The 71,029-nt window shown below is 50.4% G+C and overlaps 1 protein-coding gene across 3 annotated transcripts; it reads right to left on the bottom strand.

Moving 5' to 3' along the window:
• Window positions 1-37,567: 37,567 nt before the first annotated feature.
• LOC140408237 (uncharacterized) lies at window positions 37,568-66,014 on the bottom strand. 3 transcript variants are annotated; one of them, XM_072495174.1, is made up of 5 exons: window positions 65,801-66,014; window positions 65,122-65,232; window positions 60,505-60,604; window positions 44,871-45,001; window positions 37,568-44,766 (listed from the first exon to the last, which is right to left on the bottom strand). In XM_072495174.1, exons 3-5 carry the CDS (start codon window positions 60,575-60,577, stop codon window positions 44,491-44,493), a joined length of 480 nt encoding a protein of 159 aa, XP_072351275.1. In that variant the 5' UTR covers window positions 60,578-60,604; window positions 65,122-65,232; window positions 65,801-66,014; the 3' UTR covers window positions 37,568-44,490. The 3 variants fall into 3 exon arrangements, 2 of the variants coding, with proteins under 2 accessions (XP_072351275.1, XP_072351273.1); XM_072495172.1 differs by lacking the exon at window positions 65,122-65,232; XR_011940071.1 differs by lacking the exons at window positions 60,505-60,604; window positions 65,122-65,232; window positions 65,801-66,014 and adding an exon at window positions 51,335-58,649 and having other exon boundaries at window positions 44,743-44,766.
• Window positions 66,015-71,029: the final 5,015 nt, after the last annotated feature.

Raw genomic sequence — 71,029 nt, 5'->3', positions numbered from 1 at the left:
CGTCCATCGCGGCCTTGCCCGTCACAGAGCGTCCATCGCCGAGCGTCCATCGCGGCCTTGCCCGTCACAGAGCGTCCATCGCGGAGCGTCCATCGCGGCCTTGCCCGTCGCGGCCTTGCCCGTCGCGGAGCGTCCATCGCGGCCTTGCCCGTCGCGGAGCGTCCATCGCGGAGCGTCCATCGCGGCCTTGCCCGTCGCGGCCTTGCCCGTCGCGGAGCGTCCATCGCGGCCTTGCCCGTCGCGGCCTTGCCCGTCGCGGAGCGTCCATCGCGGCCTTGCCCGTCGCGGAGCGTCCATCGCGGCCTTGCCCGTCACAGAGCGCCCATCGCGGAGCGTCCATCGCGGCCTTGCCCGTCACGGCCTTGCCCATCGCGGAGCGCCCATCGCGGAGCGTCCATCGCGGCCTTGCCCGTCGCGGAGCCTCCATCGCGGCCTTGCCCGTCGCGAGCCTCCATCGCGGCCTTGCCCGTCGCGGCTTTGCCCGTCGCGCAGCGTCTATCGCGGCCTTGCCCGTCGCGGAGCGTCCATCGCGGCCTTGCCCGTCGCGGAGCGTCCATCGCGGCCTTGCCCATCGCGGCCTTGCCCGTCGCGGAGCGTCCATCGCGGCCTTGCCCATCGCGGCCTTGCCCGTCGCGGAGCGTCCGTCGCGGAGCGTCCATCGCGGCCTTGCCCATCACGGAGCGTCCATCGCGGCCTTGCCCATCGCGGCCTTGCCCGTCGCGCAGCGTCCATCGCGGCCTTGCCCATCGCGGCCTTGCCCGTCGCGGAGCGTCCATCGCGGCCTTGCCCGTCGCGGAGCATCCATCGCGGCCTTGCCCATCGCGGAGCGTCCATCGCGGCCTTGCCCGTCGCGGCCTTCCCCGTCGCGGAGCATCCATCGCGGCCTTGCCCGTCGCGGCCTTGCCCATCGCGGTGCATCCGTCGCGGCCTTGCCCATCGCGGAGCGTCCATCGCGGCCTTGCCCATCGCGGCCTTGCCCGTCGCGGAGCGTCCATCGCGGCCTTGCCCATCGCGGCCTTGCTCGTCGCGGAGCCTCCATCGCGGCCTTGCCCATCGCGGCCTTGCCCGTCGCGCAGCGTCCATCGCGGCCTAGCCCGTCGCGGCCTTGCTCGTCGCGGAGCCTCCATCGCGGCCTTGCCCGTCGCGGAGCGTCCATCGCGGCCTAGCCCGTCGCGGCCTTCCCCGTCGCGGAGCGTCCATCGCGGCCTTGCCCGTCGCGGCCTTGCTCGTCGCGGAGCCTCCATCGCGGCCTTGCCCGTCGCGGAGCGTCCATCGCGGCCTAGCCCGTCGCGGCCTTGCTCGTCGCGGAGCCTCCATCGCGGCCTTGCCCGTCGCGGAGCGTCCATCGCGGCCTAGCCCGTCGCGGCCTTCCCCGTCGCGGAGCGTCCATCGCGGCCTTGCCCGTCGCGGAGCCTCCATCGCGGCCTTGCCCGTCGCGGAGCCTCCATCGCGGCCTTGCCCGTCGCGGAGCCTCCATCGCGGCCTTGCCCGTCACGGCCTTGCCCGTCGCGGAGCCTCCATCGCGGCCTAGCCCGTCGCGGCCTTGCCCGTCGCGGAGCCTCCGTCACGGCCTTGCCCGTCGCGGAGCCTCCATCGCGGCCTTGCCCGTCGCAGAGCCTCCATCGCGGCCTAGCCCGTCGCGGCCTTGCCCGTCGCGGAGCCTCCATCGCGGCCTAGCCCGTCGCGGCCTTGCCCGTCGCAGAGCCTCCATCGCGGCCTTGCCCGTCACGGCCTTGCCCGTCGCGGAGCCTCCATCGCGGCCTAGCCCGTCGCGGCCTTGCCCGTCGCGGAGCGTCCATCGCGGCCTTGCCCGTCGCAGAGCCTCCATCGCGGCCTAGCCCGTCGCGGCCTTGCCCGTCGCGGAGCGTCCATCGCGGCTTTGCCCGTCGCAGAGCCTCCATCGCGGCCTTGCCCGTCGCGGCTTTGCCCGTCGCGGAGCGTCCGTCGCGGAGCTTCCATCGCGGCCTTGCCCGTCGCGGCCTTGCCCATCGCGGAGCGTCCGTCGCGGAGCCTCCATCGCGGCCTTGCCCGTCGCGGAGCGTCCGTCGCGGAGCCTCCATCGCGGCCTTGCCCGTCGCGGAGCGTCCATCGCGGCCTTGCCCTTCGCGGAGCCTCCATCGCGGCCTTGCCCGTCGCGGAGCGTCCATCGCGGCCTTGCCCTTCGCGGCCTTCCCCATCGCGGCCTTGCCCATCGCGGCCTTGCCCGTCGCGGCTTTGCCCGTCACAGAGCGTCCATCGCGGCCTTGCCCATCGCGGAGCGTCCATCGCGGCCTTGCCCGTCACAGAGCGTCCGTCGCGGAGCTTCCATCGCGGCCTTGCCCGTCGCGGCCTTGCCCGTCGCGAGCCTCCATCGCGGCCTTGCCCGTCGCGGCTTTGCCCGTCGCGCAGCGTCCATCGCGGCCTTGCCCGTCGCGCAGCGTCCATCGCGGCCTTGCCCGTCGCGGTGCGTCCATCGCGGCCTTGCCCGTCACAGAGCGTCCATCACGGAGCGTCCATCGCGGCCTTGCCCGTCGCGGAGCGTCCATCGCGGCCTTGCCCATCGCGGAGCGTCCATCGCGGCCTTGCCCATCGCGGAGTGTCCATCGCGGCCTTGCCCGTCGCGGCTTTGCCCGTCGCGGAGCGTCCATCGCGGCCTTGCCCGTCGCGGAGCCTCCATCGCGGCCTTGCCCGTCGCGGAGCCTCCATCGCGGCCTTGCCTGTCGCGGAGCCTCCATCGCGGCCTTGCCCGTCACAGAGCTTCCATCGCGGCCTTGCCTGTCGCGGAGCCTCCATCGCGGCCTTGCCCGTCGCGGAGCTTCCATCGCGGCCTTGCCCGTCACAGAGCTTCCATCGCGGCTTGCCCGTCGCGGAGCGTCCAGCGCGGCCTTGCCCATCGCGGCCTTGCCCGTCGCGGAGCGTCCATCGCAGCCTTGCCCGTCGCGGCCTTGCCCGTCGCGGAGCGTCCATCGCAGCCTTGCCCGTCGCGGCCTTGCCCATCGCGGAGCGTCCATCGCAGCCTTGCCCGTCGCGGCCTTGCCCATCGCGGAGCCTCCATCGCGGCCTTGCCCGTCGCGGCCTTGCCCGTCGCGGAGCGTCCAGCGCGGCCTTGCCCGTCGCGGAGCGTCCAGCGCGGCCTTGCCCGTCGCGGAGCGTCCAGCGCGGCCTTGCCCGTCGCGGAGCGTCCAGCGCGGCCTTGCCCGTCGCGGAGCGTCCATCGCGGCCTTGCCCGTCGCGGAGCGTCCAGCGCGGCCTTGCCCGTCGCGGAGCGTCCAGCGCGGCCTTGCCCGTCGCGGCCTTGCCCATCGCGGAGCCTCCATCGCGGCCTTGCCCATCGCGGAGCGTCCATCGCAGCCTTGCCCGTCGCGGCCTTGCCCATCGCGGAGCGTCCATCGCGGCCTTGCCCGTCGCGGCCTTGCCCGTCGCGGATTGTCCGTCGCGGCCTTGCCCGTCACCGAGCGTCCATCGCGGCCTTGCCCGTCACGGATCTTCCATCGTGGCCTTGCCCGTCGCGGAGCGTCCATCGCAGCCTTGCCCGTCGCGGCCTTGCCCGTTGCGGAGCGTCCATCGCGGCCTTGCCCGTCGCGGCCTTGCCCATCACGGAGCGTCCATCGCGGCCTTGCCCGTCGCGGCCTTGCCCGTCGCGGCCTTGCCCGTCGCGGAGCGTCCATCGCGGCCTTGCCCGTCGCGGCCTTGCCCGTCGCGGAGCGTCCATCGCGGCCTTGCCCGTCGCGGCCTTGCCCATCACGGAGCGTCCATCGCGGCCTTGCCCGTCGCGGCCTTGCCCGTCGCGGCATTGCCCGTCGCGGAGCGTCCATCGCGGCCTTGCCCGTCGCGGCCTTGCCCATCGCGGAGCTTCCATCACGGCCTTGCCCATCACGGAGCGTCCATCGCGGCCTTGCCCGTCGCGGCCTTGCCCGTCGCGGAGCGTCCATCGCGGCCTTGCCCGTCGCGGCCTTGCCCATCACGGAGCGTCCATCGCGGCCTTGCCCGTCGCGGCCTTGCCCGTCGCGGCATTGCCCGTCGCGGAGCGTCCATCGCGGCCTTGCCCATCGCGGAGCTTCCATCACGGCCTTGCCCGTCGCGGAGCTTCCATCGCGGCCTTGCCCGTCGCGGAGCTTCCATCGCGGCCTTGCCCATCGCGGAGCTTCCATCGCGGCCTTGCCCATCGCGGAGCGTCCATCGCGGGCTTGCCCGTCGCGGCCTTGCCCGTCGCGGAGCGTTCATCACGGCCTTGCCCATCGCAGCCTTGCCCGTCGCGGAGCTTCCATCGCGGCCTTGCCCATCACGGAGCGTCCATCGCGGGCTTGCCCGTCGCGGCCTTGCCCGTCGCGGAGCGTCCATCGCGGCCTTGCCCGTCACGGATTGTCCGTCGCGGCCTTGCCCGTCGCGGCTTGCCCGTCGCGTAGCGTCCATCGCGGCCTTGCCCGTCGCGGAGCTTCCATCGCGGCCTTGCCCATCACGGAGCGTCCATCGCAGCCTTGCCCGTCGCGGAGCGTCCATCGCAGCCTTGCCCATCACGGAGCGTCCATCGCAGCCTTGCCCATCGCGGAACGTCCATCGCAGCCTTGCCCATCACGGAGCGTCCATCGCAGCCTTGCCCATCACGGAGCGTCCATCGCAGCCTTGCCCGTCGCGGCCTTGCCCGTCGCGGAGCGTCCGTCGCGGAGCGTCCATCGCGGCCTTGCCCGTCGCGGAGCGTCCATCGCAGCCTTGCCCGTCGCGGCCTTGCCCATCGCGGAGCGTCCATCGCGGCCTTGCCCGTCGCGGAGCGTCCATCGCGGCCTTGCCCGTCGCGGCCTTGCCCATCGCGGAGCGTCCATCGCGGCCTTGCCCGTCGCGGAGCGTCCATCGCGGCCTTGCCCGTCGCGGCCTTGCCCATCGCGGAACTTCCATCGCGGCCTTGCCCGTCGCGGAGCGTCCATCGCGGAGCGTCCATCGCGGCCTTGCCCGTCGCGGAACTTCCATCGCGGCCTTGCCCGTCGCGGAGCGTCCATCGCGGCCTTGCCCGTCGCGGAGCGTCCATCGCGGCCTTGCCCGTCGCGGAACTTCCATCGCGGCCTTGCCCGTCGCAGCCTTCCCCGTCGCGGAGCGTCCGTCGTGGCCTTGCCCGTCGCGGAGTTTCCATCGTGGCCTTGCCCGTCGCGGATTGTCCGTCGCGGCCTTGCCCGTCGCAGCCTTCCCCGTCGCGGAGCGTCCGTCGTGGCCTTCCCCGTCGCGGAGCGTCCGTCGCGGCCTTGCCCATCGCGGAGCATCCATCGCGGCCTTGCCCGTCGCGGAGCATCCATCGCGGCCTTGCCCGTCACGGCCTTCCCCGTCGCGGAGCGTCCGTCGCGGCCTTGCCCGTCGCGGAGCTTCCATCGCGGCCTTGCCCGTCGCGGCCTTGCCCGTCGCGGAGCGTCCATCGCGGCCTTGCCCGTCGCGGAGCGTCCATCGCGGCCTTCCCCGTCGCGGAGCGTCCATCGCGGCCTTGCCCGTCGCGGAGCGTCCATCGCGGCCTTGCCCGTCGCGGAGCGTCCATCGCGGCCTTGACCGTCGCGGAGCGTCCATCGCGGCCTTGCCCGTCGCGGGAATTCACGCGCAGCAACCGGCTTTAAAAATAATGGCTGTGACCCGCTAAAGAAATGTGGGCGCGCTGTGCACGCGCGCAGCCCAGCGACATTCATCGCCTTCTGACGGCAGCATTGCTGCGACAGCTTCAGTCCGCAACACCGACAACTGCCAATCTCCAAACACAATTCTACAACTCATCTGCTTCATTCTGGATCACAACATCTTCACCTTCGACAACAAGTGCGGGATTCACCGACCCGGCGGTGGGTCGGAGAATCCCCGGAGGGGGCGCGAGAATCGCACCGCACAGATGCCCTGATTCTCCGGCGCCGAATTTTGGCCGCCCACAGGATCGCCGCCGCGCCGGTCGGGGGCCGTTGAAAGCGCCCCCCCCCCCGGTGATTCTTCGGTCATCCTGTAGGGGGTGGGCGGTGGCATCCGAACCCCGGGGGGGGCCTCCACGGTGGCCTGGCCCGCGATCGGGGCCCACCGATCGGCAGGCGGGCTGGTTCCATGGTGGCCTATGTTCTTCCGTGTCGGGCTCCGCCATATTGCCCGGGAGCCGGCGCGGAGATGGGAACCCACGCACATGCGCGGAATCACACCTCAGCATTTCGCTTTACCACACACCCCGGATAACCTCACGATGCTCCACTTCTCCAGCTTCCACCCTAAACACATTAAAGAAGCCATCCCCTATGGACAAGCCCTCCGTATACACCGGATCTGCTCAGACGAGGAAGAGCATAATAGACATCTACAGACGCTGAAAGATGCCCTGGTCCGAACGGGATATGGAGCTCGACTCATCGATCGACAGTCCCAACGCGCCACATCAAAAACCGCACCGACTCCTCAGAAGACAAACACGGGACACAACCGACAGATTACCCTTCGTCATCCAGTACTTCCCCAGAGCGTAGAAACTACGACATCTTCTTTGCAGCCTTCAACACATCATCGCTGAAGATGAACATCTTGCCAAGATCATCCCCACACCCCCACTACTTGCCTTCAAACAACCGCGCAACCTCAAACAGACCATTGTGTGCAGCGAACACTCCCACCCGGAATCTTCCCAATTTTTTTGCAACCCCAAAACATGTGCACGCGATTTGCTGGCCCCCGCCCACACTTCTCACACTCATCTGCTACCCCCTGAAAGAACCCACTCATTCTCGCCCGAGTCATATCTACCCTGTGCACCACCTTAAACTGTATCAGTCTCATCCTTGCAGAAGAGGAGGTCCCGTTTACCCCATTCAGTGCCTCACTCCATACTCCCCAACTGATCGCCCCTCCCAACTCCACTTCCCATTTCTCCTTGATCTTCACCACCCGCTCAACTCCCTGCTCCCCCAGCCACTTGTGTATATATCCCCAATTTTTCCCTCCCCTTCCACATCCAGAAGCAGCAGTCGCTCCAGCAGGGTGTATCCTGGCAACCCAGGAACCCACTTCAGACCTTTCACGCAAATTTCCTAACGTGCTGACACCTGAACTCACTCCTGAACCCACGCTGCTGCCTCGCTCTGCATCGCCCCCCAGCCCGGTACGGGGATTGAACCCACGCTGCTGCCTCACTCTGCATCACCACCCAGCCCGGTACGGGGATTGAACCCACGCTGCTGCCTCGCTCTGCATCACCACCCAGTCCGGTACGGGGATTGAACCCACGCTGCTGCCTCGCTCTGCATCACCAACCAGACCCTCGGGGATTGAACCCACGCTGCTGCCTCGCTCTGCATCACCCCCCAGCCCGGTACGGGGATTGAACCCACGCTGCTGCCTCGCTCTGCATCACTAACCAGCCCGGTACGGGGACTGAACCAACGCTGCTGCCTCGCTCTGCATCACCCCCCAGCCCGGTACGGGGATTGAACCCACGCTGCTGCCTCGCTCTGCATCACTAACCAGCCCGGTACGGGGATTGAACCCACGCTGCTGCCTCGCTCTGCATCACCACCCAGCCCGGTACGGGGACTGAACCAACGCTGCTGCCTCGCTCTGCATCACCCCCCAGCCCGGTACGGGGATTGAACCCACGCTGCTGCCTCGCTCTGCATCACTAACCAGCCCGGTACGGGGATTGAACCCACGCTGCTGCCTCGCTCTGCATCACCACCCAGCCCGGTACGGGGACTGAACCCACGCTGCTGCCTCGCTCTGCATCACCCCCCAGCCCGGTACGGTGACTGAACCCACGCTGCTGCCTCGCTCTGCATCACCCCCCCAGCCCGGTACGGTGACTGAACCCACGCTGCTGCCTCGCTCTGCATCACCCCCCCAGCCCGGTACGGGGACTGAACCCACGCTGCTGCCTCGCTCTGCATCGCCCCCCAGCCCGGTACGGGGACTGAACCCACGCTGCTGCCTCGCTCTGCATCACTAACCAGCCCCCCAGCCCGGTACGGGGACTGAACCAACGCTGCTGCCTCGCTCTGCATCACCAACCAGCCCCCCAGCCCGGTACGGGGATTGAACCCCCGCTGCTGCCTCGCTCTGCATCACCCCCCAGCCCGGTACGGGGACTGAACCCACGCTGCTGCCTCGCTCTGCATCACTAACCAGCCCCCCAGCCCGGTACGGGGACTGAACCCACGCTGCTGTCTCGCTCTGCATCACTAACCAGCCCCCCAGCCCGGTACGGGGATTGAACCCACGCTGCTGCCTCGCTCTGCATCACTAACCAGCTGTCCAGCCAACTGAGGGCATAGAATACTAAACATATTGATTTCTTTCTCAGAATTACAAAGCCAATGCGCAGAGCAGGCCCTTTATCTCCTTGCTTGCTCCAAAAACCAATTCAAATTAAATTGGATCCAATTCATCGTCCCTACAAGAGAGACAAACAGGACACATGCTGACAAGGAAGGCATTACACCTGATCCCATGCTTCATCCAACACTTAATCTTTGCAAAAGGCCGAGAAGCGATGAATACTTTATTTTTGCAAAATACATTTCAAAATGGCCATCAATAAAGTGCAATAGTGATCAGGATTTCTACATCCAACATGTTGCTCTCTGATGTGCTTCAATACAATTGTTAAACCTGTACAAAACACTGAGTCAGCCTCAACTGGAATATCCTGTCCAGTTTGGAGAACCACACTTTAGTAAGGATGCAAAGACACTTGACAGAGTGCAGAAAAGATTCACAACAATGGTTCCAGGGAAGAACGATTTAAGTTATCTGGGTAGATTGGAGAAGCTGGGATTGTTATCCTTAGAGAAGAGACGGTCAGGAGAAAATGTGAAAGAGGTAAATGAGTTGATGGCGCAAATCATCATGAATGACTATGATTTGGTGGCCATTACTGAAACATGGTTAAAGGATGGTCACGACTGAGTTAAATATCCAAAGGTATCAAACTATTCGGAAGGACAGAGTGGATGGTAAAGGAGGTGCTGTAGCTCTGTTATTTAAGGATGACATCCGGGCAATAGCAAGGGATGACATCGGTGCTATGGAGGATTATGTTGAATTCATTTGGGTGGAAATCAGGAATAGCAAGGTGAAAACGTCACTGATAGGAGTAGTCTATAGGCCACCAAATGGTAACATTATGGTGGGGCAGGCAATAAACAAAGAAATAACTGATGTATGTAGAAATGGTACAGCAGTTATCATGGGGAATTTTAATCTACATGTCGATTGGTTTAACCAGGTCGGTCAAGGGAACCTTGAGGAGTTTATAGAATGTATCCACGATAGTTTCCTAGAACAGTATGTAATGGAACCTACGAGGGAACAAGCGGTCCTAGATCTGGTCCTGTGTAATGAGACAGGATTGATTAATGATCTCATAGGGATCCTCTCGGAATGAGCAATCACAATATGGTGGAATTTAAAATACAGATGGAGGTTGAGAAGGTGAAATCAAACACTAGTGTTTTGTGCTTTAACAAAGGAGATTACAATGGGATGAGAGACTGGGAGCAAAGACTTTATTGTGAAACAGTTGAGGAACAGTGGAGAACCTTCTAAGCGATTTTTCACAGTGCTCAGCAAAGGTTTATACCAACAAAAAGGAAGGACGGTAGAAAGTGGGAAAATCGACCGTGGATATCTAAGGAAATAAGGGAGAGTATCAAATTGAAGGAAAAAGCATACAAAGTAGCAAAGATCAGTGGGAGACTGGGAAATCTTTAGGGGGCAACAGAAAGCTACTAAAAGAGCTATAAAGAAGAGTAAGATAGATGAGAGTAAACTTGCTCAGAATATAAAAACAGATAGTAAAAGTTTCTACAAATATATAAAACAAAAAAGAGTGGCTAAGGTAAATATTGGTCCTTTCAAGGATGAGAAGGGAGATTTAATAATGGAAGATGAGGAAATGGCTGAGGAACTAAACAGGTTTTTTGGGTCGATCTTCACAGTGGAAGACACAAATAACATGCCAGTGACTGATGGAAATGAGGCTATGACAGGTGAGGACCTTGAGATGATTGTTATCACTAAGGAGGTAGTGATGGGCAAGCTAATGGTGCTAAAGGTAGACAAGTCTCCTGGCCCTGGTGGAATGCATCGCAGAGTGCTAAAAGAGATGGCTAGGGAAATTGCAAATGCACTGGTGATAATTTACCAAAATTCACTAGACTCTGGGGTGGTCCCGGCGGATTGGAAATTAGCAAACGTGACACCACTGTTTAAAAAAGGAGGTAGGCAGAAAGCGGGTAATTATAGGCCAGTGAGCTTAACTTCGGTAGTAGTGAAGATGCTGGAATCTATCATCAAGGAAAAAATAGCGAGGCATCTGGATGGAAATTGTCCCATTGGGCAGACGCAGCATGGGTTCATAAAGGGCAGGTCGTGCCTTACTAATTTAGTGGAATTTTTTGAGGACATTACCAGTGCGGTAGATAACGGGGAGCCAATGGATGCGGTATATCTGGATTTCCAGAAAGCTTTTGACAAGGTGCCACACAAAAGGTTGCTGCATAAGTTAAAGATGCATGGCATTAAGGGGAAAGTAGTAGCATAGATAGAGGATTGGTTAATTTGTTGTAGGGAAAAATCCCTTGTACCAGTGCAGTCAAGAGGCCGAGTCTCAAGGCAAGGTTCAAAGCGTTGTTCTTTATTGTACAATTACTGAAGCCTTCAGGGAGACCCATGCAGCCAGCTCAGAAACAGTGGCTTGGTCCACGTTGATCTCAACAATTACACATTCGCTCTGGATTTTCATAGGAATCCAAATTCGAGCGGGAACATTTGCTCATACATAATAGTTAAAGGGTAGTTTTGATTTAGATCTCTCAGACAGGTTTAAACTGAGAATATGCATCTTTGTCAATTTGCATCTGTATGGTGTGTGTCTGTGTTGATGAGATTATCTGTGCTCGCTCCGGTGTCCCTTGTCAATTTGCATCTGTATGGAGTGTGTTCGTGTTGATGAGATTATCTGTGCTTGCTCCGGTGTCCTTCCCTGCTCCGAACGGGTAGAGGGAATCCTGAAGGGGGAGGGCAAACAGGTAGAGGTCGTTGTACATATTGGTACTAACGACATAGGCAGGAAGAGGCATGAGGTCCTGCAGCAGGAGTTCAGGGAGCTAGGCAGAAAGTTAAAAGACAGGACCTCGAGGGTTGTAATCTCGGGATTACTCCCTGTGCCACGTGCCAGTGAGGCTAGAAATAGGAAGATAGAGCAGACAAACACGTGGCTAAACAGCTGGTGTAGGAGGGAGGGTTTCGGTTATCTGGACCACTGGGAGCTCTTCCGGGGCAGGTGTGACCTGTATAAGATGGACGGGTTGCATCTAAACCGGAGAGGCATAAATATCCTGGCCGCGAGATTTGCTAGTGTCACACGGGAGGGTTTAAACTAGTATGGCAGGGGGGTGGGCACGGGAGCAATAGGTCAGAAGGTGAGAGCGTTGAGGGAGAACTAGGGAATATGGACAGTGTGGCTCTGAGGCAGAGCAGACGGGGAGAAGTTGCTGAACACAGCGGGTCTGGTGGCCTGAAGTGCATATGTTTTAATGCAAGGAGCATTACGGGTAAGGCAGATGAACTTAGAGCTTGGATTAGTACTTGGAACTATGATGTTGTTGCCATTACAGAGACCTGGTTGAGGGAAGGGCAGGATTGGCAGCTAAACGTTCCAGGATTTAGATGTTTCAGGCGGGATAGAGGGGGATGTAAAAGGGGAGGCGGAGTTGCGCTACTTGTTCAGGAGAGTATCACAGCTATACAGCGAGAGGACACCTCAGAGGGCAGTGAGGCTATATGGGTAGAGATCAGGAATAAGAAGGGTGCAGTCACAATGTTGGGGGTATACTACAGGCCTCCCAACAGCCAGCGGGAGATAGAGGAGCAGATAGGTAGACAGATTTTGGAAAAGAGTAAAAACAACAGGGTTGTGGTGATGGGAGACTTCAACTTCCCCAATATTGACTGGGACTCACTTAGTGCCAGGGGCTTAGACGGGGCAGAGTTTGTAAGGAGCATCCAGGAGGGCTTCTTAAAACAATATGTAAACAGTCCAACTAGGGAAGAGGCGGTACTGGACCTGGTATTGGGGAATGAGCCCGGCCAGGTGGTAGATGTTTCAGTAGGGGAGCATTTCGGTAACAGTGACCACAATTCAGTAAGTTTTAAAGTACTGGTGGACAAGGATAAGAGTGGTCCGAGGATGAATGTGCTAAATTGGGGGAAGGCTAATTATAACAATATTAGGCGGGAACTGAAGAGCATAGATTGGGGGCGGATGTTTGAGGGCAAATCAACATCTGACATGTGGGAGGCTTTCAAGTGTCAGTTGATAGGAATACAGGACAGGCATGTTCCTGTGAGGAAGAAAGACAAATACGGCAATTTTCGGGAACCTTGGATGACGAATGATATTGTAGGCCTCGTCAAAAAGAAAAAGGAGGCATTTGTCAGGGCTAAAAGGCTGGGAACAGACGAAGCCTGTGTGGCATATAAGGAAAGTAGGAAGGAACTTAAGCAGGGAGTCAGGAGGGCTAGAAGGGGTCATGAAAAGTCATTGGCAAATAGGGTTAAGGAAAATCCCAAGGCTTTTTACACTTACATAAAAAGCAAGAGGGTAGCCAGGGAAAGGGTTGGCCCACTGAAGGATAGGCAAGGGAATCTATGTGTGGAGCCAGAGGAAATGGGCGAGGTACTAAATGAATACTTTGCATCAGTATTCACCAAAGAGAAGGAATTGGTAGATGTTGAGTCTGGAGAAGGGGGTGTAGATAGCCTGGGTCACATTGTGATCCAAAAAGACGAGGTGTTGGGTGTCTTAAAAAATATTAAGGTAGATAAGTCCCCAGGGCCGGATGGGATCTACCCCAGAATACTGAAGGAGGCTGGAGAGGAAATTGCTGAGGCCTTGACAGAAATCTTTGGATCCTCGCTGTCTTCAGGGGATGTCCCGGAGGACTGGAGAATAGCCAATGTTGTTCCTCTGTTTAAGAAGGGTGGCAGGGATAATCCCGGGAACTACAGGCCGGTGAGCCTTACTTCAGTGGTAGGGAAATTACTGGAGAGAATTCTTCGAGACAGGATCTACTCCCATTTGGAAGCAAATGGACGTATTAGTGAGAGGCAGCACGGTTTTGTGAAGGGGAGGTCGTGTCTCACTAACTTGATAGAGTTTTTCGAGGAGGTCACTAAGATGATTGATGCAGGTAGGGCAGTAGATGTTGTCTGTATGGACTTCAGTAAGGCCTTTGACAAGGTCCCTCATGGTAGACTAGTACAAAAGGTGAAGTCACACGGGATCAGGGGTGAACTGGCAAGGTGGATACAGAACTGGCTAGGCCATAGAAGGCAGAGGGTAGCAATGGAGGGATGCTTTTCTAATTGGAGGGCTGTGACCAGTGGTGTTCCACAGGGATCAGTGCTGGGACCTTTGCTCTTTGTAGTATATATAAATGATTTGGAGGAAAATGTAACTGGTCTGATTAGTAAGTTTGCAGACGACACAAAGGTTGGTGGAATTGCGGATAGCGATGAGGACTGTCTGAGGATACAGCAGGATTTAGATTGTCTGGAGACTTGGGCGGAGAGATGGCAGATGGAGTTTAACCTGGACAAATGTGAGGTAATGCATTTTGGAAGGGCTAATGCAGGTAGGGAATATACAGTGAATGGTAGAACCCTCAAGAGTATTGAAAGTCAAAGAGATCTAGGAGTACAGGTCCACAGATCACTGAAAGGGGCTACACAGGTGGAGAAGGTAGTCAAGAAGGCATACGGCATGCTTGCCTTCATTGGCCGGGGCATTGAGTATAAGAATTGGCAAGTCATGTTGCAGCTGTATAGAACCTTAGTTAGGCCACACTTGGAGTATAGTGTTCAATTCTGGTCGCCACACTACCAGAAGGATGTGGAGGCTTTAGAGAGGGTGCAGAAGAGATTTACCAGAATGTTGCCTGGTATGGAGGGCATAAGCTATGAGGAGCGATTGAATAAACTCGGTTTGTTCTCACTGGAACGAAGGAGGTTGAGGGGCGACCTGATAGAGGTATACAAAATTATGAGGGGCATAGACAGAGTGGACAGTCAGAGGCTTTTCCCCAGGGTAGAGGGGTCAATTACTAGGGGGCATAGGTTTAAGGTGAGAGGGGCAAAGTTTAGAGTAGATGTACGAGGCAAGTTTTTTACGCAGAGGGTAGTGGGTGCCTGGAACTCACTACCGGAGGAGGTAGTGGAGGCAGGGACGATAGGGACATTTAAGGGGCATCTTGACAAATATATGAATAGGATGGGAATAGAAGGATACGGACCCAGGAAGTGTAGAAGATTGTAGTTTAGTCGGGCAGTATGGTCGGCACGGGCTTGGAGGGCCGAAGGGCCTGTTCCTGTGCTGTACATTTCTTTGTTCTTTGTTGTTCTTTGTTGCTCTAATGTGTTTCCCGTTATCTCCCTGATGTGTCTCCTTAACTAACTCGACCTCCGATGTCTGTGGCTGTGCTATGCTTTTGTTTCTGTGTTTGCTAGATGAGGTGTTAATGTCATCTTTGTCCTGCTGTGTGTGTGGGGGACGCTAATCTAATCTATACATTTCTTTTATCCTTCTATTCTGGTTTCTTTGCCTGCCTTGGCCATTTTATTAATATATTATTTCATTCTTTCATAAGTCTTTGCAATACAGTTGTGCCATATATCCCACTGCCAGGGTCTTGACTCGCAGACATCCCGATCTCCTGGCCATGGGGCCATTTTAAGATGCAGCTTCGTGCTATGCTGGGCAGAACAAGTGTCTTCCATCAGTGCAGAAGGGGATTTAACAAATGTCCATCCGGGTGTCCCCTTCTGCATTGTGGGCACATTATATTATAAACGGTGCCAATCAGTCCAATAAAACAGTCCAATAAATGTTAAACGGTGACAATCAGTCCAGTAAAATAGTTTCATAAATGAAGAATGTTTGATGAGATGAGATAAAAATATGGTCTTGGAAAATGGCCTACTTAAATCCCTCCTCTCGATTTCGGCGGGAGAGGAGGAGCTGGTTTGTCAATTTCAGCGGGGGCAGTGCGGAAGTGATTGCTGGGAGGTAAGTCTGTCCTTTAAAAACACTTGTCTTTGCAGGGGCAGGCCAGTCGATTTCGGCGGGAGAGGAGGAGCTGGTTTGTCAATTTCAGCGGGGGCAGTGCGGAAGTGATTGCTGGGAGGTAAGTCTGTCCTTTAAAAACACTTACCTGGTCCCGTTTTCGGTCCCTCTTTTCTGTTTTTTTTAATATTTTAGTATTTAAGGCGGGAACAGGAAGTTCGACCCGCGGACTTCTGGGAAGACCCTCACCAATAAATTCTGGTGGAGAGGACCGGCATGTTCCTGTGAGGAAGAAGGATAAATACGGCAATTTTCGGGAACCTTGGATGACGAGAGATATTGTAGGCCTCGTCAAAAAGAAAAAGGAGGCATTTGTCAGGGCTAAAAGGCTGGGAACAGACGAAGCCTGCGTGGAATATAAGGAAAGTAGGAAGGAACTATTTGTACTGATTAACTTACTTACCTTGCAGGTCAGCTGTTTAGTTCGGGAGTGAGAGCTGGGACCTTAGAATCAGCGCGAGAATTTGAAAAAGCGCGGGAGCTGCGAGGCAGAGGGGACCGTTTAAAAGGTCGCTGCCTGGGGTGAGGTAAGTACAGATTAACTTACTTACCTTGCAGGCCAAGTCGATTTCAGCAGGAGCGGAGCAGGCTAGTCCATTTCAGCGGGGGTAGTGCGGAAGTGATTTCTGGGAGGTAAGTCTCTCCTTTAAATTTTTTTTTTTTTAATTAATTTTAGTGTTTAAGGTGGGAACAGGAAGTCGACCCGCGGACGTCTGGGAAGACCCTCACCAATAAATTCTGGTGGAGAGGAAACCCGAGACACTACATGTGTAGTGTCTCCCACCCGCCCTCCTCCTCTAACCTAATAATAAAACCCATTGGTGTGAGGTAAGTACCATATTTTATTATTGTAATTAATTTTTTTTTATATATAAAAAATTTAATTTAGTTGTTAGCCAGATCTTGGTAGAAAGTTAGAGGGATGGCAGGGAAGGGAGTGCAATGTTCCTCCTGCAGGATGTTTGAGGTGAGGGATGCCGTTAGTGTCCCTGCTGATTTTACCTGCAGGAAGTGCTGCCATCTCCAGCTCCTCCAAGACCGAGTTAGGGAACTGGAGCTGGAGTTGGAAGAACTTCGGATCATTCGGGAGGCAGAGGGGGTCATAGATAGCAGCTTCAGGGAATTAGTTACACCAAAGATTGGAGATAGATGGGTAACTGTAAGAGGGACTGGGAAAAAACAGTCAGTGCACGGATCCCCTGCGGTCGTTCCCCTGAGAAACAAGTATACCGCTTTGGATACTTGTGCGGGGGGGGGGACTTACCAGGGGTAAGCCATGGGGTACGGGCCTCTGGCATGGAGTCTGTCCCTGTTGCTCAGAAGGGAAGGGGGGAGAGGAGCAGAGCATTAGTAATTGGGGACTCGATAGTCAGGGGCACAGATAGGAGATTTTGTGGGAGCGTGAGAGACTCACGTTTGGTATGTTGCCTCCCAGGTGCAAGGGTACGTGATGTCTCGGATCGTGCATAGGTAGGAAAGGGGATAAGGATGTCAGGCAGGCTTTCAGGGAGCTAGGATGGAAGCTCAGAACTAGAACAAACAGAGTTGTTATCTCTGGGTTGTTGCCCGTGCCACGTGATAGTGAGATGAGGAATAGGGAGAGAGAGCAATTAAACATGTGGCTACAGGGATGGTGCAGGCGGGAGGGATTCAGATTTCTGGATAACTGGGGCTCTTTCTGGGGAAGGTGGGACCTCTACAGACAGGATGGTCTACATCTGAACCTGCGGGGCACAAATATCCTGGGGGGGAGATTTGTTAGTGCTCTTTGGGGGGGTTTAAACTAATGCAGCAGGGGCATGGGAACCTGGATTGTAGTTTTAGGGTAAGGGAGAATGAGAGTATAGAGGTCAGGAGCTCAGATTTGATGTCACAGGAGGGGGCCAGTGTTCAGGTAGGTGGTTTGAAGTGTGTCTACTTCAATGCCAGGAGTATACGAAATAAGGTAGGGGAACTGGCAGCATGGGTTGGTACCTGGGACTTCGATGTTGTGGCCATTTCGGAGACATGGATAGAGCAGGGACAGGAATGGATGTTGCAGGTTCCGGGGTTTAGGTGTTTTAGTAAGCTCAGAGAAGGAGGCAAAAGAGGGGGAGGTGTGGCGCTGCTAGTCAAGAGCAGTATTACGGTGGCGGAGAGGATGCTAGATGGGGACTCATCTTCCGAGGTAGTATGGGCTGAGGTTAGAAACATGAAAGGAGAGGTCACACTGTTGGGAGTCTTCTATAGGCCTCCAAATAGTTCTAGGGATGTAGAGGAAAGGATGGCGAGGATGATCCTGGATAAGAGCGAAAGTAACAGGGTAGTTATTATGGGAGACTTTAACTTTCCAAATATTGACTGGAAAAGATATAGTTCGAGTACATTAGATGGGTCGTTTTTTGTACAGTGTGTGCAGGAGGGTTTCCTGACACAGTTTGTTGACAGGCCAACAAGAGGCGAGGCCACATTGGATTTAGTTTTGGGTAATGAACCAGGCCAGGTGTTGGATTTGGAGGTAGGTGAGCACTTTGGGGACAGTGACCACAATTCGGTGACGTTTACGTTAAGGATGGAAAGGGATAAGTATACACCGCAGGGCAAGAGTTATAGCTGGGGGAAGGGAAATTATGATGCCATTAGACGTGACTTGGGGGGGATAAGGTGGAGAAGTAGGCTGCAAGTGTTGGACACACTGGATAAGTGGAGCTTGTTCAAGGATCAGCTACTGCGTGTTCTTGATAAGTATGTATCGGTCAGGCAGGGAGGAAGGTGCCGAGCGAGGGAACCATGGTTTACCAAAGAAGTGGAATCTCTTGTAAGAGGAAGAAGGAGGCCTATGTGAAGATGAGGTGTGAAGTTTCAGTTGGGGCGATGGATAGTTACAAGGTAGCGAGGAAGGATCTAAAGAGAGAGCTAAGACGAGCAAGGAGGGGACATGAGAAGTATTTGGCAGGAAGGATCAAGGAAAACCCAAAAGCTTTCTATAGGTATGTCAGGAATAAGCGAATGACTAGGGAAAGAGTAGGACCAGTCAAGGACAGGGATGGGAAGTTGTGTGTAGAGTCTGAAGAGATAGGCGAGATACTAAATGAATATTTTTCGTCAGTATTCACTCAGGAAAAAGATAATGTTGTGGAGGAGAATGCTGAGCTCCAGGTAAATAGATTAGATGGCATTGAGGTACGTAGGGAAGAGGTGTTGGCAATTCTGGACAGGCTGAAAATAGATAAATCCCCGGGACCTGATGGGATTTATCCTAGGATTCTCTGGGAGGCCAGGGAAGAGATTGCTGGACCATTGGCTTTGATTTTTATGTCATCATTGGCTACAGGAATAGTGCCAGAGGACTGGAGGATAGCAAATGTGGTCCCTTTGTTCAAAAAGGGGAGCAGAGACAACCCCGGCAACTATAGACCGGTGAGCCTCACGTCTGTAGTGGGTAAAGTCTTGGAGGGGATTATAAGAGACAAGATTTATAATCATCTAGATAGGAATAATATGATCAGGGATAGTCAGCATGGCTTTGTGAAGGGTAGGTCATGCCTCACAAACCTTATTGAATTCTTTGAGAAGGTGACTGAACAGGTAGACGAGGGTAGAGCAGTTGATGTGGTGTATATGGATTTCAGCAAAGCGTTTGATAAGGTTCCCCACGGTAGGCTATTGCAGAAAATACGGAGGCTGGGGATTGAGGGTGATTTAGAGATGTGGATCAGAAATTGGCTAGCTGAAAGAAGACAGAGGGTGGTGGTTGATGGGAAATGTTCAGAATGGAGTTCAGTCACAAGTGGAGTACCACAAGGATCTGTTCTGGGGCCGTTGCTGTTTGTCATTTTTATCAATGACCTAGAGGAAGGCGCAGAAGGGTGGGTGAGTAAATTTGCAGACGATACTAAAGTCGGTGGTGTTGTCGATAGTGTGGAAGGAAGTAGCAGGTTACAGAGGGATATAGATAAGCTGCAGAGCTGGGCTGAGAGGTGGCAAATGGAGTTTAATGTAGAGAAGTGTGAGGTGATTCACTTTGGAAGGAATAACAGGAATGTGGAATATTTGGCTAATGGAAAAGTTCTTGAAAGTGTGGATGAGCAGAGGGATCTAGGTGTCCATGTACATAGATCCCTGAAAGTTGCCACCCAGGTTGATAGGGTGGTGAAGAAGGCCTATGGAGTGTTGGCCTTTATTGGTAGAGGGATTGAGTTCCGGAGTCGGGAGGTCATGTTGCAGCTGTACAGAACTCTGGTACGGCCGCATTTGGAGTATTGCGTACAGTTCTGGTCACCGCATTATAGGAAGGACGTGGAGGCTTTGGAGCGGGTGCAGAGGAGATTTACCAGGATGTTGCCTGGTATGGAGGGAAAATCTTATGAGGAAAGGCTGATGGACTTGAGGTTGTTTTCGTTGGAGAGAAGAAGGTTAAGAGGAGACTTAATAGAGGCATACAAAATGATTAGGGGGTTGGATAGGGTGGACAGTGAGAGCCTTCTCCCGCGGATGGAAATGGCTGGCACGAGGGGACATAACTTTAAACTGAGGGGTAATAGATATAGGACAGAGGTCAGAGGTAGGTTCTTTACGCAAAGAGTAGTGAGGCCGTGGAATGCCCTACCTGCTACAGTAGTGAACTCGCCAACATTGAGGGCATTTAAAAGTTTATTGGATAAACATATGGATGATAATGGTATAGTGTAGGTTAGATGGCTTTTGTTTCGGTGCAACATCGTGGGCCGAAGGGCCTGTACTGCGCTGTATTGTTCTATGTTCTATGAACTTAAGCAAGGAGTCAGGAGGGCTAGAAGGGGTCATGAAAAGTCATTGGCAAATAGGGTTAAGGAAAATCCCAAGGCTTTTTACACGTACATAAAAAGCAAAAGGGTAGCCAGGGAAAGGGTTGGCCCACTGAAGGATAGGCAAGGGAATCTATGTGTGGAGCCAGAGGAAATGGGCGAGGTACTAAATGAATACTTTGCATCAGTATTCACCAAAGAGAAGAAATTGGTAGATGTTGAGTCTGGAGAAGGGTGTGTCGATAGCCTGGGTCACATTGAGATCCAAAAAGAAGAGGTGTTGGGTGTCTTAAAAAATATTAAGGTAGATAAGTCCCCAGGGCCTGATGGGATCTACCCCAGAATACTGAAGGAGGCTGGAGAGGAAATTGCTGAGGCCTTGACAGAAATCTTTGGATCCTCGCTGTCTTCAGGGGATGTCCCGGAGGACTGGAGAATAGCCAATGTTGTTCCGCTGTTTAAGAAGGGTAGCAAGGATAATCCCGGGAACTACAGGCCGGTGAGCCTTACTTCAGTGGTAGGGAAATTACTGGAGAGAATTCTTCGAGACAGGATCTACTCCCATTTGGAAGCAAATGGACGTATTAGTGAGAGGCAGCACGGTTTTGTGAAGGGGAGGTCGTGTCTCACTAACTTGATAGAGTTTTTCGAGGAGGTCACTAAGATGATTGATGCCGGTAGGGCAGTGGATGTTGTCTATATGGACTTCAGTAAGGCCTTTGACAAGGTCCCTCATGGTAGACTAGTACAAAAGGTGAAGTCACACGGGATCAGGGGTGAGCTGGCAAGGTGGATACAGAACTGGCTAGGCCATAGAAGGCAGAGAGTAGCAATGGAAGGATGCTTTTCTAATTGGAGGGCTGTGACCAGTGGTGTTCCACAGGGATCAGTGCTGGGACCTTTGCTCTTTGTAGTATATATAAATGATTTGGAGACTTCCGGGTGTGGCGATGACCAGCTGAGTCGCACGTTTCGGCAGCTCCCTGTGAAACGGACTTTTGGGCTCTTGATAGGAGCCCCAACGGCAATTTTGACGGCTAAAAACACTGTGCGGTAAACCAGAAGGGAATCCCCCCTGGATACGGATGGAAAAAGGAGAGAGTGGCCAGATTGCAGTGGATCCTTTAGAACAGCGGCAAGGAAGGCAAGCAAAAACCAAGATGGCGTCGGAAGGTGGCAGTTTAACATGGGGCCCTGAACAACAAGAGTTCTTGAAATGCTGTGTGGAAGAGCTCAAAAAGGAAATGAAGAAAGAGCTGTTGGCCCCGATACTACAGGCGATCGAAGGGCTAAAGGAGGAACAAAAGACCCAGGAGCGGGAGCTTCGGGTCGTGAAGGCAAAGGCAGCCGAGAATGAGGACGATATACAGGGCCTGGTGGTGAAGTCGGAGATACAGGAGGCACATCAGAAACGATGTGTGGAAAGGTTGGAGGCACTGGAAAACAACGCAAGGAGGAACAACCTGAGGATTCTTGGTCTTCCTGAAGGTGTGGAGGGAGCGGACGTCGGGGCATATGTGAGCACGATGCTGCACTCGTTAATGGGAGCGGAGGACCCGGCGGGTCCGTTGGAGGTGGAGGGAGCATACCGAGTGATGGCGCGAGGACCGAGAGCAGGAGAAATTCCCAGAGCCATAGTGGTGAGATTCCTCCGTTTTAAGGATAGAGAAATGGTCCTTAGATGGGCGAAGAAAACTCGGAGCAGTAAATGGGAGAACGCGGTGATCCGCGTTTATCAAGACTGGAGTGCGGAGGTGGCGAGAAGGAGGGCGAGCTTTAATCGGGCCAAGGCGGTGCTTCATAAAAAGAAGATAAAATTTGGAATGCTGCAACCGGCAAGACTGTGGGTCACATATCGAGGGAGGCACCACTACTTTGAGACGGCGGATGAAGCGTGGACTTTTATTGCGGAAGAAAAACTGGAATGAGCGGGTTATTAAAAAGAACGTTCGAACAAAGTGGTGGGGCGAATGTGGGGTGCAAAGAGGGGTTTTATGTACTAATCCTGCGATGTGGTAACTTTTCTCTCTCCCACAGGTGGTGATGGGGGGAGGAGGGGAGGTGGAGGAGATGGGGCGTTGGCCATTGGGGGCGGGGCCAAGGGAGAAGCGCGGGCTTGGTTCCCGCGCTATGATAATCATGGCGGGAATAGAGAAGCAGGAAGGAGGGGGCGTCGCACGGTGCGAGCCGAGGTCACGGGGGGAAGCCGAGGTCAGCCAGAGTTTGCTGACTTCTGGGAGCAACATGGGGGGAGTAATTACGCTAGCGGGGGATCTAGCGGGGGGGGTGGGAGGGGGGAATTACTGGGTTGCTGCTGCTGGGGAGAGGGGGGAGCTGGTATGGGAGAGGATGGGCGGGGGGGCACCGCCTGGGGGAGATACAGCTGCGTGGGAACCGGGTGAGGAGCTGGAAAAAGGTGATGGCTAATCGACAAGTGGGGGGGGTAGGAAGCCCCCCAACTCGGCTGATCACGTGGAACGTGAGAGGGCTGAACGGGCCGATAAAGAGGGCACGGGTACTCGCACACCTTAAGAAACTTAAGGCAGATGTGGTTATGTTACAGGAAACGCACCTGAAACTGATAGACCAGGTTAGGCTACGCAAAGGATGGGTGGGGCAGGTGTTCCATTCGGGGCTCGATGCGAAAAACAAGGGGGTGGCTATATTAGTGGGGAAGCGGGTAATGTTCGAGGCAAAGACTATAGTGGCGGATAACGGGGGCAGATACGTGATGGTGAGTGGCAAACTACAGGGGGAGACGATGGTTTTGGTAAACGTAGATGCCCCGAACTGGGATGATGCCAATTTTATGAGGCGGATGCTAGGACGCATTCCGGACCTAGAGATGGGAAAGCTGATAATGGGGGGAGATTTTAATACGGTGTTGGAACCAGGGCTGGATAGGTCGAAGTCCAGGACTGGAAGGAGGCCGGCAGCAGCCAAGGTACTTAAAGATTTTATGGAGCAGATGGGAGGTGTAGACCCGTGGAGATTTAGCAGACCTAGGAGTAAGGAGTTCTCGTTTTTCTCCTATGTCCATAAAGTCTACTCGCGAATAGACTTTTTTGTGCTGGGTAGGGCATTGATCCCGAAGGTGAGGGGAACGGAGTATACGGCTATAGCCATTTCGGATCACGCTCCACACTGGGTGGACTTGGAGATAGGGGAGGAAACAGGAGGGCGCCCACCCTGGAGAATGGACATGGGACTAATGGCAGATGAGGGGGTGTGTCTAAGGGTGAGGGGGTGCATTGAAAAGTACTTGGAACTCAATGATAATGGGGAGGTCCAGGTGGGAGTGGTCTGGGAGGCGTTGAAGGCGGTGGTTAGAGGGGAGCTGATATCAATAAGGGCACATAAAGGGAAGCAGGAGAGTAAGGAACGGGAGCGGTTGCTGCAAGAACTTTTGAGGGTGGACAGACAATATGCGGAAGCACCGGAGGAGGGACTGTACAGGGAAAGGCAAAGGCTACATGTAGAATTTGACTTGCTGACTACAGGCACTGCAGAGGCACAATGGAGGAAGGCACAGGGTGTACAGTACGAATATGGGGAGAAGGCGAGCAGGTTGCTGGCACACCAATTGAGGAAAAGGGGAGCAGCGAGGGAAATAGGGGGAGTGAGGGATGAGGAAGGAGAGATGGAGTGGGGAGCGGAGAGAGTGAATAGAGTGTTCAAGACATTTTATAAAAAATTATATGAAGCTCAACCCCCGGATGGGAGGGAGAGAATGATGGGCTTCTTGGATCGGCTGGAATTTCCCAAGGTGGAAGAGCAGGAAAGGGTGGGACTGGGAGCACAGATCGAGGTAGAAGAAGTGGTGAAAGGAATTAGGAGCATGCAGGCGGGAAAGGCCCCAGGACCGGATGGATTCCCAGTCGAATTCTATAGAAAATATGTGGACTTGCTCGCCCCGGTACTGACGAGGACCTTTAATGAGGCGAAGGAAAGGGGACAACTGCCCCCGACTATGTCTGAAGCAACGATATCGCTTCTCTTAAAGAAGGAAAAGGACCCGCTACAATGCGGGTCCTATAGACCTATTTCCCTCCTAAATGTAGATGCCAAGGTCCTGGCCAAGGTAATGGCAATGAGAATAGAGGAATGTGTCCTGGGGGTGGTCCACGAGGACCAAACTGGGTTTGTGAAGGGGAGACAGCTGAACACGAATATACGGAGGTTGTTAGGGGTAATGATGATGGCCCCACCAGAGGGAGAAACGGAGATAGTAGTGGCGATGGATGCCGAGAAAGCATTTGATAGAGTGGAGTGGGATTATTTGTGGGAGGTGTTGAGGAGATTTGGTTTTGGAGAGGGGTATGTTAGATGGGTGCAGCTGTTGTATAGGGCCCCAGTGGCGAGCGTGGTCACGAATGGACGGGAATCTGCATATTTTCGGCTCCATAGAGGGACAAGGCAGGGATGCCCTCTGTCCCCATTATTGTTTGCACTGGCGATTGAGCCCCTGGCGATAGCGTTGAGGGGTTCCAAGAAGTGGAGGGGAGTACTTAGGGGAGGAGAAGAGCACCGGGTATCTTTGTATGCGGACGATTTGCTACTATACGTGGCGGACCCGGCGGAGGGGATGCCAGAAATAATGCGGATACTTGGGGAGTTTGGGGATTTTTCAGGGTATAAATTGAACATGGGGAAAAGTGAGTTGTTTGTGGTGCATCCAGGGGAGCAGAGTAGAGAAATAGAGGACCTACGTTGAGGAAGGTAACAAGGGACTTTCGTTACCTGGGGATCCAGATAGCTAAGAATTGGGGCACATTGCATAGGTTAAATTTAACGCGGTTGGTGGAACAGATGGAGGAGGATTTCAAGAGATGGGATATGGTATCCCTGTCAATGGCAGGGAGGGTGCAGGCGGTTAAGATGGTGGTCCTCCCGAGATTCCTCTTTGTGTTTCAGTGCCTCCCGGTGGTGATCACGAAGGCTTTTTTTAAAAGGATTGAAAAGAGCATCATGGGTTTTGTGTGGGCCAGGAAGACCCCGAGAGTGAGGAAGGGATTCTTACAGCGTAGCAGGGATAGGGGGGGGCTGGCACTACCGAGCCTAAGTGAGTATTATTGGGCCGCTAATATTTCAATGGTGAGTAAGTGGATGGGAGAGGAGGAGGGAGCGGCGTGGAAGAGATTAGAGAGGGCGTCCTGTAGGGGGACTAGCCTACAGGCTATGGTGACAGCCCCATTGCCGTTCTCACCGAGGAACTACACCACAAGCCCGGTGGTGGTGGCTACACTGAAGATTTGGGGACAGTGGAGACGGCATAGGGGAAAGACTGGAGCCTTGGGGGGGTCCCCGATAAGAAACAACCATAGGTTTGCCCCGGGGGGAATGGATGGGGGATATGGAATGTGGCAAAGAGCAGGAATAACGCAACTGAAAGATCTGTTTGTGGATGGGAAGTTCGCGAGTCTGGGAGCGCTGACCGAGAAATATGGGTTGCCCCAAGGGAATGCATTCAGGTATATGCAACTGAGGGCTTTTGCGAGGCAACAGGTGAGGGAATTCCCGCAGCTCCCGACACAAGACGTGCAGGACAGAGTGATCTCAAAGACATGGGTGGGGGATGGTAAGGTGTCAGATATATATAGGGAAATGAGGGACGAAGGGGAGACTATGGTAGATGAACTAAAAGGGAAATGGGAAGAAGAGCTGGGGGAGGAGATCGAGGAGGGGCTGTGGGCAGATGCCCTAAGCAGGGTAAACTCGTCGTCCTCGTGTGCCAGGCTAAGCCTGATTCAGTTTAAGGTATTACACAGGGCACATATGACTGGAGCACGGCTCAGTAAATTTTTTGGGGTGGAGGATAGGTGTGCGAGGTGCTCGAGAAGCCCAGCGAATCATACCCATATGTTTTGGTCATGCCCGGCACTACAGGGGTTTTGGATGGGGGTGACAAAGGTGCTTTCAAAAGTAGTAGGAGTCCGGGTCAAACCAAGCTGGGGGTTGGCTATATTTGGGGTTGCACAAGAGCCGGGAGTGCAGGAGGCGAGAGAGGCCGATGTTTTGGCCTTTGCGTCCCTAGTAGCCCGGCGCAGGATATTGTTAATGTGGAAAGAAGCCAAGCCCCCGGGGGTGGAGACCTGGATAAATGACATGGCGGGGTTTATAAAGCTAGAGCGGATTAAGTTCGTCCTAAGGGGGTCGGCTCAAGGGTTCACCAGGCGGTGGCAACCGTTCGTCGAATACCTCGCAGAAAGATAGACGGAATGGGAAAAAGAAGGCAGCAGCAGCAGCCCAGGATCGGGGGAGGGGGGGGGGAGGGGGGGGGGGGGGGGGAGGAGGAACCAGAAGGACTCTCAGGGTTGTTAATATATACTGTATAGTATGTATAGGTCGTTGCTACAGATAATTATATATTGGACTGTTAAATTATATTTTTGGAGAGTGTTACTTGTGACAAGGCAGTTGCCAATTAGGGCTAGTTTTCATTTTTGTTATTTATTATTTATTCATTTTTTTTTTTTTGTTTATAAAATAGGTCATTGTTATTTGTGTTGTTATAATATTGTGTAAAGGATGCACAATGTACTGTGTTGGTTGACCAAAAATTTTCAATAAAATATTTAATAAAAAATAAAAAAAAATGATTTGGAGGAAAATGTAACTGGTCTGATTAGTTAGTTTGCAGACGACACAAAGGTTGGTGAAATTGCGGATAGCGATGAGGACTGTCAGAGGATACAGCAGGATTTAGATTGTTTGGAGACTTGGGCGGAGAGATGGCAGATGGAGTTTAATCCGGACAAATGTGAGGTAATGCATCTTGGAAGGTCTAATGCAGGTAGGGAATATACGGTGAATGGTAGAACCCTCAAGAGTATTGAAAGTCAAAGAGATCTAGGAGTACAGGTCCACAGGTCATTGAAAGGGGCAACACAGGTGGAGAAGGTAGTCAAGAAGGCATACGGCATGCTTGCCTTCATTGGCCGGGGCATTGAGTATAAAAATTGGCAAGTCATGTTGCAGCTGGCATTAGCTATGAGGAGCGGTTGAATAAACTCGGTTTGTTCTCACTGGAACGAAGGAGGTTGAGGGGAGACCTGATAGAGGTATACAAAATTATGTGGGGCATAGACAGAGTGGATAGTCAGAGGCTTTTCCCCAGGGTAGAGGGGTCAATTACTAGGGGGCATAGGTTTAAGGTGAGAGGGGCAAGGTTTAGAGTAGATGTACGAGGCAAGTTTTTTACGCAGAGGGTAGTGGGTGCCTGGAACTCGCTACCGGAGGAGGTGGTGGAAGCAGGGACGATAGTGACATTTAAGGGGCATCTTGACAAATACATGAATAGGATGGGAATAGAGGGATACGGACCCAGGAAGTGTAGAAGATTGTAGTTTAATCGGGCAGCATGGTCGGCACGGGCTTGGAGGGCCGAAGGGCCTGTTCCTGTGCTGTACATTTCTTTGTTCTTGTTCTTTGTTCTCTCGTCCAGGGGGTCCAATTCATGGCTGACCCCCCATGGACGATCTTCAGAGGTATAGAGACCTGTGCAGATGTCGTCCTTGCTGTTGTTCCTCTTCCTCTATCGTGTGGTGAATTTCTTGCATCTGGATACTGGCAGTGGGTAGCGTTCTCGATACAAGATGCGCACATATCATTTTAATACAAGTTAGGCCCAGACAGAGTGTAAACAGGATGGCTACTATTAAAATTAATCCTTTCATAGAATTTATAGAATTTACAGTGCAGAAGGAGGCCATTCGGCCCATCGAGTCTGCACCGGCTCTTGGAAAGAGCATCCTACTCAAGCCCACGCCCCCACTCTATCCCCATAACCCAGTAACCCCACCCAACACTAAGGGCAATTTTTGGACACTAAGGGCAATTTAGCATGGCCAATCCACCTAACCTGCACATCTTTGGACTGTGGGAGGAAACCGGAGCACCCGGAGGAAACCCACGCACACACGGGGAGAACGTGCAGACTCCGCACAGACAGTGACCCAAGTCGGGAATCGAACCTGGGACCCTGGAGCTGTGAAGCAATTGTGCTAACCACTGTGCTACCGTGCTGCTCTTTCATGATGTATGCTCCCCAAACTGTGTTAAACAACCACCTTAACCACTCATCAGTCCCTGCGAATCCCTGTTTAAAGCTATCCAATTGCTTTTGTATCCTGGACATGGCTGCTGTTATGTTTAATGTTTCGTCATGTACATATGTGATGCATTTTTCTTTGATGATGGTGCATATCCCTCCTTGTCTGGCTAACTGATAGTCTACTGCATATCTCGTTTACTGTGTGTATAGTCTGAGCTCCGCGAGTTCTTGGTCAATTGCCCCTAGTGCTTGTAGGTGCTGTTCCCTAAGATGGTCAGTCCGCATGTGAAGAAATTCCTATTCTTGGCACTGACCACTCCTAGGGATAGTGTCCCCAGAAATCCATATCCCAAAGACGATCCTAATGTGACAGGGGCCTGCCAGTCGGCGCAGAATTCTGCGCTGATGGGCCTGGTCACTATGCATTTCTGGACATGCCCTTCGCTTGGGCATGGAACCGTGAGGGGTCTGATTGTCCCTACGGCAAAGAACCTTGGAGGCCTGTCTGTGGCCGTCATGTATATATTTTTAAATAAAAACACATAACCCTCTTTAACCCGATAACATGCATTACCCCTGGGTCGCCTGACCCCATGGTTCCATGTTGTGGAACCTTCCCTCCCCCGGGACTGCCCACTCGATTGTACCCCTTGGTGAGAATGGAATGGGTATGTCCACGAGGCTGAGCTTACGTGGGTGCCGTTGCACTTGCCACACATGAGCTGCCTTCCCGCGGTGGCTGCAATGCATTTGTGTTGCTTGCAGTCACAGGTGAAGTGTCCTTCCCGGACCCGGCACTCCTGGAGAGCACAATGTGTCTCAGCGCACAAATCGTTTTTAGGGACAAAGGCATGCACGCACCCCCATCCCTTTCCCTTAAAACATTGTGGGTAGTCCCCATGTGTGTCTACCTGTTGGGGTCCTACCCCCCCCTGGAATTCCCGGCTCAGTGAGCTCTACACACCTCCCCTGTATCCCTTGTTTAAAGTACCCACTATGTTCCTTGCAGGGCGCCCCTGATGTGTCGATAGTGAATAACTTGTGGGAGCCACCCTGGTGTCGCGATGAATAGGGAGTTTACTGATTGCGCTGAAGGGTAACAAGCGGTCCTATTCCCATAGATCTGAATGTGTGTTTTCAGGAATAGGTTTTCTTCCACGATTGGTGGTGCTGCTCCCCTAACCCTCATGTGTTGGCGTATATTTACAATGGTCATGGCTATCATCAAATGTGTCCCTATTGTCATATCGTTTTGGTTTTTTTGTTGTTTTTTACAACAGTATTTTTTATAATTATAGTATATACAGAAAATAAACCGGTAATTAAATTAAAAGTTGTTTGTTTCTACGTCTTGATAGTAGATCTGGTCCTGGTCCCTGTGGAATTTAAATATAAAAGAAAAATAGTATTTTAAATCATTTGTCTTCATACAGCTTCAATTGGGTCCAGTGTTTCCAGATCCCCTGTCCCCTTATATCTATACAGGCACAGGTATCTCCGCTAATAATGACCTCGTAAGGTCCGTGCCATCTCGGGGCAAATCCTGGTTTTGCAGGAAGCATTTTTGTTAAGACCCAGCTCCCGGCTTTTGGGACCTCCGGTAATATTTCTGAGTCCTCCTTTGTGTCGACCTGTGCCTGATTTAGAATTACGGACCGGCGCATCCCCTTTAATTGGGTGCTAAGGTCTCAGATGTACTGACGGATCTTATCCTTTATCGGACCCACATCTGTCCCGCCTGTAATAATGCTTTCGGGTCAGTGCATTGCTCGCCCGGTCATCAGCTCGTATGGAGTCAAGCCGGTAGTTCGATTTGTGGTCGCCCTAAGCCTCATCAGAACTGCAGGTAGGACTTCTGTCCAATTCCTACCTGAGGATTGCATTGCTTTCGCTATGGTTATTTTTAGAGTCCGATTCACCCTCTCCACCATCCCGGAACTTTGTGGGTGGTAGGGGATGTGAAATTTCTGTTTTATTCCCAATAGTTGGCACATATTTTTCATAACTTTTCCTGTGAAGTGTGTTCCCTGGTCCGAATCAACCTGAATTGGCATCCCCCATCTGGGAAAGACTTCTGCCGCCAAGATCCTGGCTACCGTTGGGGCTGTGCAATTGGTTGTGGGGAATGCTTCCACCCACCTGGTGAATTGATCTACTATTACCAGGCAGCATGTTTTCCCGTGAGAGGGAGGCAATGGTCCTATAAAATCCATTTGTATCTGTTCCAGGGTCCCTTCGGTCTGGGTTGGTGTCCCATCTTTACCTTTATGGGCTTCCCGGGGTTGTGTTGTGCACATACAGTGCATCTGCGGCAGTACGTAGCCACATCCCGTCCCAATCCTTTCCACCACCACTCTCTCCCCACGCTATGTATCATTGCATCCCTGCCTGTGTGGGGGAGTCCGTGGTGTAGTTCCAGGAATGTGGTCTGGATACATCCTGGTGCCAATACCCGGTTATCTTTTCTCCACACCCCATCTGTCCCTTTAAGCTACGGTTTGTGAGATTTCGACCGGTGTTGGTCGACGCGTGAGGTGTGTGGACACCAGCTTCTGTCGGGATTCACTGTCTTCTGTGGGCGTGGCTACACTAATCCTCTCCTGTCTCCCATCTCCCGGGTTTGGGGTCCCTTCTAGTCACGCTTGTGAATTCCGGGGATGTGGTGCCTCCGGGGCTGGTCTATAGTGGTCTTGGGGTCTCCCATGTTTCCCCCAACACGTTGCCTCGGTGTGCCCTGCCCTGTGGCAATGGTCACAGCGGGGTCCGCCATTCTCTGGTCTCCCCCTGAATGGTGCTGCCCTGCAGAATCTAGCCATGTGCTCTGGCTGGCCACACGTGTAGCAGCTGAGCCCGGTTCTTCCCTCACCTCCGTTATGGGGGGTTCCGGTCCTCTCTGGTCTGGGCTTTGTCTGGGCAACCTTCCCTTCCTTTATCCCGCTAGCCCACTCGACTAGCTCGTCATAGTCCTGGGATGCTATCACCCCCATCTTAAGGAACTCTTGGTGTGCCTCTGATAGCCCGTCCTTGAATGCCTGGATAAAAGCCCTGTCTCCCCTATCCACATTGTCCTGTCCTGAACACTCCTTATATACCTGGAATAATCTCTCTCCAAACTCCGATGCACTTTTCCCCCCTTCCTTGTTTAGTATTTGTGATCCTGCTCCAATTAGAACATAGAACATAGAAAATACAGCACAGAACAGGCCCTTCGGCCCACGATGTTGTGCCGAACCTTTGTCCTAGATTAATCATAGATTATCATTGAATTTACAGTGCAGAAGGAGGCCATTCGGCCCTTTGAGTCTGCACCGGCTCTTGGAAAGAGCACCCTACCCAAACTCAACACCTCCACCCAACACCAAGGGCAATTTTGGACATTAAGGGCAATTAATCATTGGCCAATTCACCTAACCTGCACATCTTTTTAGTGGGGGAGTTCCCTAAGACCCGTTGGATTTCTGTCTTAAATAATGTGAAGGGTGCCTGCTGGGCGTCTATCTCAGCCGTTACAGGAACGGCATGTGTCCACCTTCCTCTATGATAGTCCTGTGCTGCTTGGGTCGCTGGCCCTCCTGCCACTAGCCTCCATTTATCTGCTGGACAGGCTGCCCTGACCAGCTGGTGTATGTCCCTTAAATGTAACTGGTGCCCTACCCAGAGTGTATCTAATTCACCCCAAAATTCCAGGTTTGCGCTTCTGGGTTTTAACTTCCCCAGTGAGGCCATAATCTGCTGCCTTTCCCCTGGGGTGAAAGGCTTATAGGTTGCTTTCGGTTGTGCTGCCGTCCCTCCTCTGGTGACTGGCGCTAGCTTGTAATTTTTTATGTCCCACTCTGATACTGGAGCGGTTGCATCACTCTGCACTGACTCGTATGAGGGCAGAGGGTCCGTTTCCTTTGATCTCTGCGCTATCTCCGCAGTGTGGCTTCTGCGTTCTAATTCCCTCTCTCCTGCAACACCTTAATTTGTTCTGTCTCTTTGTGTCTCTCCTCCATGGAGGCATTTACCCTCTCAATTAGTCCAGCTAACTGGGTCACCAACATTACTCCCACTACTTTTGTTTTGTCCCGTTTTACTCCGTCCACCCATTTTCTTTGATCTTCCAAAGGTTGTGATGCGTTCCACCCTTTCCGTTTCATCTTTGCAACTATCGCTTCTCTGGCTAACAAATACTTAAAAATGAGAGCTACTGCAGTTTCTCCCTTAGTAACGTGGTCTGCCATTTTTCTGTCTAGCAGTCCTGCAACCCCCGTGTGCTGGTCCTAACAGTAACAGTGCCCCAACTCTCTCTCTCTTATCTCCTTATCACTGATACTGCTCCAGCACCGTCTGTATGGCTGTAGGGTCTCGTAGTGGGGCCCCAGTGAGTCTCGGCCCCTGTGCTCCCCCAACTATTCCTGACACCTCACACTTGGTCTATTTTGTGTTGTCTTATTGGGATGTGTGCTGGTCTTTAGTGGGTTTGTCGGCCCCTGTCCCCAGCCTCTTTAAGTACAACGCCTCCCGCTTGGCCACCACCTCCACTAGCAAGGCTGATCCGTCACCCCAAAGAGGGAGCCTCAGCTCCCTGGTACCCTGCTATGGATTGTGGTGTTCCCTACAGACGAACAAGGTTATCAAACTCCGCCCGGGCCCCTAATGGACTCTCCGTCGTCGTGTCTCTTGGTCAGGGTGGATCGGGTCCCCTTTTCCTCAACACTTACAGATGTGTATCTGTTATCAAAGCCCCTGTTATAATTAGTAACTGTGTCGACTCTGCGTTGTTCGCCCCTACAGAGTCTGTGCTGTTACCCGATTCGAGCGGGAACATTTGCTCATACATGCAGCACGGTAGCATTGTGGATAGCACAATTGCTTCACACCTCCAGGGTCCCAGGTTCGATTCCGGCTTGGGTCACTGTCTGTGCGGAGTCTGCACATCCTCCCCGTGTGTGCGTGGGTTTCCTCCAGTTTCCTCCCACAGTCCAAAGATGTGCAGGTTAGGTGGATTGGCCATGATAAATTGCCCTTAGTGTCCAGAATTGCCCTTAGTGTTGGCTGGGGTTACTGGGTTATGGGGATAGGGTGGAGGTGTTGACCTTGGGTAGGGTGCTCTTTCCAAGAGCTGGTGCAGACTCAATTGGCCGAATGGCCTCCTTCTGCACTGTAAATTCTATGATGATAATAGTTAAAGGGTAGTTTTGATTTAGATCTCTCAGACAGGTTCAAACTGAGAATATGCATCTTTGTCAATTTGCATCTGTATGGTGTGTGTCCGTGTTGATGAGATTATCTGTGCTCGCTCCGGTGTCCCTCCCTTGTCAATTTGCATCTGTATGGAGTGTGTCCGTGTTGATGAGATTGTCTGTGCTTGCTCCGGTGTCCTTCCCTTCTCTAATGTGTTTCCCGTTATCTCCCTGATGTGTCTCCTTAACTAAATCGACCTCCGATGTCTGTGGCTGTGCTATGCTTTTGTTTCTGTGTTTGCTAGATGAGGTGTTGTCATATTTGTCCTGCTGTGTGTGTGGGGGACGCTAATCTAATCTATACATTTCTTTTATTCCTTCTATTCTGGTTTCTTTGCCTGCCTTGGCCATTTTATTAATATATTATTTCATTCTTTCATAAGTCTTTGCAATACAGTTGTGCCATATATCCCACTGCCAGGGTCTTGACTCGCAGACATCCCGATCTCCTGGCCATGGGGCCGTTTTAAGATGCAGCTTCGTGCTATGCTGGGCAGAACAAGTGTCTTCCATCAGTGCAGAAGGGGATTTAACAAATGTCCATCCGGGTGTCCCCTTCTGCATTGTGGGCACATTATATTATAAACGGTGCCAATCAGTCCAATAAAACAGTCCAATAAATGTTAAACGGTGACAATCAGTCCAATAAAACAGTTTCATAAATGAAGAATATTTGATGAGATGAAATTAAAATATGGTCTTGGAAAATGGCCTACTTCAAATTAATTGAAAGCAAAAAGTGGGGATTAATGAGTGTTTCTCTGGTTGGCAATCAGTAGCTAGTGGTGTCCCTCAGGGATCAGTGTTGGGCCCACAATTGTTCACAATTTACATAGATGATTTGGAGTTGGGGACCAAGGGCAATGTGCCCAAGTTTGCAGACGACACTAAGATGAGTGGTAAAGCAAAAAGTGCAGAGGATACTGGAAGTCTGCAAAGGGATTTGGATAGGTTAAGTGAATGGGCTAGGGTTTGGCAGATGGAATACAATGTTGACTAATGTGAGGTTATCCATTTTGGTCGGAATAACAGCAAAAGGGATTATTATTTAAATGATAAAATATTGCTGCTGTGCAGAGAGACCTGGGTGTGCTAGTCGCAAAACGTTGGTTTACAGGTGATTAAGAAGGCAAATGGAGTTTTTGTCCTTCATTACTAGAGGGATGGAGTTTAAGTATAGGGAGGTTACACTGCAATTGTATAAGGTGATAGTGAGGCCACACCTGGAGTATTGTGTTCAGTTTTGGTCTCCTTACCTGAGAAAGGACGTACTGGCACTGGAGGGTGTGCAGAGGAGATTCACTAGGTTAATCCCAGAGCTGAAGGGGTTGGATTTCGAGGAGAGGTTGAGTAGACTGGGACTGTGCTCGTTCGAATTTAGAAGGATGCGGGGGGATCTTATAGAAACATATAAAATTATGAAGGGAATCGATAGGATAGATGCGGGCAGGTTGTTTCCACTGGCGGGTGAAAGCAGACCAGCCTCCCCGAACAGGCGCCGGAATGTGGCGACTAGGGGCTTTTCACAGTAACTTCATTTGAAGCCTACTTGTGACAATAAGCGATTTTCATTTCATTTCGTAAGGGCAAGTTGATTTAGGACTGAGCTTAGGAGGAACTTCTTCACCCAAAGGGTTGTGAATCTATGGAATTCCTTGTCCAGTGAAGCAGTTGAGGCTCCTTCATTAAATGTTTTTAAGATAGATAGATAGTTTTTTGAAGAATAAAGGGATTAAGGGTTATGGTGTTCGGGCCGCAAAGTGGAGCTCAGTCCACAAAAGATCAGCCATGATCTCATGTTTAGCACAGGGCTGTTTAGCACAGGGCTAAATCGCTGGCTTTGAAAGCAGGCCAGCAGCACGGTTCAATTCCCGTAACAGCCTCCCCGAACAGGCGTCGGAATGTGGCGACTAGGGGCTTTTCACAAACTTCATTTGAAGCCTACTTGTGACAATAAGCGATTTTCATTTCATTTCATTGAATGGCGGAGCAGGCTCGAGAGGCTAGATGGCCTACTCCTGCTCCTAGTTCTTATGTTCTTTTATGTATTCAAAGTCATGAGAGGGTCTGGACAGAGTAAATAGGTAGAAATTATTCCCATTCATGGAAGGATCAAAAACGAGGGCACAGATTCAAGGTAATTGATAAAAGAATGAATGGCGACATGAGGGTAAATATTTTCATGCTATCAGGATCTGGAATCCACTGCCTGAGAGTGTGGTAGAGGCAGGTTCAATCAACACATTCAAAAGGCAATTGGATCATTATCTGAAAAGAAAAATTTTGCAGGTTTGCTGGAGAAGGCAGAGAAGTGACTTGGTGAATTGCTCTTGAGAGCCAGTGCGAACACAAGGGGCCAAATCTGTGCTGTAACCATTCTATGACCTATGGAGGTCCCCAGCATCACAGATGTCAGTCTTCAACCGATTCAATCCACATGATACCAAGGCTGAAAGCTTTGGTACTGCAAAAGCTCAGGGCACTGATGATATACCAGCAATAGTACTAAAGATCTGTATTCCAGAACTTGCCGCACCCCTAGCCAAGCTGTTCCAGTGCAGCTACAACACTGACATCTACCCAGCAATGTTAAAAATAAGCAATTGGGCAATAGAGACGCAGTGTCAGACACTTAAAGGGATATTTCAGAATATACAGGGTACATTCCAATCAGCGAGAAAAATTCAAAGGGGCAAACCCACCAACTGGTTAACTAAAATTTTAAAGACAGTATCAAACTTAAAGAAATGAAAAAATGAAATGAAAATCGCTTATTGTCACAAGTAGGCTTCAAATGAAGTTACTGTGAAAAGCCCCTAGTCGCCACATTCCGGCGTCTGTTCGGGGAGGCTGGTACGGGAATTGAACCGTGCTGCTGGCCTGCCATGGTCTGCTTTAAAAGCCAGCGATTTAGCCCAGTGTGCTAAACCAGTCCCTAATAGCATATAATTGTTGTCGGTGGTGGCTCAGGAGATTGGACAGACTATAAAGAACATCAAAGAATGACAAAAACATTAATATGGAGGGAAAAATTAGAGTACGAGCAAAAGATAGCTAGAAATATAAAAACTGACAGTAAAAGTCTCCATAGATACTTAAATAAGAAAAGAGTGAACAAAGTGAACTTTGGTCCTAAAGAAAGTGCGTCTGGGGAATTGATAATGGACAGTAGGGAATTCAACAGGTATTTTGCATCAGTCTTCATGTAGAGGATACAAATAACATCCCAGGAAATCGGGGCTGCAAATCAGGAAATGGAAGAGGGAGGAACTCAGAAAAATTACAATCCTCAGGGAAGTGGTACTGAGCAAATTGTTGGGTCTGCGGCTGACAAATCCCTCGGTCCAGATGGACTTCACCCTCAGGCCTTGATAGAGATGGTGAGGAAGATAGTTGATGCATTGGTTTTAATTTTCCAAAATTCCCCAGATCTGGAGAAGATTCCATTAGATTGGAAAGTAGCAAATTAAATTCATTTATTCAAAAAGGGAGACAGAAAGCGGATACTAGCGTTTTTTCCACAGTAACGTAATTGCAGTGTTAATGTAAGCCTACTTGTGGCAGTAATAAAGATTATGAAGGTTGGTGTGGGAGAAATGTTTTTTAAAAATCTTTATTGTCACAAGTAGGCTTACATTAACACTGCAATGAAGTTACTGTGAAAAGCCCCTAATCGCCACAATCTGGCGCCTGTTCGGGTAGACAGAGGGAGAATTCAGAATGTCCAATCCACCTACCAAGCATGTCTTTCGGGACTTGTGGGAGGAAACCAGAGCACCCGGAGGAAACCCACGCAGACACGGGGAGAACGTGCAGACTCCGCACAGATAGTGACCCAAGCCAGGAATCGAACCTGGGACCCTGGCACTGTGAAGCAACAGTGCTAACCACTGTCCTACCGTGCTGCCCATTGGCTCTCAACTTGTCCTGTGACCTTTAATAACCTATGTAAATATACACCCCCGGCCTCTCTGCTCCTGCTCCCCCTTTAGAATTGTGCCTGTTATTTTATATTGTTTCTTCATATTCTTCTTACCAAAATTAATCCCTTTACATTTCTCCTCATTGAACTTCAGGTGCCAACTGCCTTCCCATTCCACCAACTTACCCTTTTGATGTTCCTCACTATCTGCCTCACAGGTCACTTTGAAATTGTTCCCTGTACACCAAGGTCTAGGTAAATATAGATCAGGAAAAGCAAGGGTCGCAACTTTGATCCCCTGGGGAATCCCAGTACAAACCTTCCCCCAAGCTGAGAAACATCCATTAACCACAATTGTTTCCCCTGTCACTCAGCCAATTCCATATCGATGTTGCTCCTGTCCTTTTTATTCTGAGCTACAATTTTGCTCATAAGTCACATTAACAGTAAAAAAATGAAATTGTAAATGTGGTAACTTGAAACCAGAAAGAAACTAGTCGAATGCATTGTTTAAAGGAACTTTATATAAATAAATAATTAAGTTTGACAATAACAGTAACTCAGCAGAACAGCATTAACAGTAATAACTATGAGAATAGGAGCTCTAGTAAAACACCTCTTGCCGACTGAAAAAGCCTACCTAATATGCTCAGAACCCTCAACAGCCACCAGTAAAACAATTACAGAGGAGAAAGGTTTTGAAGAACACTCTGTGCTCAAAAAGACAATCTGTAACGGTAAATCCAACTCCATAACCCTTGCTCCAAATATTTTGCCTTAAGAATATTCATGTACACCCACATGCTATTTTTCATGGGCAGGATTCTCCGTTTGGGAGACAATGTTGTTTCGTCGGAAGTGATTTGTGCTCCCAGAATCAGGAAGCAAGTCCGTATCGCTCGCTAGGCAGATTTATGCTGCCGAGGAATACGACGGATTGTCGCTTCCGCGCTGCCATTATGAGCAGGCGGCCCGATAGTGAGGTCTCGTGGTTGACCACCCCCCTAGAGACCCCCAGATAGGGGGACGCCACCCCCCTAGAGACCCCCAGATAGGGGGACGCCACCCCCCTAGAGACCCCCAGATAGGGGGACGCCCCCCACCACGTATCCAGATAGGGGGACGCCCCCCACCATGTATCCAGATAGGGGGACACCCCCCACCATGTATCCAGATAGGGAGGGTGCCCCCACCACGTATCCAGATAGGGGGGGGCGCCCCCACCACGTATCCAGATAGGGGGACGCCCCCCACCACGTATCCAGATAGGGGGACGCCCCCACCACGTATCCAGATAGGGGGACGCCTCCCACCATGTATCCAGATAGGGGGACGCCTCCCACCATGTATCCAGATAGGGGGACGCCCCCACCATGTATCCAGATAGGGGGACGCCCCCCACCACGTATCCAGATAGGGGGACGCCTCCCACCATGTATCCAGATAGGGGGACGCCTCCCACCATGTATCCAGATAGGGGGGGGGCGCCCCACCACGTATCCAGCTAGGGGGACACCTCCCACCATGTATCCAGATAGGGGGGCGCCCCCACCACGTATCCAGATAGGGGGACGCCTCCCACCATGTATCCAGATAGGGGGACGCCCCCCACCACGTATCCAGATAGGGGGACGCCTCCCACCAGGTATCCAGATAGGGGGACGCCCCCCACCACGTATCCAGATAGGGAGGTGCCCCCACCATGTATCCAGATAGGGGGGTGCCCCCACCACGTATCCAGATAGGGGGACGCCTCCCACCAGGTATCCAGATAGGGAGGGCGCCCCCCACCACGTATCCAGATAGGGGGACGCCTCCCACCACGTATCCAGATAGGGGGACGCCCCCCACCACGTATCCAGATAGGGGGACGCCCCCACCACGTATCCAGATAGGGGGACGCCCCCCACCACGTATCCAGATAGGGGGACGCCTCCCACCACGTATCCAGATAGGGGGGGCGCCCCCACCACGTATCCAGATAGGGGGACGCCCCCCACCTTGTATCCAGATAGGGGGCGCCCCACCACGTATCCAGATAGGGGGACGCCCCCCACCACAGCCCCATCGGGGCTGTTTAGCACAGGGCTAAATCGCTGGCTTTGAAGCAGATCAAGGTAGGCCAACAGCACGGTTCAAATCCCGTACCAGCCTCTCTGAACAGGTGCCGGAATGTGGCGACTAGGGGCTTTTCACAGTAACTTCATTTGAAGCCTACTTGTGACAATAAGTGATTTTCATTTTCATTTCATTTTTCAGATAGGGGGACGTCTCCTGTGACATTCCCAGATAGGGGGACGCCCCCGTGACATCCCCTGGATAGGGGGGGTGCCCCCACAAGACCGCCTAGATTGGGGGACCCCCCAAGAAACCTTCCAACTAAAGGGATCCTCCACATACCTCCTAAATAAAGGAACTCCCCCCCGCCCCAGAGACGCCTTAACTAAAGGGATCCCCTAAATAAAGGAACCAGCTCCCCCACAGAGACTCCCTAGCTAAAGGAGCCCACTCCCCTCCTCCCCAGACCATCCAGAAAAGAAAGCCCTGTCTGGAGGCTAGAGAGCAGTCCAGGCAGGGGCAGTGAAAAAACTGTTGTAACAGTCACCTGGGCACACACCTGGTGGCTCAGACACAGGAAGCACCACGTGCCCATTCCTGGAAAGAGAAAAGCAGTGACCTGTGTTTAATTCCCTCAGATCCTTTAGCTGCAAGCCTTTCATTCATTTCTCCGAATGGGCTGTGATTGACAGTGCTGAGCTGGAAATTGACAGCACTTAACTCGATTTAACTTCAGGTGGCAAGGGGCATTACAGGGAAGCACTATCTGGCAGGCCGGGTCCACGTGCGGCCGGCCCCATGTTGTACGGACCTGGCAATTCTCCACCCGTATCTGCAGGTAAAGCCGGGAGTTTTATGTAGCACGGCTACTATCCCCCCCCCCCCCCCGGGGAGGAGCATCGGTGCAGGGGCGGGGCTGACTTTTTGGTCATAAGAGTAGACACTTCCTCCGGACATAGCCTCAAAATCAGAGAATCCCGCCCATGTTCATTACAAAACGCCAAACAGCAGGTAAATAGTTACTTAGCGAAAACTGAAAAACATTCCAATCAGTAACATTTGCTGCAGTGACAACAGTCTCCAGGCTGTTTGTACAAAGTTCTATTCATATTCTGGAGATCCTGTACTTAATATTTTACACGTTTTAAAAACCTAACTTGTTGTACAGCAACATAAAACATTTAATTTAGCACAAAAAAAATCAAAGATTTGATCAGCTGTTAGCAATTCCAAAGTGATCACCTTGTAAGCAAACCCAAGTTCAAATACCTCCAGTACCAGCTTTTCATTAAAATCCTTAATTACATAAAATGGTTTCCCAAGGAGTGCACAAGCTTTCAGAAACAACAGTTCAGTAATGAGTAAATGGTTATGACAGACATAACTGGACTGACGAGCATTTGTAGTTTCCATGTAAAGCGCAGGTAAGACAAACATTTAGCCACTCAATTGCTCTTTGTACAATCACATAATCTTTCTCCTCCTGCATTTTATCCACTAATATAAATTCCTGAAGGAAAGTTCTGCATAAATACTTCCTAATTGTCAATGATAATCATTTCCAAACCTGGGCTCTTTACCATAGGCAATGAAAACAGGCAATCCCACAAGTCCAGCAGGAAGAGGAGGCTACCGAGTATATTTGTTTAAAATCTCTCACTTGAAATGATCAGCTTCCTCCAATGCTGCACCCTTCCTTTGTTTTTGTTTTAAATTTAGAGTACCAATTCTTTTTTTTCCAATTGTCATTTTCGAAACCATCCCTTCAAACAAGCTTTTAGTCACCTGATAGCTCTCCAACCATTAATTCTGTCTCCCCCACCAGCCCCAACCTCTGTATAACACTGTAGTATAAACAACATTTTGCTTGTTTATTTAAATTTGTATTTCATATTGTGCGAAATGATTTGTAAATAATTAAAGGTCAGCTTTGGCGTTGCATCATTACCAATGATTCATTTCTACAGTATAATTCGAGCAAGACATTGTTGACTGCAGTGGGGGCATTGTCAGCTGTTATTCACTGACTCAGGGGCTACCACCACATCTGCCTTCCTGCAATGGCCTTTTCTGTGGCAATCTGAGGGCAGTTCTTCAAATTTCTGTGCTCCAGTGTGGAGACTTCAGTGCCAAGTGTTTTAGTCATCAAAGTTAATCTGGTGGGTGGCATGTGGCACAGTGGTTAGCACTGGGACTGTGGCGCTGAGGACCCGGGTTCGAATCCCGGCTCTGGGTCACTGTCCGTGTGGAGTTTGCCCATTCGCCCCATGTCTACGTGGGTTTTACCCCAACAACTCAAAGATATGCAGGTTAGGTGCATTGGCCACGTTAAATTGCCCCTTAATTGGAAAAAAAAATCAAAGTCAATCTGGCATGAAATTATGTCTTGTTTGCATGAATCCTTACACCTTTGCTTCTCGTTTGTTGTTATTCTTTGTCAAACAAGTAATATTTCTGCATGGATAATAACATGAAACAGAATTGAATTTTAAACACTATCATACTGCATCGTCATTGTGCCAGAAATATCATTTTTTCAGCTCTATGTTCACAAATATTTCAGTCTAAACACCCCAAGGCCTCTCTGTTGCATTGTGCAGATGTCCATAGCAGATTGTGGGGCCTACTTATTTTTAATAGTGAGCCAAAGGAAATATCAGTGCACAAACCCAAAAACATGCCCAGCACTGAGGAATGGTTTTCTTCATTCAAAATGTTATATAGAGGATGAAAGCAAATTACTGCAGATGCTGGAATCTGAAACAAAAGAGAAAATGCTGGAAAATCCCAGCAAGTCTGGCAGCACCTGTAGGGAGAGAAAAGAGCGAACGTTTTGAGTCCGATGACTCTTTGTCAAAACTAACAGACAAAGTGGGAAATATTTATACTGTGGAGTGAGAATGATGAGTCATAGCCACAGAAACCCAGGGAAACCGGGTGCTAATGGCCACAGAAACCAAGGGGAAAGAGCGCGAATGGCAGTCCCCAGAGAGAACAAAAGGTGTGAAAGGCCAAACAGCAGGGAAACTAACATCTGAGGATGAACTGTAGATGTGGGGGGAGGGGAAGGGGGAAGCAAAGAGAGAGGTGAAGGAAAGGTGGATAAGATTGGGGGGGGGGGGGGGGGGAATTAAATGTATATTAAGAAAGAAAGAAATGGTAAAAGAGTTGAATTGAAATGAAAACAAATGGGTCGAGGTGGGGTAGAGCTGATCATCTGAAGTTGTTGAATTCGATGTTGAGACCGGAAGGCTGTAGCGTGCCTAACCGGAAGATGTGATGTTGTTCCTCCAGTTTGCGTCGAGCTTCACTGGAACATTGCAGCAGGCCAAGAACAGACATGTGGGCATGGGGGCAGGGTCTTGTGTTAAAATGGCAAGCAACGGAAGGTCAGGGTCTTGAATGCGCACAGACCAAAGGTGCTCAGCAAAGATCGCTCCGATATAGAGGAGACCACATTGGGAGCAGCGAATGCAGTAGACCAAATTGGAAGAGATGCAAGTGAAACGCTGCTTAACCTGGAATGAGTGTTTTGGGCCTGGGATGTTAAGCATGGAAGAGGTAAAGGGGCAGGTATATAGAGGAAAGTTGTTGAACTAACCAAAGGTATTTTTCGTCCCTTTGTTAGCATAAAGGATACAAGATAAAAGGTCTGAAACATGATTTGAATGAGTTATGGTCAACTTACAACAGGTTGGTTTTGTATTCCATGGGTCATAAAGTTCCTTTAATCCACACATTAGGGAAGTAGTTAGATTAAATTGGTTAAAAGTTGCAAGGAATTTTAATTTTTAAATGAGAATTAAATTGGTGTGCAACCTGCAGTTATTCTCGTGATTGCATAGGATTTTTAGGATTTCATTCAAATTCACTTCCTCCAAATTTAAATGGAATTTATCAAAATCGCGATACAGAAACAGCCATTCTGGCTAAAAACAGTGCCAGTTGTGAAGGGAGTAATCTGCTCTAATCCAATTCTCCTGTACTTTCTGACTGCTTTTTAATTCACTTTTTAATTCCTATTTAAATGTCAGTCTCCGCCTCAATGACCAGAATATTCTCACCTTGGAAAAATGTCCTGACGTCCCCAGTTGCTGGTTTACAATATCCCCTCTGCCATTTGTTACTGATTTACCAACCATTGAAAGTATCATGTCCGGCTTACCCTCAAAATTCTTCATAATATGGAAAATCTCTTTTAGCTCGTGCCATGATTGTTTGTGAAAAGAGTTTCAATCTTTCAAGCCTTTTCTCATAACTATAACCTCTTACTGGTGGCACCATTAGAGTCTACATTTACTGTACCATTTCTGTGGCTCTAATCACCTTTCTACAATGGAGGTGCCGAGAATGATAATTTTCTCATTTCAGCATCATTGTAGGGAATTACTGAAAACTGTTGTTCAAACATAACTGGCTGTCTCTTCAGCTAGCTAGCTAAGCAATTAGTACAGGAAATGTAATGTGAAATTCTATTAATTAGGATCACTGTACATTCTTAAAGCTACAATTAAAATCGTACGTCTATCAATTTTTTGAAAACCTCCAACATGTTGGAGGGGCTGGTTTAGCACAGGGCTAAATCGCTGGCTTTGAAAGCAGACCAACGCAGGCCAGCAGCACGGTTCGATTCCCGTACCAGCCTCCCCGAACAGTTGCCGGAATGTGGCGACTAGGGGCTTTTCACAGTAACTTCATTGAAGCCTACTCGTGACAAGAAGCGATTTTCATTTTTCATGTTCCTTTTTTATCCTTTAATAGGATGAGGATGTTGTTGGCTGGAACAGCGTTTGTTAACCATCCCTAATTGCCCCTGAACAAAATGACTGGCTAGGTCATTTCAGAGGCTGTAAAGAGTCAAATTTATAATTTAAGAATCAATTTTAAACCAATACTCCAGCAGGTTGAATCTGCACATTAATTCCATGTACATTATTAGACAAATAAAAGGAAAAGCAAATTGTTGATTTATTTCAACACCGGAAGCAGTTGAATATAGTTCCATCACACCAGTAACTGTGTGCTGAGACGACAAAGGGTGCCAGGTATGTCTATATAATGTACATACCTGTTTACTTGTGTATAAAACTGTACAAAATCATTGGGAGTGCAATCCCATCCATAACATTTGCTTCCTTTGCTGTTTTTAGGATAAATCCTCAATTACAAATTTCTTACTTCCTAATTTTAAATATTGGTAGTTTGAATTCTGCTTTGTATGGAAACCATTCTCTTATTTTTGATTCTAGTTTAATTTTGCTTTTAACGAGTAGTCAGGGATCCAGAGCCATCACTTCAAACTTAAATAATGCTACTTTCCAAATAAACAGCAGGTTGAATCAGAAACAGAACGTGGAAATCAGATGATCTTAACCCTCACTCTTATCCTTCTCCCTGGGCAATCTTCCCAATGTATAGAACTCTTCATTCGGACATAAATCATTGAGGTGAGCCAGACGGTTGGACATTGCAAAGAAAGCGGTTATCGTGGCAATGTCCCAGGCATCGTCACGATCAAACCCATGCACTTCCAGTTTTTTTAGATGATCGTCACTGATGTTTGCTGCATTGCTCACAGCCAGAGCAAAATCCAACATGGCATGTTGCCGATCATCCAGGTCAGCCAACTGACTGTTCACTACCACCTAAAGAGAACAGACAGAATGGACGTGAAATCACCAAACAGACCAGTGACAGTTAATTGCAAAGCTCTGCTTTTGCCCAGACAGACTATTTCATTCTTACTCACCTGATCTGCTAGAACTGGATTTTTGGAATATATCCGGTGCAGGGCACTATGTGCAATGACGCAGTAAGGACAGTGATTATTAGCACTCGTGGCCACAATAATAAGTTCTCTATCTGCTTTGCTGAGATTACCTGGAGGTAAATATGAGGGGTCAGGTGGGAACATAAAGAGAAAAGTCCACTTATTAAAAAGATTTAAACATTTCAATAGCTTGCTCCAAAACAATCCACTTCCTGGTTCTAATCACAATGGCAGCCACCCTGAGTCATGGTTGTAAGATTCAAGTTTATTAAATTCACAGGAATAATCGGGAAACTTTTTTTTCTTCTTTATTCGTTCATGCGATGTGGGCGTCGCTGGCCGGGCCAGCATTTATTGCCCATCCCTGGGGTCATCCAAGAGACAACCACATTGCTGTGGGTCTGGAGTCACATGTAGGCCAGACCAGGTAAGGATGGCAGATTTCCTTCCCTGAAGGACATTAGTGAACCAGATGGGTTTTTATGACAACCGACAATGGTTTCATGGTCATCATTAGACTTTCAATTCCAGATTTTTTATTGAATTCAAATTTCACATCTGCCGTGGCGGGATTTGAACCCAGGTCCCCAGAACATGACTCTGGGTCACTAGTCCAGCGACAATAACACTACACCATTGCCTCCCCTTAAACTGGTAGGGGAGGAGTAATCTTAGTTGTTAAGGATGGAATCATTTAAATTATGAGAATATGCAACAAAATTAAGGCGGCAACAGAGACTTTGAGGTAAAATTAAGAAACACAAAATGTCTCAACACTTCATGGGAGTTGTATATAGATCCCCAAATAAAGGTAAAGTCAGCACGGTCCCAGGTGAGCAGTAGCTGTTTCCCCTTTGAGGGGGAGAGCTGACTGGGGTGATCTAACCTGAGGGTCACCGCACCTCAGGCAAGGGGCAAGGTTGAGACAGCAAGACCATCATGGATAACGTTGGGATAATAGCTTTAAGGAAATTAATCATTCACAGGATGTGGGCGTGACAAGCTAGGCCACCATTTATTGGTCATCCATCATTTTTCTCAAGGTAGTGGTAGTGAGCCACCTTCTTGAACCGCTGCAATCCACGGGGTGTAGGTACACCCACAGTGCTGTTAGGGAGTTTCTGGATTTTGACCCAGAGACAGTGAAGTTGGTATAAATGCAGATGTTAAACAAGCATGTAGCAAAAGCAGAGTGAATTTAATGGGGCAGTTTAAATCATAGAAATTGAGATATGCAGACTAGCACATGGCAGAGAGGAAGCAATTTCCTTTAGTGCGATCAAGAAGGTTTTTTGCCAAAAAAGGTCTTCGAACCAACAAGAAGACATTCAATTTTATAGTAAGAAGTCTTACAACACCAGGTTAAAGTCCAACAGATTTGTTTCGATTTCACTAGCTTTCGGAGCGCTGCTCCTTCCTCAGGTGAATGAAGAGGTGTGTTCCAGAAACACATATATAGACAAATTCAAAGGTGCCAGACAATGCTTCGAATGTGCGCATTTGTAGGTAATTAAGTCTTTACAGATCCAGAAGTAGGGGTAACCCCAGGTTAAAGAGGTGTGAATTGTCTCAAGCCAGGACAGTTGGTAGGATTTCGCAGGCCAGATGGTGGGGAATGAATGTAATGCGACATGAATCCCAGCTCCCTGTTGAGGCCGCACTCATGTGTGCGGAACTTGGCTATAAGTTTCTGCTCGGCGATTCTGCGTTGTCGCGCGTCCTGAAGGCCGCCTTGGAGAAAGCTTACTCGGAGATCAGAGGCTGAATGCCCTTGACTGCTGAAGTGTTCCCCGACTGGAAGGGAACATTCCTGCCTGGTGATGGTCGCGCGATGACCGTTCATTCGTTGTCGCAGCGTCGGCGTGGTCTCGCCAATGTACCACGCATCGGGACATTCTTTGTCTACAGGAATAGTGCCAGAAGACTGGAGGATAGCAAATGTTGCCCACTTGTTCAAGAAGGGGAGTAGAGACAACCCCGGTAACAATAGACCAGTGAGCCTTACTTCTGTTGTGGGCAAAGTCTTGGAAAGATTTATAAGAGATAGGATGTATAATCATCTGGAAAATAATAATTTGATTAGAGACAGTCAACACGGTTTTGTGAAGGGTAGGTCGTGCTTCACAAACCTTATTGAGTTCTTTGAGAAGGTGACCAAGCAGGTGGATGAGGGTAAAGCAGTTGATGTGGTGTATATGGATTTCAGTAAAGGTCGAGAAGGTTCCCCACGGTAGGCTACTGCAGAAAATACGGAGGCATGGGATTCAGGGTGATTTAGCAGTTTGGATCAGAAATTGGCTAGCTGGAAGAAGGCAAAGGGTGGTGGTTGATGGGAAATGTTCAGACTGGGGTCCAGTTACTCGTGGTGTACCACAAGGATCTGTTTTGGGGCCACTGCTGTTTGTCATTTTTATAAATGACCTGGAGGAGGGTGTAGAAGGATGGGTGAGTAAATTTGCAGATGACACTAAAGTCGGTGGAGTTGTGGACAGTGCGGAAGGATGTTACAGGTTACAGAGGGACATAGATAAGCTGCAGCGCTGGGCTGAGAGGTGGCAAATGGAGTTTAATGCAGAAATGTGTGAGGTGATTCATTTTGGAAGGAATAACAGGAAGGCAGAGTACTGGGCTAATGGTAAGATTCTTGGTAGTGTGGATGAGCAGAGAGATCTCGGTGTCCATGTACATAGATCCCTGAAAGTTGCCACCCAGGTTGATAGGGTGGTTAAGAAGGCGTACAGTGTATTAGCTTTTATTGGTAGAGGGATTGAGTTTCGGAGCCATGAGGTCATGTTGCAGCTGTACAAAACTCTGGTGCGGCCGCATTTGGAGTATTGCGTGCAAATCTGGTCGCCGCATTACAGGAAGGATGTGGAAGCATTGGAAAGGGTGCAGAAGAGATTTACCAGAATGTTGCCTGGTATGGAGGGAAGATCTTATGAGGAAAGGCTGAGGGACTTGAGGCTGTTTTCATGAGAGAGAAGAAGGTTAAGAGGTGACTTAACTGAGGCATAGAAGATGATCAGAGGATTGGATAGAGTGGACAGTGAGAGCCTTTTACCTCGGATGGTGATGTCTAGCACGAGGGGACATAGCTTTAAATTGAGGGGAGATAGCTATAGGACATATGTCAGAGGTAGGTTCTTTACTCAGAGAGTAGTAAGGGCATGGAATGCCCTGCCTGCAACAGTAGTGGACTCGCCAACACTAGGGGCATTCAAATGGTCATTGGATAGACATATGGACGATAAGGGAATAGTGTAGGTGGGCTTTAGAGTGGTTTCACAGGTCGGCGCAACATCGAGGGTCGAAGGGCCTGCACTGCGCTGTAATGTTCTATGTTCAGCGAGATGTCCTTGTGCATCAGTTGCTGAAAGTAAGTGTGCAGGTACAGCAGGCAGTAAAGAATGCAAATGGTACGTTGGCCTTCATTGCGAGAGGATTGGAGTATAGGAATAGAGATGTTTTACTGGAATGGTATAGGGCATTGGTGAGGCCACACCTGGAGTATTGTGCACAGTTTTGGTGTCCTTATCTGAGGGAGGATGTTCTTGCTGTGGAGGGAGAGCAGCGAAGGTTTACCCGGCTGATTCCTGGGATGGCTGGACTGTCAGATGAGGAGAGACTAAGTCGGTTAGGATTATATTCATTGGAGTTTAGAAGAGTGAGAGGGGATCTCATAGAAACTTATAAGATTCTAACAGGACTTGACAGGGTACATAGATTCAGAAAGAATGTTCCCGATGGTGGGGAGTCCAGAACTAGGGGTCAGTTTGAGGATAAGGGGTAAACCTTTCGGACTGAGGCGAGGAGAAATTTCTTCACCCAGGGAGTGGTGAATCTGTGGAATTCACTCCCACAGAAAGTAGTTGAGGCCAAAACTTTGTGTAATTTCAAGAAGGAATTAGATATAGCTCTTGGGGCTAACGAGATCGAGGGATATGGGGGGAGGCGGGATCAGGGGAACTCGATGATTAGCCATGATCATAATGAATGGCAGAGCAGACTCGAAGGGCCGAATGGCCTCCTCCTGATTCTATTTTATATGTTTCTATATGATTGAGTTGAACATAATGTTTGACAGGGAAAACCATGAAACAGTTAAGATTTCAGATTTAGGCCAGGCTGACTTCAATGCAATGAAACAGAGGCTGTCCAGAATAAATTTGGAAAATTTGTTAATGGATCAAAGAATTAAATATCAGCGAGAAGACCTTCCAGTGACGCTGATGTGCTGAGTGGACGCACATCAGGTGGCTCTCCTCCAGACCAGAACCAAATAGGCACTTTTAGGCGATTTCTGCCTGAAAATCCGAAAGCAACTCAACCTCAACTGAGGAAAGGAATAGAATCAGAATGCCAGCGAACAGGAGCTCGAGGGTCGAGGGGGCGGCAGACGTGGTGGAAAAGGTCACGAGCAGCGGGTGGACTGGCCTGCGGGCGAGGGGAGGGTGCCTCGGCCACCCAAGAGACAGGGAGGCCGACGAGCGAGCATCAGCCCCACCCCCACCATCTGGAGGCGGATGGAAGGCATTCCTTCTGAAGGAACTACCGCCATGAAAGAGGCGATAAGGGTCAAATCCCTGGTGGCGGTTTCAGAGGCGATGGCCACCATAGAAAAAACGATTGATAGATTGGGGAAGAAAGTGAAAGCACAGGAAAAAACAATACACAAATTAGAGAAAGAATCGACAGACCAGAGCGACAGGATCGTCACCCTGGGGCGGCACAGTAACACACTGTTAGCACTGTGGCTTCATAGCACTAGGGTCCCAGGTTCATTTCCCGGCTCGGGTCACTGCCTGCGCGGAGTTTGCACGTTCTCCCCATTGTTGCTAACTTTTGGTTGGTTCTTAATTTGGCTCTATTTAATCATGTTTGCTCAAGAGTAGCCAGGTATCTTTCGATACCGCCACAAGGTTCAGAACCGAATACTGATCAATGACTCGATACACCAGTTAGTAAGTTCATAAGCAATGCTCATTTATTTACACACAGTCAAATCTACTCATGCATAAACTCTACAAACTAAACTACCACTGTGACTAAAGCCTATACTTAGCTTTGGGCGCCCACTCAGTCAGAGGAACAATGGCCGTTGCTCGGTTATGAGGCTGCTGGGTTGAGCTGTTTACAGAGTAGCAACTAGGAGCGTCTATCTCGTAGCGTGCGTTGACTTGGAACTTACTTGGTCTGCTGTAGCTGCGAGGCTGGTCTCGCTCTTCGCTGAGAACCAAAGCCAAAGGAGGGCGTTCTCCCTTGGGGGATACCTTTTATACCCAAAAGGGCTTTGCGCACTTTTGGGGGGGCCTTGAACTTGGCCTCAACTAATTGGGTCTTTCCCAATCATCGGTATTGACTTTCCTCCAATAGAGGGGTGGTTCCCTGATCGCTGGGCGTGTCCTGGTGACTGTCAGTCAGCTTTGTTTTAGCTTCTTTTGGCTCCGGGGAGTCTGTCCTAACATTGTGTATCTAAATGTTTCCCTTTTGTCCCCGGAGATGGCTCATTAGTATGTAAATCGTTTGGTAGTTTCTGTCCTGTCTGAGCGTTTAAGGTTCTAATCAACAGACAGGGCTTGCACCTGCTTGTTTCTTAGCATTATCCAATTTTCCCTGCAGTCTTTGCAAGTGTCCATTTTGTAATTGGGACGTGGCCATCCCAGATGGCTACACGCCCTCCTTGTGATCCTCAACGCGAAGCGTGAAGGATCACATTACCTTGGCGTCTTCATCCTCTGATCCCCGGGGCACCCATGCTTAGGCTCTACACTGTCCTATCCTAAGCAACACAATTTTACCTGAACCATTTAAAATATATTCATTATCAAAAAATGCTACGGGGCGCTATGACATTAATACATGCGTTACAGAAAAATAAAAATACTGGAACCTCTAACTATTCTCAATAAACTATCCTCATTTAAACCATCCAAAAATACAAACAATCCAAAAATAATCTATACATCTTAAACTGTACAAAATAGCAGCACACAAATGTCTCTGGCCTGGCAGTCAGACACAGAGGTTTACATCTCTTTATTGCATAGAATACATTAAACAAAATGGATGCTCTTTAATCCGTCCCAATGGGTTCGGGGGTCTGGTGAAATCTGAAAATGGGGGACCTAAATCTGTATACTGGGGTGCGAGAGTGATGATGCTCTGTTTTGCCATTTCCTGACTCTAAACGTTTGCACAACACTGCAAAGTATCGCCAGCACTAAGAGTGCTTCGACTACATATGAGAGTGAGTACCAGGTGATAAACTTATCACACCAGGTCGGGGTATTGCTAGCTATCGCTGGACTAGTTTTCTCGGGGTTCCGTGTATTACAGAGGTGAGAGTCATTTACGGTTTGTGTGGTAGGGGTCAAGGGGGTAGCGTCCACGCGCAACTGAAGGGATCCCACTAATATCCATGTGAACACGAAGGCTGTCTTCACCTTTGTTGGACTTCTTCTTTGTCTTCCTCTGGGGTTCCTGAGATTCTGGAGTTCTGTGAACACAAGCATAATTTCTGTTATTATCTTGCTTAAGATCTCGTATGTCTGTCTATCTATCCTTTACTGACAATTTCCCTTTATAATTGGTCACCATCTGTGACTCCCTCATTTTAAAAAAAAAACGAATATTTGGACAAGACATCTAAGAAAATACTGCCGTACTGCGAGCCGTCTCGCAGCCTGTGTGATTTACCATCCCAGCATGTGAGGATGTAAATAGCAGAGGGCAGCAAACTAAGGGTTGCCAAAACCAAACAAAAGAATTTTGAACGTAACGAGCCAAAATGGGGTGCGTATGGGCCGCGCCCGGGAAGGACAGTGATCAATGCCGTCTGTGCTCTACCCGAGCGTAGCTGACCAGAGGGGGGGTCCTCAGGCAGGGCGGGGACCAATGCCGTTTCTCCACTGCCTGAGCAACCAGCAAAAACGGGTAAGAATGTGGTCGTCGTGGGGGCTGCCTCTCGAATTAGGAGAGCAACTATGAAATGGGTTCCGTCGACAGACTAGTTCCTCTGAACTTTTGTCTGGGACAAACTTGTTCCATTAACAAGTTTCTGGGGCCAAACTAGATCCTCCAACAGCCATTGGCCGTCAAAGGGGGTGGTGACGTGGGGCCGTTAGAAACTTTCCGAGTTTACACACAGCACTTAACTATAACACTAACGAACAAACATTCAACAAACATGGTGCAGGTTCCATCAGAAAGGACACCGTATCTCTCCTTCGGTTCCTTTTTTCTCCATCATCTGGGCACCTCACTGCTCAATAGCGAACAGGGTCGCAAAGGGATTCGGGGAGTCAGACTCTAAGTCATCATCTTCTCCCGGCTGCCAAACTCTTGTCTGTAGTAACCGTGCTCAAGCTGCTTGGGGCGAATTGGGGTCCATCTCACCATTCCGGATGAGCCTGAACGAATTGTCTCGGTGCCAGAATCGTGAAGTTGGAGCTACTATGCTTCAATCCGTAATCGTCGGGCGGTGGGTCTGGGTCAGGGGCTTTGATACAAGTGATTTCAAATGGGTCGGTAGAATCATGCTCAGATTCACTGGGAGTGGGGCCTGGTGCAGGGGTGTAGTCGTATCGTGGTGTGCTGTGGCTGTCGTCATCTTGATCACTGTCGCTGCTGGTTGAGGGAAGGGAGAGGCGGAGTCGTGCCTCTGGGGGCGGAGTTGAAGTTGTGTCTGAGGGCGGGCTGGAGTGGTTGGGGGATGGGAGGAATACGTCATCTGTGGGCGGGGCGTGATCGTCTGCTGCTGCGAGCAGGATGTGGTGCGTGTGGTTATTCTGTAAGCCTTAAGCTGGTTTATATGAAACCACGCAGACTTACCATTGGGATAGGTTATTTTCTATACTGAGGGGCTGACTTTGTCCGAAATGGAGTACTTGGGGAGAGGAATGAACTGGGATTGTAAAGGGAAAGCATCACTTGTTGCCCTACTGCAAACGGAGTGGCGTGTACTGTTCTGTTTCTTCCGGGTTCCAAGTCTCACTGCTGCGGCGAGTTGGGCTGCCTTTATGTTCTGTACTAGTTGTGTAACCGCATTTTCATGTGTGAGGGCTGTAACTGCGGGGCTGGTCAAATCCAGTCCTAGTAAATACTCAGTGCCTTTCATGGGGCGTCCGGTCATGAGGGTGTGGGGGGTGAAACCTGTGGATGTAGATACTGTGTTTCTTAAAAACATCAAAGCAAATGGGAGTACTGAATCCCAGGTGCTATTATTTTGCTGAACCATTTTCCTGAGGGTGGCTTTCAATGTCCTATTCATTCGTTCTACAATACCACTTGACTGGGGGTGGTATGCGATATGGGACTTTTATGTAATTCCGAAAATCGTGAGGACGTTTTTCATTACACGTCCGGTTAAATGGGAGCCTTTGTCGGACTCTATACTGCGTGGGAGGCCCCATCTTGTAAAGATGTGGTGTGTTAAGATTTTAGCCATCGTCTTGGCCGTATTAGTTCGCGATGGAAAAGCTTCCACCCATTTTGTGATGGTGTCTATGACCACAACACTTACTTGTAACCATTTCTGCAGGGGGGTAGGGGTCCTATATAATCTATCTGGAGATTTGTCCAGGGCCCATTAACGGGGCGGGTATGGCTAAGTTGAGCCTTTTTAGCATATCTGTCCGGATTGTTCTGGGCACAGATTAAACAATTCTCTACGTAGTGTGTGACATCCATTTTTAAATCATGCCACCAGCAAAATGGTCTGAGGTGGGCTAGGGTGGGTTCAATTCCTTGGTGTCCATGATTGTCATGGAACTGACAAATGATCTGGTTCCTGTCCTAGCTGGGAACTATATAAATGCCATCCTTTAAAATTACACCGTTGTGTGTGGTGACTGCGTTTATAAACTTGTTGTACGGGGCTGGGAAGGTTCCCTTTAAAACTTCCCTGAGTTTCTCGCCCTCTTTCTGGGCCTTCGCTAAATCCTGAATGTTGGTCTGTGAGACCTGAACTGCGTGTACTGGGGCGCTTCCAAGAATAACCATGCGTGGAGCCTGCCTCCGCTAGGGCGTCTGCTTTAACGTTTCCGGGGGGCGGGGAGAAGAACGGTGATCACTGCGAACCTTAATTATGCCGTATTTCCTATCCTTCGCTGTCTCTAAAATATGGTGGAGTAATGGAGCTGAGGGTAGGGGTTTACCGTCCGCGGAAACAAATCCTCTTGTTTCCCAGAGTGGTAGGAACTCTGTCAAACTATTATAGACATACAAGCTGTCTGAATAGATGTCTGCTGGGGTCGGGAACGAGTCTGGGTGGTCTACAATATACGCAATTGCTGCCAGCTCTGCTGCCTGCGAGCCAAAGTATCCTGGCAACTTCAAGGAAATTTCATCTAGGGGGCGTCCTCTACATATATACCGCAATCAGCAATTCTCTCTCCATTTAACACTGTGGATGAGCCATCCACATATATTTTCAGGGGTGCGCACGTGTCTGTGGGCTGGGGTCTCTGGGGTGTACTACCTGTTTTCCTGGGGGGTGTTTTGGGAATAAATGGGCCTGTGTTCTGTTTCGTGGTGATGATCTCACATTCATGAGGGGTGCCTGCATACTGCAGATTATTGGCAAGGAAGGTGTGGGTTTTGGTTCTCTTTACCGTGATGTCCTGTCCCTGCAAAAGAAGGGTCCAACGGGCTGCGCAGATTTGGCTGACTGTGCCACCTTTAAGTCGGCCGTCTAACAATAGCTGTGTTGGGGTGTGTTCTGTGAGGATGGTGATGGGGTTGAGTCCTGTAATGTAGGCGAAGTATTGCACTGCCCAAAAAACTGCGAGCAGGTGCCTTTCACAGGCAGAAAATCCTTGCTCTACGGGGTCTAACATGCGTGAGATGTATGCTGTATGTAACTCGTGGTAGCATTCCTGGTGGAGCACGGCCGAAAGGGTTCGGTCGGTGGTTGCAACCTCAATTGCGTACGGGGAATGTGGATCTGGGACCTGTAGTGCGGGGGCTGGGCTGAGGGCTCTTTTTAAAGCGTCCACGGTATCTGTATGCTGTGGAAGCCATTCCCAAGGTGCCTGTATCTTGAGAAGTTCGGATAGGGGCGCTGCTTTAGTGGCGAAACCGTCAATATGGTTTCGGCAGTAACCAACTAGTCCTAAAAATGACCGGAGGGCTGAGACATTGTGGGGAAGGGGCAATTTGACGATCGAGACAATTCTCTTGTGCTCGATCTCGCATATACCATGAGAGATCACTGTTCCCAAATAAATCAGTTTTTCTTTCAGAATCTGGGGCTTCTTGGGGTTGACTTTACAACCAATTTCTTTTAGGAGTGCTAGAAGTTCGGCGAGAAGCAAAATGTGCTTTCCCTTTGTGTCTGTCTGTAGTAACAAGTCGTCTACGTACTGGACCAGACAATCGGGGCAGGAAAATTTTGCTAATACATTTGCCAGCTGTCGGTGGAAAATGGAGGGGGAGTTGTGGAAGCCTTGTGGAAAGCACGTCCACGTGTATTGTTGTCCTTGGAATGTGAAGGCAAATTTGTACTGGCATGCTTTAGCCAATGGAATGGACCAAAAGCCGTTACTAATGTCCAAAACCGAATTTTTTTTTGACTGGAGTCCCTGTTTGAGCATGGTCTCGGGACTCGTGGCTATGGTGGGGGCTACTACTGGGGCTACCTTTGACGAATGTGATATAAAATAGTTACTTTAGAGATATTAGTTACTGTAATGTAGAGATAGGCCAGTCTCATTCTGGTGAGTTCACAGACAAAGGATTTCAGACCGCATGGCAAAGCAAGGAGGAGGTGTGTCCACCAAAGGAGGAGAAAAGGATGCTGGGTAATAGGGGCCAGAGGAAGGGATTGGAAGTGAGCCAATCAGAATGTCTGACTAGGTCAGGAGGGATATAGGATGACCTATGGGAATCTTGTATGTGAAACTTGATACCATTTGAATTGATTTGCAGAGATCCCTTTGTCTCTTTGTTCATTCGCTTTCCGGGATGTAGGAGACTGGATGTGTCCTATGCTTCTGTGAAATGAATCAAGCTTGCAAGCTAAATAAAATAACTAATGCTGTACCTGCAAATCCATCTCGACTTTTATTATCAACTAAAACTACGGGGTGCTTGGTTGCGATGTTACCTATCTGTATTGCTATAGGGGCTGTGATGTGTCCCTGTTGTAAATGGCCTGTAAAGCCGCTGAGTGTAATGGTGTCTGTTGTGGGCCACGTGTCTTGTTGGAACATCGTGGAGGAATTGAGTGTGGTGCGGGACCCTCCTGTGTCTCAAAGAAATTCCACGGGTTGTCCCCGAACTTTGCCTGCTACTACCGGTCTACCGGACTTGTCCCAAAGGGTGTTGCAGACCCAAGTTGGGGAGCCCGAACACAGTCAGTCGGTGCCGTTCATGTCTGCATTCTCTGAACGGGTGCTAAAGCTATGGATTGGCTTTGCCCTATTCCTGTTTAGGGTGCCTGTCTGTTGGCTTCTCTGCTGCTTCTGGGGCGCGTTGCATTCTCGTGCAAAGTCTCCTAGCTGTCCACAATTATAACATTCCTGAGCTTTGGGCTGGGGTTGGCTGTTCCTGCCCTCATTTACCCATGCGGGGTTCTGGTGTGCTTTAACTGGGTTCATCTCTGCCTGCTCTTCATCGGGTGTCATAAATGTGGTTTTGCCTGCAATTGATTGCTCCCGAGCGCGGGACAATCTCTTCAAAACCCATTTTTCATTGTGGGCCTCATCTGAGGGGTCATAAATTGCGCAAGCTTTTCGTCCTGCTTCTGTGGCGTGGGAGACTAGAATTCGGGTCCATTTGGCCATATTATCTGGGGACAAATGGGCACGGGCTAACTCTCCAAAAACTGCGGTAAAGTGAATCCACAAACGTCCAGCAAACGCTGTGGGGTGCTCTGTCTTCTTTTGCCTACACTTATTTTGGCCTTCTACGGGGTCTCCTCTGTTAAAGCCGATCGCATCAAGGATCGCTGTGTGCATCTCTTGGAGTGTGCCTCCTCCTACATTCTGTGGGTCGGGGAGGGCTGCTACGACTCCCGTAATTGGGTCACGGTTAACGGGGTTGTGTAAAGGAAATCTGCTTCTCCTGCGGCCCTGTGGTGTGTGGTTACAGGATTCATGGGGGTGTTCTGCCTGTTCGGTTGGGGCGCTTTCCTTTTCTGGGGTTTTTCCTGCGTACATGTCCCATGTACGTATCTATGGGCAGTCTCGTTCTATTCCTGCCAATTAGGGCCGTTTTCTTGATCTAATTGGGGTCCGAATGTACTCTAAAATCCATTTTGCACGGACAGCAGGGATTGCAATTCTGCAATTTGCTTGGTCTACGGAGCTCTGCCTTTGTCCCGTTGTGGAAGTATGGAGTGCTCGTAGGGCTACTTTTAAATCATTGCACTGCTTCTGCAATTTCTCAACTTGCTGTTCTGTTTCTTGTCTTACCAAGACCGCACGTTGCGTGTCCTGGTAGGCCTTATCGTATTGTGTCTGAAAGCTGTTCAAATGCGCGAGACAAGACCGATGTGCCCTCTTGGCATCATCCACCTCTCTGTCCCTTGCTGCTAACTGCTCTTTCAGATCTCTATTCTCTTTCTCTATCTCACTCACGTCTACCTCACTACTTCGGTTTCTCTCCTCTATCTCTCTACGGAGCGTTCCAACGACCTCCTCGGTGCATCGCAATTGTGCCAAACAGGACATGATTGCCATCGGCTTGCGAGCTTTTCCCAAGCTCTTCTTGTGGATCTCTGACAGGTTCTCCCACCAAGTATGCCCTGTACTCCCGGGTCCTGTTTCCTCATTATTGCAGAATTCACTCCAAAGGGGCCATCCTTTCCCTTTGAGATATTTCCTGATCTCTTCTTCCCAAACGGGACACTGTCCTACTCTACTGGTCGCTGCGACCTCGAATTCCTGATGGTTCATAAGGCGTTCCGTTGCCTTCATTGCCATTCTCTCTACGAGGATCTCTCCTGAATTTGGAACGGGGGGGTGATAAAGCGGTGATGTAAACACGGGTACGGCTTACGCTAATTGCCTACAAAACTCCCGACAGTTTTTCGCAACAAAATCTCGCAGGTTTACCTTATATCCCTGTTAGTACGCATGCATTAACACACTTCCGAATCTCAGAGGTTTAATCAGTACTGTTTCGACGCTTGTGGTTTTTCTTTCTGTTCCCAATTGGATTCTCAATTCAAATTTTGGGTTCTCTCGGAGTGGTTAGGCCACTTCTAAGTCGAGTCCTGTCAGATGTCGCCAGTAAATGTTGCTAACTTTTGGTTGGTTCTTAATTTGGCTCTGTTTAATCACGTTTGCTCAAGAGTCGCCAGGTATCTTTCGACAGCGCAACAAGGTTCAGAACCGAATACTGATCAATGACTCGATACACCAGTTAGTAAGTTCATAAGCAATGCTCATTTATTTGCACAGTCATATCTACTCATGCATAAACTCTACAACCTAAACTACCACTATTACTAAAGCCTATACTTAACTTTGGGCGCCCACTCAGTCAGAGGAACAATGGCCGTTGCTCGGTTCTGAGGCTGCTGGGTTGAGCTGTTTACAGGGTAGCAACTAGGAGCGTCTATCTCGTAGCGTGCGTTGACTTGGAACTTACTTGGTCTGCTGTAGCTGCGAGGCTGGTCTCGCTCTTCGCTGAGAACCAAAGCCAAAGGAGGGCGTTCTCCCTTGGGGGATACCTTTTATACCCAAAAGGGCTTCGCACACTTTTGGGGGGGCCTTGAACTTGGCCTCAACTAATTGGGTCTTTCCCAATCATTGGTATCGATTTTCCTCCAGTAGAGGGGTGGTTCCCTGATCGCTGGGCGTGTCCTGGTGACTGTCAGTCAGCTTTGTTTTAGCTTCTTTTGGCTCCGGGGAGTCTGTCCTAACATTGTGTATCTAAATGTTTCCCTTTTGTCCCCGGAGATGGCTCATTAGTATGTAAATCGTTTGGTAGTTTCTGTCCTGTCTGAGCGTTTAAGGTTCTAATCAACAGACAGGGCTTGCACCTGCTTGTTTCTTAGCATTGTCCAATTTTCCCTGCAGTCTTTGCAAGTGTCCATTTTGTAATCGGGACGTGGCCATCCCAGATGGCTACACCGTGCCTGCGTGGGTTTCCTCCCACAAGTCCCAAAGATGTGCTGTTAGGTAATTTGGACATTCTGAATTCTCTCTCAGCGTACCCGAACAGGCGCCGAAGTTTGGCGACTAGGGGCTTTTCACAGTAGCTTCATTGCAGTGTTAATGTAAGCCTACTTGTGACAATAAAGATTATTATTATTAGAAGTGAAACGGTTGGTGGCGACCCGAGTGAACTTAAAAGGGAAAGTCGAGGACCAAGAAAACAGGTCCCGACGCTGAACATTCGGATTGTGGGCCTGCCAGAGGGTATTGAGGACAGGGACCCACGGGCAACATCACCCAAATTCTGGTCAATCTAGTCGGAGAGACCGCTTCCCCACCCCCCCAGAGATCGATAGAGCGCACAGGTCGCTCCGGCCGACACCCAAGGCGGAGGAGCAACCGAGGGCGATGATCGCAAAGCTACATCAATACCAGGATCGTGAGAGGATCCTGAGTGAGCGAGATAGACCAAGGCGAGTGCAAAGAACAAAGAGAACAATACAGCACAGGAACAGTAAGAAGTCTTACAACATCAGGTTAAACTGACGGACCGATCAAGCCCCAGATTGGGGAAAAGGACAGGCATGGCGCGGGAGCTGGGAGCATTCATGGAGCAGATGGGGGCGGTGGACCCATGGTGAGAGGGAATTCTCGTTCTTTTCGCCAGTACACAAAGTACACACTCGCATCGAATTCTTTGCAGTGAAGAAATCGGTGCTTTCAGAAAAAAAAAGGGTGAAATTCCCTGCGATAGTCATCTGCGACCACGCTCCACATTACACCAACGTGAAGGTGGAGACGGGCCGGGCCCGAAGCCCCACATGGAGGTTGGACACTGACCTTTCGGCCGACAAGGTCTTCTGCCAGAAAATATCACAGGCCACAGGCGAGTGTATTACTAACAACCAGAATGAGGAAGTCTCACCTTCCACGCTCCTGGAGGTACTGAAGGCAGTGATTAGGGGAGAGATTTTAGCCTTCAAGGCACTTAGGTACAAGGAAGAGAGGGTAGCCATGAACAACGACTCCATTCTGGAGGTCGACAGAAAGTGCTCCGAGGTCCCGACTCCAGAGCTTCTGGCGGAGAGGAAAAAGTTGCAGATGGACTTTAACCAGCTATCCAGCAGGAAGGCAGTGCACCAACTCTGCCAGACACGGGGACCTTTTATGAACACAGAGAAGGCTGGCCACCTGCTGGCTCACCAGCTGAGACATTCTTAGAATAAAGCTTGTTTTTTTTTTGATTAAAAGCACCCAAGAACTCTGATGAATCACACCTGAAGTGAAGGCTCTTGTGCTGATCTTAGCCAAATTCAACATGAATTTATAGGTCAGGTGGACTCCATAATATACTTTTAACCCCTGGCCAATAACACTAGACACTGGGAGAAAGTGCACAGACAGTTAACCAAGGCCAGAAACAAACCCAGGTCCCTGGTGCTGTGACAGCAGTGCTAACCCTGTGCCACCGTGCAGATTGTGAACTCAAAAAGATCATTCTTTTGTCCTACCGGTTTCTTTGTTCATTAAGGCATTGTAGTAGGCAAAAAACGCCCTGAATTCCACAGGCCGATAGGAAAGCATTTTGAATATATTTGGTAAAAATCCACTCTGCAAAACAAAAGGAATACTGAATGTATTGCATGCTTCTCCATGATACACAGTAGGACAAAAAAGTTACATTGCAATCATCTTAAACTTTACAAAAAACAAATCACTGTAGCAAGTGAAGGTTGGAAAGAGGAAACGTGCAGGTTCAGTCAGCAGTTAGGAAGGCAAGTGCAATTTTAGCATTCATGTCAAGTGGGCTAGAATACAAGACCAAGGCTGTACTTCTGAGGCTGTATAAGGCTCTGGTCAGACCCCATTTGGAGTATTGTGAGCAATTTTGGGCCCCGTATCGAAGGATCCAAGTGCTGGCCTTGGAAAGGGTCCAAAGGAGGTTCACAAGAATGATTCCTGGAATGAAGAGCTTGTCGTATGAGGAACGTTTGAGTACTCTGGGTCTGTACTCGTTGGAGTTTAGAAGGTTGAGGGAAGATCTTATTGAAACTTACAGGATACTGCGAGGCCTGAATAGAGTGGACGTGGAGAGGATGTTTCAACTTGTAGGAAAAACTAGAACCAGAGGACACCATCTCAGACTGAAAGGACGATCCTTTAAAACAGAGATGAGGAGGAATTTCTTCAGCCAGAGGGTGGTGAATCTGTGGAACTCTTTGCCGCAGAAGGTTGTGGAGGCCAAATCACTGAGTGTCTTTGAGACAGAGATAGATAGGTTCTTGATTAATAAGGGGATCAGGGGTTAGGGCAGAAGACAGGAGAATGGGGATGAGAAAAATATCAGTCAAGGTTGAATGGTGGAGCAGACTTGGTGGGCCGAGTGGCCTAATTCTGCTCCTATGTCTTATGGTCTTCCAATAGGGCCCTTACCACCTCCAGCAGTCGCTTGCGCATGTCGGCGCGGTTTCCGTCTCCAGTTTGTCCGATGTTCAAAGTCTGTCCAGTAGGGTGTACACACACACTAAGGTGCAATTTATCATGGCCAATCCACCTAACCTGCCCATCTTTGGACTGTAGGAGAAAACCGGAGCACCCGGTGGAAACCCACGCAAACTGCAAACAGTGACCCAAGGCCGTGGCACCCTTAGAGCGATCTGCATTTTTGAGTTTTTTGTGACTATCACAAGCTTTCTTTTTCTGTTTCACCTTCCCCTGTATTTTTCGAGACAACTATGGGGACATAGATTTGGCAGTACCATTCTTATTTTTGGAGGGGATATGTGGTGGTATGTATTAGGAGTAATACGGTACACCACGTGTCGACAGGCTATTGGTGGAGGGATGCCAGGTCCTGATAGGATCTGCCACCTACTGGTCTCCACCCAGAAATGCCGGTATAACAACCCAGCTTTTCGCTCCATTTCCCTCAGCAGCTGCATTCTGTAACCACGCTGCTGGGGATAAAGTTCTGCTTAATAAAGCCTTCAATTGACATTACCTCAACCTGCCTTGCGTCATATTGACGGTGCTACAGGATATGCCTGCTTTGTACCCATCTGATCCTCCCAAACCACCCTCGGGGGGGGGGGGGGGGGGGGGGGGGGGGACACTCCTCCACCCTCAGCGCCAACACCTTCGCCAATATCTTAGCATTCACATTCAGTGGCCTGTACGACCCACACTTCACCGGATTCCTCTCCTTTTTTAAGTAATAGTGAGATGGATGCCTGCTGCACCGTCTCCGGCAATACTCCCCAAACCATCGCATCCTCAAACATTTCTACCATCAGAGATGCCAACTTATCCTTAAACTCATCCACCGTCTTCCCTCTCGCTGCCTCCATTCCTTCCACCCCCATTGGTTCCTCCAGTCGCTTATATCCGATGCATCTCCCAGTGGCTCCGGCTTACACAAGTCCCGAAAAGTCTTTAAACGCTTTCTTCACCTGCTCCGGTGCCACTACCAACCTGCCCGTCCCATCTCTAATCTACACAATCTCCCTCGCAGCTTTCTGCCGACAGAACTGGCACGCCAGCGACTGACTGGCCTTCTCTCCAGACTCAGAGACGACCCCCCCTCGCTCGTCTCAGCTGCTGGACCGCCCTCCCTGTGGATAGAAGATCAAACTTCACTTGCAACATTCCTCTTCACCAAAGTCCTGGGTCCTCCACATATCTCCGATCGACCTCCAGAATCTCCTCGATCAGCTGCTGCCACTATCCCCCCGCCACTCCCCCCTCCCTATCCACCTTCACCTTGAAGGAAACGACCTTGCCCCTCACTACCGTCTTCTTCTGCTCCCAGACCACCGACTGCGAGACTTCCCCATTCCAGTTAAACCCCACATAATCCTCAATCACCTTCCCTCTTTTAGTGCAAAAACCCGGGTCTACCATCAAACACATCCAGCCTCCACGCCAGCCTCCGGCTGGACCCTACTCCAAGACTGCATCCACCCAGAGAGGAGCAACTTCCGATATCACCATCACCGAATCCTCTGCCTTCTTTACCCCAGCTAGCAGCACCTTCCCTACCACAAAAATGTTGATCCTTGAGTACACCTTATGCACCGGCAAAAAGACCGAATACTCCCCATCTCACAGATGTAAAAACCTCCGCGGACCCACCCCTCCCATCTCCTTCATAAACCCAGTCAGCATCTTCGCCCCATCCCCGAAGGGGCCCGCAGGCGTGGCCGGGACCCACCCCTCTCCCCCTCCTCAGAAACCCTCTTGAAAACACCTCACCCAGTATCGTCCCCATTCCCCCACCATTCACAACTCCTAGGCCCATCAAAACCTGCCCATACCTATATAGGTTCCAGCGACTGTGGACCGTCCGCCCACCTTGCTCCCGTCCACTAGCCACCATTGCGTTTGCTAGCGTGGCAGCACCTACCAGAGCCCCCTCCCCCAAATCGAAAAAACACACCAGCTCCAAAGCCCCCCACACACCCCCTCCAAACTCCCAACACCCTGCAACACAAGCCCTCAAACCCAACAAACTACAAATCCCAACCGTCCCCCCCCCAAACCATCCCAGCCCAAACATCATTTACACAAAACAGTTAACAATAAACAGCCATAAAGGGAAAGAACATGAAGGAAAAACCCAGTCAAAAACCAAACCACAAGTTGCGTTTATACAACGCTGCCTTAGCCCAACCATCTCCTCACCAGCTCCGTTGTACAGTGCTGATATATACGTATACCGTTAACACCCCACTCCATCTCCGCTTCTGCTTCACCCACCTCAGCACCTTCTCCTTTACCTGAAAACTGTGAAAGCAGATGATCACAGCCCTTGGCAGTGCATTCGTTTTTGGTTTTGTCCGGAGTGATTGATGGGCCCTGTCCAATTTGTAACGGGAGGGGTCCTCCCCCTCCCCCATCAACTTTGCAAGCATCTCAGCAAAGTACTCTGTGGGTCTCCAGCCCCTCAGGCACATCCACCATCCTCACATTCTGCCTTTGTGACTTTTCTCCAGGATCTCTACGTTGGCTCTCAGCTGATCTCCGCCAACTTTGCAGCTCCTCACCCACCGAGGTGAACTGGTCGCTCTGCTGCGACAATGCTTCCTCCACCCCATCATCTTCTCTCCTAGCTCCCACACCGCCAAAGTCTTCACCAACCCCTCTCACATCGGGGCAAGGGTCTCACCCACATTCCTTAAGGGAGATCATCATCTCTGTCCGATGCCTTTCGAAATGTTTTGAGAACAGCCGCTCACACTCCCCGGCCATCACTTCAGCCTCTTTTCCACCGTGATGGTTGTGGCCCCACCCAGCTAGCTCTCTCCCACCATCTTCTCGCCCGCTGAACTCCTCACCACGTTTAATGGCGGACTATCCGCTCACCTCCTCCCTGGGTTCTTTTTTCCAGTTTTGACATCCTTGAAATGCCTCAGACCTTCCAACAAATTCTCACATTAAGATTTTTCCAAGAAATCTGGGTGCAAAGAGCCTAAACAGGCAACTCTGCAACTAGCCACCAAATATGCGACCTCCACCTACATGATTCAAAGTCCCCTCCAGGTTGGCAATTTAAACAGTATTTTGAGACAGGCAAGGATCTGCAAACTGGGTCCTGAAGGATATTTCTTTCTCAAAGTAGTTTGGACGGCACAATACCACAGTGGTTAGCACTGTTGCTTCAGAGCACCAGGGTCCCAGGTTCGATTCCCGGCTTGGGTCACTGTCTGTGCGGAGTCTGCACGTTCTCCCCGTGTCTGTGTGGGTTTCCTCCGGGTGCTCCGGTTTCCTCCCACAAGTCCCGAAAGACGTGCTGTTAGGTAATTTGGACATTCTGAATTCTCCCTCTGTGACCCGAACAGGTGCTGGAATGTGGAGACTGGGGGCTTTTCACAGTAACTTCATTGCAGTATTAATGTAAGCCTACTTGTGACAAATGAAGACTATTATTATAGTCCAAGACATCTCTTTACAGCAAATATTTTGGAGTCTGCTAAAACGTGAACTGTGACCGGAGATAGGTTTCTGTTTCAGTGGAGAGGATTGTTTCATCGCATTGATAAGCATTGGTAAACTGGGAATTGAGAGCTATTTGTCTTTATAATGTTAAAGTTAGTAATACCGTGTTAGTAATAAAGCTCGTTTTAATTTACCTATTTCTTTGTGAAGTCACTCCTGGAGCAAGGTATCCTTTCCTCAACCTTACAAAATGGAAATGAAATATTGGGGTTTCTCTCCGGTATCCTAGCGATTGTTGGGGTCTGCTGCGGGATGGTAATAGAGACAGGGGCAATTGGAACAAACGGCGTCTTTCAATATTGGAACTTCCAGGAAGAATAATGGAGAACAGAACCCACAAGACGGTGTAACAATCACTTTGTGCAGACCCACTAATAAGTTCTTGATACTTGTATGTTTGCACTTATATTGTCAATTGAGATTGAAACTTTTAACTATAAAATTTGTCATAGGACAGCCCGGTGGCACAGTGGGCTAGCCCTGCTGCATCACGGCGCCGAGGTCCAAGGTTCAATCCCGGCTCACATTCTCCCCGTGTCTGCGAGGGTATCGTCTCCACAACCCAAAGATGTGCAGGGTAGGTGGATTGGCCTAAATTGCCCCCAATTTGAAAAAAATTAATTGGGTACTCTAAACTTATATTAAAAATAAATTTGTCATAATGCAACCTTCTCAGCAAAGTGCCAAAATAATCATTTAATTAGTGTTGGGTGAATTAGATTACCAATAAGTTTAATCCAAAATAAAATTCACATATTTTACACTGTATCAGTAAAGGACAGCACAACACTTTAGAAGTAAAAAAAATCCTACCTTAGTTTCTACCTCCTCCATCAGTTCAACAATATCATATGGCAGATCCTTTTTATATGGGACAGGATATCGCCCAATAGGTCGCTCAGGTTTCCCAGACTTTGTGCTGAATTGCAATTTGCAAGCAGGTCTGATTCTTGTCCATCTTGATGTTAACACAATGAGAGACTAGGATGTGAACAGAGCCAATGTCACAATGAAATTTCTGTGTCCAGTACACTGTTAAAAGAAATGCTCAATTTACACACATTTGTGACATCAAATTGGGAATGACGGACAACAGAGCAGGAGTGGGCAATGCAGCTCCTCGCTCTCACTCCACCATTCAATAGGATCATTACTGATCTCATCTCGGGCTCAACTCCACCTTCCTGCCGTTCTCCATAACCCTTCAACCCACTACAAATTGAAAATCTGTCTATCCCCCAACTTACTGACTGCCCCGGCATCCACTTGACTCTGGGGTAGTAAATGCCACAGATTCACCACCCTTTGAGAAAAGTAATTTCTCCTTACCTTTGTTTTAAATCTGCTACCCCTTATCCTAAAATTATGGCCTCTCATTCTAGATTGCCCCACAAGTAACTCCCTATTTCACCAAACTCCAGCTGCACTCTGATGCTACAAGGCAGCATTGAAGGAAATCTCCTTTATTGGCCCTTAATTCAAGGCTTCTGAAACTAGATTAAACCAGTTGTCTAATTAACTATCTTCAACAGAGAGGCTGTAAACTGCTTTGAAGCTGCAACTAAACATCACCCAGTCAAAAGAGCAACTTTTAGTTAATTGCTAAATTAAAGAACAGACGAAGGTTTACTTATAGAATATTGTATCTGTGGGAGGATTGGTGTTGATAGTTGTTTGGATGTTTACTGTGGGTTTATAAAGTATTAACTGGTTTCACAAATAAACATTGTTTTCATTTAAAAGTACTTTCAGGCTCAGTTGCACCACACCTGTAAAGTAGGCCCGGGTGCTCCCCATAACAGGAATAAAGGAATAACAGGAAGACAGAGTACTGGGCTAATGGTACGATTCTTGGCAGTGTGGATGAGCAGAGAGATCTCGGTGTCCATGTACATAGATCCCTGAAGGTTGTCACCCAGGTTGAGAGGGTTGTTAAGAAGGCGTACGGTGTGTTAGCTTTTATTGGTAGAGGGATTGAGTTTCGGAGCCACAAAGTCATGTTGCAGCTGTACAAAACTCTGGTGCGGCCGCATTTGGAGTATTGCCTGCAATTCTGGTCGCCGCATTATAGGAAGGATGTGGAAGCATTGGAAAGGGTGCAGAGGAGATTTACCAGAATGTTGCCTGGTATGGAGGGAAGATCTTATGAGGAAAGGCTGAGGGACTTGAGGCTGTTTTCGTTAGAGAGAAGAAGGTTAAGAGGTGACTTAATTGAGGCATACAAGATGATCAGAGGATTGGATAGGGTGGACAGTGAGAGCCTTTTTCCTCAGATGGTGAAGTCTAGCACGAGGGGACACAGCTTTAAATTGAGGGGAGATAGATATAGGACAGATGTCAGAGGTAGGTTCTTTACTCAGAGAGTAGTAAGGGCGTGGAATGTCCTGCCTGCAACAGTAGTGGACTCGCCAAACCAACGGGGCTGGTTTAGCACACTGGGCTAAATCGCTGGCTATTAAAGCAGGTCAGCAGCACGGTTCAATTCCCGTACCAGCCTCCCCGAACAGGCGCCGGAATGTGGCGACTAGGGGCTTTTCACAGTAACTTAATTGAAGCCTACTTGTGACAATAAGCGATTTTAATTTCATTTTCAACACTAAGGGCATTCAAATGGTCATTGGATAGACATATGGACGATAAGGGAATAGTGTAGATGGGCTTTAGAGTGGTTTCACAGGTCGGTGCAATATCGAGGGCCGAAGGGTCTGTACTGCGCTGTAATGTTCTATGTTCTATAACCCAAAAAGTTGTGGGTCAGCTGATCTCCATGATACACTTGGGGTTCTCTAAACCGTGGCCCATAACAACATGCATGAGTTCACTGTGGCATCGTGCGACGTAACGGCGTATGCCGGCCTGCATCCGCCTCGGTTCTGTCCTGACCACAGCGGATCTTCCCGCCGATGACCAAACTCAGACAGGTGTGGAGACAGCACAAACAACTCAGCTGGTGCGACTCCCTCATGATGTGCAGCAACAGGCGACACGGTAGCACAGTGGTTAGCATTGTTGCTTCACAGCGCCTGGGTCCCGGGTTCGATTCCCGGTTTGGGTCTGTGCGGAGTCTGCACGTTCTCCCCGTGTGTGCGTGGGTTTCCTCCGGGTGCTCCGGTTTCCTCCCACAGTCCAAAGATGTGCTGTTAGATGAATTGGACATTCTGAATTCTCCCTCTGTGTACCCGAACAAGCGCCGGAGTGTGTCGATTAGGGGCTTTTCACAGTAACTTCATTGCAGTGTTAATGTAAGCCTACTTGTGACAATAAAGATTCTAAAAATAGAAAACGTGTATGAATGAACAAAATTAATTTGGGAGTGAGGCAGAGATACCCCATGTCCCCCTTCTGTTCATGCTGGCCATTGCGCCCTTGCCCATTGCGCCCTTGCGTTTCAGCGACTGAGGTGTTTCAGGGGTACTACAAAGCTATATAGGGCAGTGCCTGGTGGAAAGGAAGAGGGCATGGGATGGTTCCTGGACAGCTTTAAGTTCCTGGGGTTGGAGTAAGAGAGGAGGCAGGCATTGGAGGAGCTGCTAGACCGGAGGGAGGGGGTTGATGGTATTAGGGGAATGAAGTGGGGAAAGCTCTGGGGCCTGATGGCTTTCTGACGGAGAAGGCGTTTGTGACAGAATTGGCACCGCACTTGTTGGGGCTATTTAATGAGGCTTTAGAGAAGAATTACCAGAGAAATCAACGCAGGTGTCCATAGACCATATACCATAACAGTGCAGAAGGAGGCCATTCGGCCCATTGAGTCAGCACCGACAAACTAAAGTGCTCACTTCCACCCTATCCCCGTAACCCAATAACCCCTCCTAACCTTTTGGTCACTAAGGGCAATTTAGCATGGCCAATCCACCTAACCTGCACATCTTTGGACTGTGGGAGGAAACCGGAGCACCCGGAGGAAACCCACGCAGACACGGGGAGAACGTGCAGACTCCGCACAGATAGTGACCCAGTTGGGAATCGAACCTGGGACCCTGGTACTGTGAAGCCACAGTGCTATCGACGTGTGCTACTGTGCTGCCCATAACATTATCTCGAAAAAGGGGAAGAATCTGCTGGAGTGTGGGTCGTACCGGCCCATTTCGCTGTTGACACTGACGTGAGGTTGTTGGTAAGTTGATGGCAGGAAGGATGGAGGGTTGTGTGGCAGGGATGGTGGTAGACAGGCTTTGTAAAGGACAGTTCTCCAGCAATATCAGGAGGCTATTGAATGTGGTACTGTCGGAGGGGGCAGATGCCGGAGGTTGTCGTCTCCATGGATGCGGAGAAGACCTTGGATCGGGTGGAGTGGAGATATTTATTTGGGAAGGTTTGGGTTTGGATCGAAGTTCGCAATGTGGGTGCACTTGTTGTATTCGGTTCCGATGGCACGAACGGAACAGGCTCACAAAGCTTTGGGCTGCAGTGAGGTACGAGACAGGGGGCTACTGTCGCCATTGTTATTTGTGCGAGCGATTGACCCCCTGGCAATGGCCCTTAGGGAGTGCAGTGGAGTGGCGAGGGATTGAGGGGAGGGGAGTGGAGTGGAGGGAATGTGAGGGGAGTGGAGTGGAGAGGGAATGTGAGGGGAGTGGAGAGGGATTGTGAGGGAGGGTAGGGAGTGGCGAGGGATTATGAGGAGGAGTAGGGAGTGGCGAGGGATTGTGAGGGAGTAAGGAGTGGCAAGGGATTGTGAGGGAGAGTAGGGAGTGGCGAGGGATTGTGAGGGAGGGTAGGGAGTGGCAAGGGATTGTGAGGGAGGGTAGGGAGTGGTGAGGGATTGTGAGGGAGGGTAGGGAGTGGCGAGGGATTGTAAGGGAGGGTAGGGAGTGGAGAGGGATTGTGAGGGGGAGTAGGGAGTGAAAAGGGATGCAAGGGGGAGGAGGGAGTGGTGAGGGATTGTGAGGGGGAGTAGGGAGTGGCGAAGGATTGTGAGGGGGAGTAGGAAGTTGCGAGGGATTGTGAGGGTGAGTAGGGAGTGGCGAGGGTGAGTAGGGAGTGGCGAGGGTGAGTAGGGAGTGGCGAGGGTGAGTAGGGAGTGGCGAGGGATGCGAGGGGGAGTAGCGAGGGAGAGGAGGGATTGTGAAAGGGAGTAGGGAGTTGCGAGGGAGAGTAGGGCGTTGCGAGGGATGCGAGGGGGAGTAGGAAGTTGCAAGGGATTGCGAGGGAGAGTAGGGAGTGGCGAGGGATGCGAGGGGGAGTAGGAAGTTGCAAGGGATTGTGAGGGGGAGTAGGAAGTTGCAAGGGATTGCGAGGGAGAGTAGGGAGTGGCGAGGGATGCGAGGGGGAGTAGGGAGTGGCGAGAGATTGTGAGGGGGAGTAGGGAGTGGCGAGAGATTGTGAGGGGGAGTAGGGGAGTAGGGAGTGGCGAGGGATTGTGAGGGAGAGTAGGGAGCGGCGAGGGATTGTGAGGGGGAGTAGGGAGTGGCGAGGGATTGTGAGGGGGAGTAGGGAGTGGCGAGGGATTGTGAGGGAGAGTAGGGAGTGGCGAGAGATTGTGAGGGGGAGTAGGGAGTGGCGAGAGATTGTGAGGGGGAGTAGGGAGTGGCGAGGGATTGAGGGGGAGTAGGGAGTGGCGAGGGATTGTGAGGGGGAGTAGGGAGTGGCGAGAGATTGTGAGGGGAAGTAGGGAGTGGCGAGGGATTGTGAGGGAGGGTAGGGAGTGGCGAGGGATTGTGAGGGAGAGTAGGGAGTGGCAAGAGATTGTGAGGGGGAGTAGGGAGTGGCGAGGGATTGTGAGGGGGAGTAGGGGAGTAGGGAGTGGCGAGGGATTGTGAGGGAGAGTAGGGAGCGGCGAGGGATTGTGAGGGGGAGTAGGGAGTGGCGAGGGATTGTGAGGGGGAGTAGGGAGTGGCGAGAGATTGTGAGGGAGAGTAGGGAGTGGCGAGAGATTGTGAGGGGGAGTAGGGAGAGGCGAGGGATTGTGAGGGGGAGTAGGGGAGTAGGGAGTGGCGAGGGATTGTGAGCGGGAGTAGGGAGTGGCGAGGGATTGTGAGGGGGAGTAGGGAGTGGCGAGGGATTGTGAGGGGGAGTGGCGAGGGATTGTGAGGAGGAGTA

Source organism: Scyliorhinus torazame, chromosome 3 (assembly GCF_047496885.1).
Source record: "Scyliorhinus torazame isolate Kashiwa2021f chromosome 3, sScyTor2.1, whole genome shotgun sequence".
NCBI lineage: Eukaryota > Metazoa > Chordata > Chondrichthyes > Carcharhiniformes > Scyliorhinidae > Scyliorhinus > Scyliorhinus torazame.
This window is presented reverse-complemented; position numbering and strand designations above follow the sequence as displayed.

Excerpts from the sequence above, each read along its gene's own strand:
- LOC140408237 (XM_072495172.1), bottom strand. The coding sequence starts at position 65,821 with ATGGAGGAGGTAGAAACTAAG. Across the intron at positions 60,605-65,800 it reads TGGAGGAGGTAGAAACTAAG|AGTGGATTTTTACCAAATAT; the intron begins GTAGGATTTTTT and ends TTTGTTTTGCAG. Across the intron at positions 44,767-44,870 it reads ATCCAGTTCTAGCAGATCAG|GTGGTAGTGAACAGTCAGTT; the intron begins GTGAGTAAGAAT and ends TGTTCTCTTTAG.